General features: G+C 36.7%; 2 protein-coding genes across 4 annotated transcripts; one reads left to right on the top strand and one right to left on the bottom strand.

The window, feature by feature from the left end:
• Positions 1-11,331: 11,331 nt before the first annotated feature.
• LOC128854868 (ecdysteroid-regulated 16 kDa protein-like) lies at positions 11,332-51,036 on the bottom strand. 3 transcript variants are annotated; one of them, XM_054089307.1, is made up of 3 exons: positions 50,983-51,036; positions 12,077-12,203; positions 11,332-11,994 (listed from the first exon to the last, which is right to left on the bottom strand). In XM_054089307.1, exons 2-3 carry the CDS (start codon positions 12,159-12,161, stop codon positions 11,600-11,602), a joined length of 480 nt encoding a protein of 159 aa, XP_053945282.1. In that variant the 5' UTR covers positions 12,162-12,203; positions 50,983-51,036; the 3' UTR covers positions 11,332-11,599. The 3 variants fall into 3 exon arrangements, with proteins under 3 accessions (XP_053945282.1, XP_053945280.1, XP_053945281.1); XM_054089305.1 differs by lacking the exon at positions 50,983-51,036 and adding an exon at positions 24,775-25,122; XM_054089306.1 differs by lacking the exon at positions 50,983-51,036 and adding an exon at positions 25,031-25,054.
• Positions 51,037-66,423: 15,387 nt separating this feature from the next.
• LOC128854871 (DNA polymerase alpha subunit B-like) lies at positions 66,424-67,129 on the top strand. The gene is made up of 2 exons (XM_054089317.1): positions 66,424-66,609; positions 66,687-67,129. The coding sequence occupies exons 1-2, from the start codon at positions 66,540-66,542 to the stop codon at positions 67,112-67,114; spliced, it is 498 nt and encodes a 165-aa protein (XP_053945292.1). The 5' UTR covers positions 66,424-66,539; the 3' UTR covers positions 67,115-67,129.
• Positions 67,130-72,089: the final 4,960 nt, after the last annotated feature.

A 72,089-nucleotide genomic window follows, 5' to 3' on the forward strand; every position in this document is an offset into this window, starting at 1 on the left:
GCACACATAGTTCTTTCTCTGAAAAATACATACGTCAATGAAGCCAAATACTTAGGTGCATGAAGCTATATTCCATGATTAAAATAGTATAAATATTTCTTATTTAAGATAGCAGCAAATGACCCACCCTTTACATATGTGTAATAACTATGTATATAGTTTTTTTTTTTTGTTATTTGTTTAGCGAAGTTTTAAGGAATTTTTATTCATAATTTCCGAACTAATGAACAGGGAATAACTTATAAAAAGAAATTATATATTTAACTTATGGTAGTTTTTTTTATAACTTAATATGAGAATTGTGCAAGTAGTAGCGTGATTTTCTACGTGACTCCGTGATCGTGCGTGACTGAAATTTTTTAGGAGTGAACGTGCTTCAGTTAGATCTCTCTATCTATCACGTAATTTTCACATAAATATGTATGTTTGAACTTATACTTTTTACAAAACGGCGAATAAATCTGACTCCGAATTGTGAAATATGTGTGATGGCATTTCTTGAGTCTAAAAAAGAGCGAAAGCAATTCAACTTTTGACGATTTCAAAAATACAGCAAACGAATCTGGAAGCTATTAAGACATAAATACTTAAACATATTTATTTGAAAACATTTGAAAAAAAAATACTAAAGATGCTGCTTTAAAATTTCTAGAGAAAGTTCCAGACTTATTTACCACTTCTGAAAAGTGAAGGAGTATGTTCTATGTCAAACATAATTCTAGAAAAAAAAGACGTACACGACTACTAGGTGAAAACCTTGACAAAATATTGGTGAAGTCGAAAGTTTTGGAAATTTTCCGCTAGATTTCTTTCTTACCTCACGATATATGTATATACAATACAGGTTATACAATATAGCGATTTAAAGGTGGCATTACAATTTTGTGTTTGGTGCAGCGAGTTGTGTGTTACAGCGTTCCAAGATAAAGGCAAAAAAAGAAATTTCCACACATTTTTCATCACCACTGCCACCAAAGTAAAATGTTAGAACAAGCGATCAACAAAATGTATGCTGTTTATGTACCTAATACAAAATCGAAAGTCACAACAAGAGGTGGCTCCAATTATTCCAATGGTTTCCAATGGAAAGTGGAAGAGAAGCACTTTCTGGTCGATAAAACTATGGAAATTGTGGAGGTAGATCAAAAACCGAAGGTAGACAAAAAACCATTCGGTTGAATTTAAGAAGAAAGTCTATGTATGGATGCTGCACAAATACACCTAAAATAACTTTTTGGACCGATTCATTTGCTGAAAAAGATCGTGACAAAATCACAACGAGCAAGCCGAAACGATTGTCTAACTCGAATTATTGACTAAAAAGAGTTTTGCTGTATGTTTCGCGCAATTGAAAGGAAGCTTCTCGCATCACGACAAACACTCTATTCGGACTTCTACTACATTCTCTAACTAGAATGTATCAAGCGATTAGCCAGAAACGGCTCTAATTAATGAAAAGTTAACGAAGTGCTGTGTTTCATCAAGACAACGTCGGCATGGGCGCCAAAAGTCTTGAAAGTGTGGATGGCAGGTACTATCGCATCCGCCGTATAGCCTAGAGGCGGCACTAAGCGCTAGGTAATCAAGCATATGCAAAATTTTCTTTTAAACAGGCTTCATAGCCGTGGGTAAATGTGAGCCATAACAAAACTTAACATAAGCATAAACATAAACGTGAGTGCGTGGGTATAAATATATCGCACATATATTTGTAATCCACACTAACGAGAGCATTTTTTCACAACTTACCTCAATACTTTGCAATTTTCAAAGTCAAACTTGTTAGCAACTATCATTCAGGCAATATTTTCTGGAGCAGTGTTATTCGCACCTGCGAAAATACATACATCCAAATTTAAAAATAAAAGCATCAATAAAATTGCGTGCAGTTGAGTATAAAATACTTTATTATTATTAGGCAGCCAAAAGAGATATATTTTGTAAAGCCTGCTGAGTTACGCTATATTTTAAGTATTTTTTTATTAACCCAATCTGGGGTTTATTGTTCCACTATTTATATGGATCAACGGCAATACCCCCCCAAGATGGTGTAGCATTTTTCTGCCAAGTGCAGGACACTCACGTAGAATATGTTCTGAATTTACAGTATCAATTTCACAGAATCGATAGAGATACCAATTTTGTTTAAGTGATATCTCAGGCTACAGCCTGTAAAGTAACCAGTTAAAAGTTTTAATTCTAATCTGCTTAGCGAAAGTAATCTACCAGAATCTCCCCTGTCCGACGTTAAGAATTGTTTTGCTTGTGACTGGCCGATAGAATTTCACCAGAGTTCAACCAATTTCTTCATCTCTTACCTTTGAGAAATCCGTTAATGTGGCATTTTGTAAGTTCACAGAAAGGCTCAGAACCAATTAAAAGCACGTTTTGCTATTTGCCATTTCATTTCCCACATGCTCAGGAACTCAACCTAATGATACTGTGTTGAAGTTCTCTAAATTATTAAGAAGGTTCAGGCAGTAATTAGCCATTTTAGAGTTGATTACAGTTAAGAGAATAGCTTTTAAAGCCGCCTGATCTGAAAGTATGTAAATGTGGGTTCCTCTCATTTTCGTATGAATACATTTCCTCACACATATCTCAATGACATGTATTTCTGCCTGGAAGATTGCTGGGTAAAACCCCTTAGAATTGATTTAATGAATTTAGGGTTTTTGTTCCACCATCTTCTAATTTCGACCCACCAATAAACCACCGGCCGCCGTAGCCGAATGGTTTGGCGCGTGACTATAATTCGGAATTCAGAAAGACCGTAGGTTTGAGTCTCGGTCAAAGATCAAAATAAAGACAGATTTTTCTGATAGCTGTCGCCACTCTGCAGGCAAAGGCAAGCCAACGAGTGTATTTCTGCCATGAAAAAGCTCCTCATAAAAAAATATCTGCCATTCGGAGTCGGCTTCAAACTGAAGGTCCCAACATTTGTGGAACAACATCAAGGGGCACACCATAATTAGGAGGAGGAGATCGGCCAAACACCCAAAAAGGGTGTTCACGCCAATTATATACACATGGCAGAAAAAGTCTGCGTTCACCCACTGTTATAAAGTATTAAAATAATTTAACGTGTTTATCTTAAAACTCTCAGTTATTTCTTTTCACTTATTTCAAAGAAAATTATTCATAGAGGTTATGAACAAAATTTTTTGGAGTTTGAGCTGCGTCGTGTTCAGATAACGGGATTGTAGTACAGTTACTTAAATAGGCTAAGCAGAAAAAGTGTGCGTTCATTTCGAATAGTGACGATTATTTGCATGGCAATTACGTTAAATTAAATTTTAAATCATTCATGTAATATAGTTGACGCGGTTAAGAACAAATCTAAAGAGGGAAAAATTGGTATTAGAAATACATTTTTTGTTACTATGGACCAAAGGCGAAAAGAAATAGATATTGGTGAAAGGAAAATCATTGTAAGCTTGTGGCAAAATAGTATGAGCTATCGGGAAATCGCGAAAATTGCTGGGAGGCAATACTCCTCGGTCCAAAGAGTGATAAACAACTTCAAGCAAACGAATTGTTTGGAGTCTAAGCCTCGTTCTGGGCGTCCAAAAAAACTGACGGAAAGAGAAGAACGCAACATAACTATTCTTGTGAATTCTAATCCACGACTAACAGCAAGCCGAATTTCAAAAGACATAGAAGTAAAATACCAAAAGAAAGTACATCCAGATACAGTAAGAAAAATTCGAAAAAGAATCGGATTTCACGGCAGAGTGGCCCGAAAAAAACCCTTCATATCGCGAGTAAATCGACTTAAGCGGATGGCTTTCGCCAAGGAATACGTAAACAAGCCACCTGAGTTTTGTAATAGTGTGATTTTTTCAGATGAGGGCAAGTTTTGCATTTTCGGGATAAAAAGTCGTAAAATTATTTGGAGGAAAAACGGAACGGCACCTGGAAAGCAAAATCTGGTACCTACGGTAAAGCATGGGGGAGGAGGTGCCATGATATGGGGTGTATGGCTAGTTCGGGCGTTGGAAATATGCAGTTTTTTGAGTCGATAATGAACAGACATGATTATCTCGATATTTTAAAAACGAATTTGAGAGAAAGTGCAATCAAACTGGGACTAGGTGAAAGATTTGTTTTCCAACAGGACAACGACCCGAAACACACAGCAGAGATTGTTGGGTTGTGGTTGTTGTATAATGTTCCAAAACAACTTCGCACACCCCCACAATCACCTGACCTTAACCCCATTGAGCACTTATGGGACGTTCTAGAAAAAAAAATACGAGAGCGTACAATAACTAGCAAGGAAATGCTTAAGAACGCGCTAAATGAGGAATGGGAACCCATAAGTCCAGAAATAACAGCCAACCTAGTTGGATCAATGAAAAGACGCCTCCTAGAAGTCATAAAAAGCCGGGGATATCCAACTAGCTATTAATTTTAAAACATTTCTATGATCTTAAGCCTTTTATTTTATTATTATTGAAGTGAACGCAAACTTTTTCCGTTTAGTTTAAATGGCCTTTTTAATTTTATGTGATCTCATTTTAAATTTGATTTTGTTATTGGTAGCGAAATATGTGTGATAGTTACGTTTAAGGGAACTTAATAAAACTCATTAAAAAAAAATTCTGAAATATTTATTGTTTTGAACTTTTTCTAATGCAAAGAATATTTGCATAGGTGAACGCAGACTTTTTCTACTATGTGTATATATTTATCACTACATATTATAAAACAAAGTCGCTTTTTCTGTCCCTATGTCCCCTTATACGCTTAAATCTTTAAAACTACGCAACGGATTTTGATGCGGTTTTTTCTAAAGATAGATTGATTGAAGAGGAAGGTTTATATCTGTATAATGTGAAGAAATATATAAAGGGGGCGTGGCAATCGGTCAAAATGTGGCAAAAAAACATAACTTTTTTGTTTTCACGGCCATAAATCATAAACGAATCAACCAATTAAAATGAAACTTTCTTGAAGTTTAACTTTGAAATATTTACTTTCGTTCTGCATCAAAAAAATAATTGATTTATTTGTTATTTAACCAAAATTGTTTAAACAAAAGCAGCTCTTTTTCCAAAAAAAGCTGTTTGTGTGTGTGTTCGCTGTCAACCGAATGAAGCAACAGGCGTTAAGCGATAATCTCACCACACCTCATTAATGTTGAATTACATCGTATGGTGACGTATGTATGTATGCATTTACGAATCGCTCGCATTATTTCATTTCGGACATATGTCCATACATATGTATCTATGTATGTACTGAATTCCATGTAATTATATGTACATACAATTTTACAGCGAAATAAAACGCTATTTTCAGGTTCTATATTAGTAAATCGCACATAATTAAAATACAGTTTTTGAATAGTTTTTATTGATTCGGAGCGCGTTTAGTTTGCTATCAATTCCATACAATAACATTTTTTGTCATTTACTTTTTACGACAACTAATAGCTTATTTTCGAAGCGATTTCAACAAATGGGTACAACATTAATACTTATCCAATTAAATACCTTAAATACATTGTTGTTTTCATATAGATCTATGTATATGGCTCTTTACAGCATATAATTAAAAACAATATTTTTCAAGATATTACATCAGTAATTAGTAATTGAGATCTACCGGAAAAATTGCGTTAGCTGTTGCGTCATCCGGCATTGCCGCTACTCTTTTGGAAAGAGTCTTTTGGAAAGAGGCCGAACCACACACTCTACAATGAAGCACCCGCTGAAAATCGCCACCGATGATGATAACAGCGTCTGTAGTGTTTCTAGACAGAGCAATACAGGAAAATTGATGCGTGACTGCTCATTAATAGTCTGGGACGAAGCTACCATGTCAAACAAGACGTCTGTGGAAGCACTGGATAGGACAATGCGCGATTTGCGCAACAAAAATGCACCTATGGGTGGATGTACAATTCTGTTCTCAGGAGATTTCCGTCAAATCCTACCAGTTGTGACTCGAGGAACACGTGCCGACGAAATAAATGCTTCGCTAAAAAGATCCCACCTTTAGTCGTATGTCAATAAATTAGAGCTTAAAACTAATATGAGGATTTCGTCATCTTCACGTGAGAACAGGCTATTTCCAGAGATGCTGCTAAAAGTTGGCAATGGAGAATTAACACAAAGTGAGGGAAGGATTAACCTAGAAAACCTTTGTGTTTTGATAGACAACATCCAAGAGTTAGTCAACAATGTCTATCCAGACATTGATAACAAAAGTTATAAGACAATATCTTGGTTTAAAGAAAGAGCTATTCTGCCACCAACTAACGAACAAGTAGATAAAGTAAATAACTTGATTATTTCAAAGATTGATGCGCCGTCGAAAATATACTACTCGGTCGATACTGTTCTCGATTTGGAAGAAGCTGTTCAATTTCCTACAGAATTTCTAAATTCTTTGAACCCGTCTGGACTCCCTCCTCACAAAATGGAGCTGAAAATAGGTTGTCCTGTTATTTTATTAAGAAACCTAAGTCCACCTAAACTTTGCAATGGCACGCTTTTGCTGGTAAAATCACTGAAAACTTTCATAATAGAGTGCACAATACTCACAGGATGTGGTACCGGAGAAGATGTATTGATTCCCCGAATCCCTCTGATACCATCGGATCTACTACTCCAATTTAAACGCTTACAATTTCCGGTAAAGGCATCTTTTGCAATGACCATTAATAAATCTCAGGGTCAAACCTTCAACGTTGCAGGCTTAGATTTGAGTGTTGACTGTTTTTCACATGGCCAACTGTATGTCGCTCTTTCAAGAGTAACCTCTAGAGAAAACATGTTTGTATTGTCTAATGACAAGAAGGCTATGAACGTTGCATATAAAGACATTCTGTAATATAGTAATTGTTGTAAAAATAAAATAAATACATATGTAAAAATGCAAAAAGTTAATATGCAAAAATGTAGGGTATGAATTTAGATATCCCAAAAATAGCAGGAAATCTTCATGCTATAAAGAAAGGGGAATTGTTTTACTCCAAATTTAACGCGGGCGGGCCAGGGGCAGTAATGAATAAGCCAAAACTACTGGACCGATTTTAATCATTTTTTCAGTGAGTGACATAGGGTATATATTTTATACCCGTGCGAAGCAGGGCGGGTTGCTAGTATATAATAAACCATATCTGGGAGCCAGGCTTGAAGTTGATAGAATTATTTCTCTAGGCCGTACGTTCGTTAAGAAGAACTTGAAAGTTCCTGAAGAGAATGGGTTTGGGTGATAATGTATGAACCCTATAAATTATAGAATTATGTCGAAATCCTTCTGCGATCTTGAAAATATTCTAAATAAACTAATAGGAAATTATCACTCTTTGGGAAATTATTTTCAATAGTTTGCTTCTAAACGATAAATTAAAACTAAAACACCTTAAAGATCCTAACAGCATTCATTGCTTTCAACGCATTCCGATAATTAATATATAAAATTATATTCCGATAAAATCAGACATGCATTTTGTTCTCAAAGACAGTGAAAGACATCAAATACTCCTCTACCACTACCCCGCTATCCAATTAAACTCTTACTTATTTGGATGTCTAGCAGACTTGGAATCGGATGCCATCTACCGTATTTCATCGTTTATCCGAGAGAAGAAGTGGTTTCACCACATTGGGAATTAGAGGAGGAACTTGAGTCCAAACTGATGGTATCAAAATGACTCTTAAGGAATAAGTGGGCCCCATTTATACCCTTATGAAGAATGGCAACCACCATAGCCTAACCTAACCAACTAATACAGATAACTACTACTCAAATATGGTTCGAAGGAAAATAAATTTCTGAAAAAATACATAAGCAATTGGCGCGTATACTTCTGTTAGGGGTTTGACCATGCCCCTCCTCGTATTTGTGGCTTGCGTCTTGATATTGTTGCACAAATGGAGGGACCTACAGTTTTAAGCCGACTCCGAATGGCAGATATTTTTATGAGGAGGTTTTTCATGGCAGAAATACACTCGGAGGTTGGCATTCCCTACCGAGAGGCGACCGCTATTACAAAAAAAATGTTTCTATCATTTTGGCGTTTCATGCATGAAGATTCAAACCCTCGCACTCCAGAATGGTAGTCACGCACCAACCAATTCGGCTACAGCGGGCGAATTTATAACATATTAGCACAGCTATAATTCTACCGAAAAACTTAAATTAGGGGTTTTTCAATAAGGGCGGGTAGATGTTGAAATGGAATAAAATGGCGTTTGCTGTGTGGCACGTAGCGCCGTCCTGCTGGAACCACATGTCATCTAGCTCCATATGGTTCAATATGGGCCATAAGAAATTGGAAGGGCCACCACGTCTACCGAAAAATGGGCGCAATGCGCGCAACGTTTGCGTTAATGAACACTCATTTTGATAATAAAGTTGTATCATTTTAACGTGCGGTTCAATCGTGTAACTTGCCATGATGATTTGGCATAAACAACTGAATAATAAACAAAAGATTTGACAGATGTCACCAAAACAAAATGGCTGCCACAGGGCGCCAAAATCGGACCGCGCCAATTGAAAAACCCTATATAAGGTTTCAGAAAGACAGCAGGAGGTCTACCATATTTGGGTTGCCAAAAACTGTCAAGGCGTGAAATTCTTAAAGCATGTTCTCCAGATGACTTCAATCGATTTATTCTCTGAACTGTTGATAATAAATACCGATTTTCCATCCCTACGATTAGGGGTAGGAACCTAGAAGCGAATAGGAAAATAACTAAAGTAAAATGTAGTGCCATCGCTGTTAAAACACCCATCAGAGAAACCAAAGTGTTATATACTCTCAGCCCGCCCGTATTTTTAGAAATATCGAAATGCATACAAGTTGGTGTATCTCAATTAGAAAAGCTCCTATTCTAATTGTTTAAGGTATTGCAAGATAATTGCATCAGGGCTCAACTTGGAGGCAGAAAAAATCCTTAATCTCGAAAATCTGATCTTACTGAGGCTTACGTGCTGACAAATCAGGCAATAGGTAAGACTACGATCAGCTGTGAAGAATTCAGACATTAGAGGTCAATATGAACTTCATATAGTGTTATTTAAATCATAAATTATTTGGCTTTGCTTGTCTTAACGCAATTATTACTTCAAACAAACATTTACTTCACTAACATGGGAATCTAATGAATTTGAACATCATTGAGCAGAGCAAGGAAGATGGCCATAGTGAAGTATCGATTGCAGTCATCAAGGCCATTTGACCATTTGACACTCAAATTAAAACAATCCAATCCTCACAAGATAAACCTATGAAAAAAACAATACTTATTTAAAATTAAAGCACCCGGTGATGATGTCTGTAGATGTGACCAAATTGATTGTTATGTGTATGACTATTATCTGTAGATTTTTAGACAAAATTAAGCTCCCGTTGGACACCCGGGTCTGGCCAGCCAGTCTGGCTTTTTCAACTTTGGACGTGAATTTTTCAATTTCTATTTTAACTAACGACTTGAGTTTCGAGGTAGCTTCTTAAAATTAAATTTTATGGATATAACCTTTTAAAAAGGATCCTCGAACAGGACGACAAAAATCAGACACTGGTGCCCAACCGGAAATGTTAAAAAGGTGTTCAATAAGAGATGTTTTTCAAATATACACAGATTTAGGAGTTTTACAAAAAGCCGAAGCTAAATTTTACATGTTGCGTACTTATATATGTGGTGAATATCCGTCCACCCCGCTCAATCATTAAGGCCATTACTTGTCATACGTTACGCATAACGTATAACTTCTTTTTTTTCTTCTAATAAATATTTAGGATTAAATCCTGTTTTTTAACAATTTTTGTACAAGAGGTACAATTTGTTTGGATTATATTGTATGCACATAAAAAATATTAGTTACCGATAGAACTGGATGTACAACACTCATTCCAGTGTTTGGGAGGGCGTCCGGGTGGCCTTTCAGTCATTGGCTTTCCCATCATTACTGATTTAGCCAACCTATTGCCAGGCATATGTAGCACGTGATTTTTCCATTCTCCCACTAACCTCTTCGTTTCGCATTTGTTTGAACCAGTCGTGTTTCCAGACGTTTTTTAGACTGTGTAAGATCCAATATGGGCACACCATCATGGGCATCTCCACAAAAACTGATTTTGGATGAACTTCCCGGAATTCGTAGGTGAGCGAACAGCGATGCATGCTCGTGGTGCTTGACAATACTAGAAGTGCCCATGGTCAGAAATATAAATAGCAACGCTTGTAATATTTGAAAAACCGTCTCATCATCTACCTTCTGGAATTAAAACCTGTAAATACCTCGGCACTTAACAAACAAACTTTTTTTATTTTTTTAATATTTTGAAATATTATGCATGCGGTGATATACTACGAAAGTTTTGTAATTAATAATACGAGTATTTAATATATTTGGAGTTCTGCATCTTTTTCAGTGAAAGCGAATGTTTCAAAAAGATATGTATCATACTTATACATAACTAAGCTCAACCATGTAAACTCAACCCTGCTGTTAGTTCTACCTTTTTCCAAGTGGAAAGTGAATGGTTCTGATGAAGAACGCGGACAAAACTAAGTACCTCCTGTCATCAAACAAACAGTCGAGACAGTCGCGTATCGGTACCCACGTCACCGTTTTCGAGATTGTAAGAGACACCACTTATTTAGGAACCAACATTAACACCGACAACAATTTCAGCCTTGAAATCCAACGAAGAGTCTCTCTTGCCTACAAGTGCCAACTTTGGACTAAGTAGACAATTGAACAGTAAAGTCCTCTCTCAACGAACAAACCAACACTTTATAAGGCTTTCACCATGTCCAGCCTATCGTATGGCGCAGAAGCTTGAACGATGTCAACATCCGGAAAGGCGTCACTAGGAATGTTTGTGAGAAAGATTCTGCAAAAGATTTTGGACCTTTACACATGACCGATGACGAGTATCATTGAACGATGGGACAATGAGCTGTGTGAGCTTTACGACGAAATAAACATAGCGCAGCGAATAAAACTCCCATGGCTTCGTTCAATGGGTCATGACGTTCGAATGGATGCAAATGCTCTGGCTCTGACAGTATTCGATGCGATACAAGTTGGTGGTAGCAGAGGAAGAGGAAGGCCTCTACTACGAAGGTCTTGGCTTTTCGTGTTTCTAACTGGCACCGGTTAGCACGAGAAAGAAACCACTGGTGTGCTTTGTTAAACTTGGCCAAAATCATGTATCCGAATCAATTCAAATTTTAATATTTTATTTATCACACCAGTAACTATATTTAATTGTGGTTATTGAAATTTTATTGTGTTTCTTCCTCACCCTTTTTTTGAGCGCGTGGTTTTCTTCATTTTTTAAAAACCTAAAACAAGTTCGGGTTCTATAAAAATTGGTGTTTCCATGTTTTCTTTAAATATTTTTAATGAAAGTCAATAAAATAATCAAAACAAAAATCTTATAAATTTCTTAAATTCACTAGAGCTAGACCATGGGTCCGCTTAGATAATCCGAAAATATTTTTTCAGAAAAGCTCATCATTTAGTTATTGAATTGAATTAGTAAAAATTTATCACAAAAAAACATTTTAGGAAATATTATAATGTGCAAGTAATATTATCAATTCAATTCCATTGTCCATTGTCACATTTACGTTTTTATCTTGGCCGGTATTTCGAAACACACAGCGTCACCATTTTTATCACCCATACCCCAGTGTATCACCAAGTTAACGGGTGGATAAATTGGTAGAATCTTGAAGCTATTCTTGTAGGTGTAAGTTTCCCCGGCTTTCAATGGACAGCCCACCTTCTCTTTGCCTTCTGCGTCATAGATATGTGGGCAGGCGCTGGTGCCATAGTAACCAGGGAATGGAAGCGGTACATCCAAAATAATGCCCTTTATATCAGAAGTGAGTTCGGTGAAGTCACGATCTGGTGTAATTTTTATGGCAATGGAAGCAATTGTATTGCGTTTGAGTGTGCATTTATTTTTAGGACACTGGGGCATGGTCACTTCGTCCGGATTCAATTGTCGTGCATCCGCTATGAGGAAAAAAGTGAGAAATATGGGTTAGTAATTTGAAAGTATTATTTTTAAAATATTTTCTCTTTTCTTTTTACTTACACTTCGGGCACTTTCTTACTTCGGCGGCATTTGTCAAGGCCAAAATGACAATAAAAAGTGAAACTGTGCTCAGGAAGGACTTCATTATTTTGGATTTCCTCTACTGATATAAAGCTTAGGAAAAAAGCTGAAAATAAAACAAACAGAATGTGTGGAGGTAAGTTTAAGTAGGTGCATATATATAGGTATATATATATTAAAATTTATCACTATCATTTTTATTAAATTATATTCTTGCTGTTTTATAAAAATAAAAAAAAATAGGTAAACTTTCCTCCTATGAAATAAAGTATACGAAGTGGATACTAAAAAAATCTATACAGCGCACGCTCGATAACGTGAACTAATTCAAAACTCAAGGCAGTTCACGTTAACAAAAGTGTTCACGTTTTGGAATGCCCAAAAAGACTAAGTAAATATATTTTTTCACATTTAAATTCACATTTTATTCTTGTTTTCGTTACATATTAATTGAAAATTAAGTCCTACGGTTGTTTTATTTAAAAAAATCAGTCATCTTTTTTTGTATCTGCTGTTTTTCTAAAACTTGAAGCACAGCTTTCTCCCTTAACCGTCTTAGTAGACTCATATCATTTTGATGATCGTCATCTGCATTGCCCTCCTCGATATCTTCGTTCCATTCATGATAGGCTGGGAACGTGAATTCTATCTGAAATTTTTAATAAAAAAAGGTATTTATAATAACCCACATACATATCTATGAGCATATCTGCGAACACGAACGAACCTCAGGATTAAAACTACTAAGGAGATCGACGGTGTTGCTCATCAAAGTGCGAAGTTCAGCTTTCCATTTTTCTTTTAAAACCGCCAACGGAACATTACCTTCGGGATCATCGTTGTTCACCGCAAAATTTAAAATACTGTTCCAGCAATTAGCTAAGCCGCATCCAAAAGATATATAGCTGTTTTTAAGTTAATTCTTTCCAACGACTCGAGCAAATCAGACTTTGTCGCTGCTATTAAGCTAGAAGGCTGTTTCTGTAATGCAACTTAGTGATTTTTATAGCATTCCGATCCATCGGTTGAATGAGGAGAGTAAGGTTTGGTGGCATAAACATTGCCGAAATTTGCCCATTCTCCATTGCCAGTTCAGCTTCATTTGGGTGAGAAGGAGCGTTGCCGATTAGGAGGAGAGCTTTAATTGGTAAGGCTTTCTCCTTTAAAAACGATGTAAAAAAACAACCAGTTAACCTTAAAAATAGGACAAAACTTAAAAGGAATATTCACCTGTGGAACAAATGACTCATGAAACCATTGTTTGAAAATAGCCGACGTCATCCAGACGGATTTCGAGCTTTTCGGTGGGACACTGAAAGTTTTTAAAGCAGCGTGGATTCTTTGCCTTTCCAATTACCAAAAGCTTAAGCTTGTGAGATCCAGTGGCGTTTGAACAGCATAAATACGTGATTCGCTGCTCTCGGACTTTACCCTTGGGGCTCTCTTCTCCAAACTTGACGCGTACATTTTCTCTGGCAAAAGTCTCCAGAATAACCCCGACTCATCAGCATTATATAACTGATCGTTGCGCAACTCCAATTCGGATCCACTAGCTGAGGTTGCGAAGACAGTTTTTCGCCTGATATTTTAAGAAGACGAATACCGTACCTCTTCTTGAATCCTTAGAGCCATCCATCACTAGTGAAGAAGTTTGCTTCATTATCCTTTAAATTTTGCATGCAGTGTTTTTGCCTTTTCTTTCAACATTAGAGCACTTACCAGTTTTTATCTCACATTCGGATAAACCAACGATAAAGAGCTCTCTCTATTTTGGGCAACTCTGAAGAACGCAGTGTTTTCTATATCCAGGTCCACAATAGGTGTTGTTAACGCATTTTAAAATCACTTGCTTTTTCGCTTTAATGTTACAAATTGTTGATTTAGCAACATTCTATGCTAAAATCGTCACAGATGAGCCTTTTTTAAAAAGCCGAGAATTTTAGCCTTTTGTTTTAATGTCACGCACAGGGGTGTTTTAGAACTAATTTCCACCAGAAAACATAAGACAAAACACTCTTTGCAAAACCAAAACCGCTACTGAAATATTTTACTCCTTACATGCAATTACGAATAAAATGCCTATTGTATAATTAGGAGATTCCCCTATTTCAAACTACATTCAAATAATTGTAACGATTATTGTTCATGTTATAATGCTTTAATCCCTTAAAAAATTAAAATTTAAAATAAATAAGAATTAAACAAATTTTAAATTAAATACGTCCAGCAAGCATCAAACTCTGCTAAAATAAAAATAAATAATTGGCGCGTACACTTCTGTTAGGTGTTTGGCCGAGGTGCTCCTCCTATTTGTGGTGTGCGTCTTGATGTTGTTCCACAAATGGAGGGACCTACAGTTTCAAGCCGACTACGAACGGCAGATATTATTTATGAGGAGCTTTTTCATGGCAGAAATACATTCGGAGGTTTGCCGTTGCCTGCCTAGGGGCGACCGCTATTAGAAAAATGTTTTTTTTTTTTTATTATTAATTTTGCTTTCACCGAGATTCGAACCAACGACCTCTCTATGAATTCCGAATGGTAATCACGCACCAACCCATTCGGCTACGGCGGCCGATTATCCCTAAATATTTCTATGTATCGTCATCAAGGCTGTTTTTCGTTAATAGAGTGAGGCTGTAGAACTCGATTCCTGACACTGTTAAGGTTGTGATAATAAGGGGCAACTACAACTCACGTGAGTCATTAATCTTTCATGTGCGCGGCTTTCAACAAGAGAAGTAGAGCACACAGAGGATCGCATTTTTAAAATGTCCCACTCAAGGTGAATCTATTAAAGGTGGTATCGGGAACCCAGCTGATTTTTGGTTTTTTCCCTCCTCACATCTGGATCTCAGCATATAATGAAATTACGAAAGGTAATTCCTTTGGCACCATCGTCGTATGCTTCTAGCCCTAACTTCATGTCGGCTGTGCAACGCTTTTCTGTTTATTTTATACTTTCTTTCTAATGTACAAAACATTGTTATTGCTCTAGTCCCACTTTTAATGAATCCACTTTGGTCCTGTTCGTGCTATCAGCGGAGCTTTTAATGTCAGTAAAAGTCAAGGCGAATTGAGTACTGGATGAAGCGTCTTCCTAAAGCAGTTACTTTATTTTTCGCGATTTTGACAAGTCTGACGTCCGGTCCCTTACTAATACAAAACAATTGCAAATTGGGTTGCAATTTAAATGTTTTTCCCCTTTTCTGCTCTTTCCATTCTTCTATCTATTTTCCATTCCAAGTATCTACTTTTTCCCCTTTCTCCCTTTATAGTAAACAAAATTTAAGTACTGTTAAGGCCTGTTATTTAATTTTAGGATATAATATTTAAGAACTTGATTTCTAATTTTATAGTTTAGATGTGCCATAAAAAGCTTAAAAGAGTCGTACAGATAAAACTACATTAATCACAAATATAGTAAGTAAAAAAAAAACAAAACAAATAGAATAAACCAAAAATAACAAACACTAAAATAATAATAAAAAAAATTAGTATGCATCATTATTTTAATACAACAAAAGTCTATAGTCTCACATGCATATGAATTTTTTCCTGAATAACTAAACTTGTGTACTTGCTAACAACCCTTTAAATATATGGCAATAGTTTACTTTATGTGTCTAATATAATGATGGTCGCCGTAGCGGAGTGGGTTTGTGTATGGGTTCGGGTTCGAAACTTACTGTGGAAAACCACTAAGTTATAGCGAATATTTTTTACAATAGCGGTCGCCCCTTGGAAGCCACGGAAATCCTCTGAGTACAATTTAGCCACGGAAGAACTTCTCATAAATGCCATTGTTGTTTGGAGTCTGCATACAACAGTAGGTAAGAGGGATAATCTCAATCTAGTACACGTAATAAAGGATGTGCCCGCCACTTATATGTAAGGCGTTTTTCAATAGGTGCGCTTCAACTTTTTTCCGATAGGGAGGGCGAACGACGCAATATTTTTTATTTTTCGCTTGTCATTTGTAAACTTCATTAGTATACATTTCATCATGGAACGCTACACACTTGAGCAACGATTGCAAATCGTGCAAATTTTTTATGAAAATAATCGATCTGTTGCTCGAAAATGATCCAGATTTTTTCCAAAAAATCATCTTCAGTGATTAAGCTCACTTTTGGCTCAATGGCTTTGTCAACAAGCAAAATATGCGTTACTGGGCAGAAAGCAATCCACACGTGATTCATGAGGCACCGTTGCATCCCGAAAAAATCACTGTTTGGTGCGGTTTACATGCCGGCGGCGTAATTGGCCCATATTTTTTCGTTGACGAGAACGATCGCCACGTTACTGTGAATGGAAATCGATACCGCTACATAATAAACCATTATTTTTGGCCGCAATTGAATGGTATGGACTTAGACGACATGTGGTTTCAACAGGACGGGGCCACAAGCCACACAGCATACGCTACAATTGATTTGTTGAAGAGTAAGTTCGATGAGCGCATTATTTCCAGAAATGGACCGGTCGAATGGCCGCCGCGCTCGTGTGATTTGACGCCTCTAGACTATTTTCTTTGGGGTTATGTGAAGTCATTGGTCTACAGTAACAAGCCGGCGACGATTTGTGAGCTCAGAGCCAATATTGAACGCGAAATTGCTGGAATTTCGGCCGATTTATGCAAAAGAGTGGTCGAAAATTGGGTTCAACGATTGGACTTCGTAAAACGTGCACGCGGTGGTCATGCAAAAGAAATCGAATTTCATACTTAAATGTATATGTTCAAAAACGCTTTATAAGTACATACATGTAAGGTATGTATGTAAAAGTAAATGTAAAGTAAAGAATCTAATATATAATATCTAACTGTTAAATAAAAAATGAGTTCGGGTAAACATTTCCTGTCAAAATAACACATATCAAATACCAAATGGTATAATTCATACATATCTACATATGTATATGCATACTCTCAGGCCTTCATAACCTTTTTAGTCCAAGAAACTAATTTTCTTAAAATAATTATAAAATAAAATTAAAAAATATTTTTCTGATGGTGATACATCTCAGTTCAAAATTGAAAAAAAAAACACATTTGAGTACCATTAACGAATTTTCATTCCCTCTGTTGCTTTGCCTTTTACGTTATTTCCATCGCTGCTCAAAGTGCAAACATGCTACAGGAGGTTGAACCCTGGAGGCAATCTTTAAAAGGACATAGTAGCATTTTTGAGCCCCGTATTTCTCTGCACATCGGACAGATCTCTCTATCCGCATACTAGAGTCTGAGAGTCGTGCCAGAGCAATCTTGATGAGTAAGCCGATCTGGAAGGAGGGGAAAATCTTCTCCGAAGCTGGTACCTCTGTTTTAACTGACGGCCCAAGATGGAATCGGGAGTTGGAGCAAGGATTTTCTGTAAATCAGCCAATTTATTTATATCCTTAAAATTGCCGAATACTGTTAGTGTTTTTCCTGCAGCCATGTAAGATGTTAAGTATCTTAAGGAACGTGGGAGTGAGGGAGATTTTAACATTTCTTGCGATAGTCAAGCCGCGATTAAGGCTCTTATGACGCCATAGTGGAGATCCAAACTAGTCAACTCCTATAAGGAGGTGACCAAATATCTTGGATGTGCAGGTAGCATTCCTCTGGTCTAGGTTCCAGGACATTGGAACATAGAGGGAAATGAAATTGCTGACGAACTTGCCAGGAAGGGAACTGAATTGTTCTCGAAAACCTCCTACCCAGTCACTTCCGTACTGTTGTTAAAGGGGAATTGCACAAATTATTTCTCAGGAAAGCGCAGAAAAGATGGAACTCTATTTCTTTATGTGCTATTTCGAAAACTCCATTCAATTTAACAACGGTTATTGGTCAATCGGCGCACACCCGGAAAAGCTAGGTTTACAATTTAACCACCATTACCTTTCAGAGAAGGAAACTGTTGAGCACTTTCTCTGTAAATGTCTGGGTTTGACAGCTAGACGATTAAGGTCAGAAATAATATACTAAAATTTATTGAGCGATTTCGGCTCAGAATAATACTCTTACTCCACAAAGGAGCACAATAAATCTTTCAGGTCGCAGATGACCAACTTGTGACAGATAAGGAAGCCAATTGATTTATGTTTAATTTTGTTGAGGTAAAAAATTATCGAAAGCCGGAATACAAGTATTTTCTTTGCTTAGACGAAGCATGTATTAAAATGTAAAACACACTGAGCCCCTAAGATAATTTACTTTTGCTATTAGTATACAATTAGCTTATGACCTTGGAAGGCATAGTTATATTTTCCTACAGTTAGCTTTACGTTTTGTAAACTTTTATAAACTATATATATAAATAAATAAATAAAATATGAATACACAACTGCTAAATGAAGTTACACTAGCATTGTAGTATATGCATCATATCGTACATATAATTATACGTGGTGTGCTACCAAATAACGAGACTGACGCTGATGTGGAAAACTGTTTAGCGCGAAAGCTTCCTTTTCGAGCACAGTAACTCTAGCTTTTGTAAATGAATCATTACATTCATAGCTTTCGTTAGGAAAAATGTTATAAAATCAACATAAAATATTTTACAGCGTTAGCCTCTGCAATGAATAGTCACACCTCGTATGAATGCATAGTAATATATACAAAAAATAAACAATAACACTTTGAACCTTGTGGTGGCATATTTGTATATATGGCTATATGTATTGAAAGCAATTTACAGTAACAATTATAAATGTATTTATTGCAATTAATTTGTGAAAATTATTTAGAACTACAACATCCATACCAGTTTCAGAGCAGTATCTCTAACTTTTTTATCACAAGAGGCGTAGGTAGGTAGGTAGGTAGGGTGGTTGTCATTAGACACACTTAGACCTTCCGCAGGTCCATTGTGATACCGCTGGAGCTTATCCTTACTCTACGTGTTCCTTTTCAAACCATCCAGTTGCTTTAATAAACGAGCAGAGCTTCGTTAGTTTTAGATGGGCTATATCCGCTACATCGGTTAGAAATGCTGTATCAAGAGTGCGCAGCCTTTTCATAGCTAGGCTTTCACACTCACATAAAAGGTGTCTGACTGTTTCCTCTTCTTCTGTATTAAGACAGCTTCTACAGAAATCGAAGTCCTAACCTTCTAGCGTGGCTGCCTATTAAACAATGACTAGTTAATACACCTATTATTTTTCTTATAGATTCTCTGTTGAATCTTAGCAAGATCGTCCATCGACCGCTGTTCCAGTTCGCCCATGTCTGTCTGCTTAGTTCGCATGTTGTGAGGTTTTGCCAGCTTGTATTTACCTTTTTGATGGTTTCCCTGTCTATAAGTAATTTACAAGTGGCTATGGGTATGGGTATCAGCGCCTTATCCGGTTCGAGATCGAGCGTTGTACCGGTTCTTGCAAGTTCATCCGCCTTACAGTTTCCTGCAATGTTCCTGTGGCCTAGTACCAAGATAAGGTGCACATTCTAGAACTGTTTTTGACGAGTGCGTTTTTGATTCCAGCGCTTTTATTGCTGCTTGACTGTCCGAGTAAATGAAGACTTCATTTGTGGATAATACTCTCGTTTTTATTTCTTTAAGTCCCTCTTTTATGGCAGTGACTTCCGCCTGAAATACACTGCAATGATCAGGTAAGCGAAATGATTGGCATACTCCGAGTTTGTCGGAGTAGACCCCTCCACCTACTTTGTTGTCCAGTTTTGAGCCATCTGTGTAGATGTTTAAGTCATTTATCTTAACAATGAGCCCGTTATCCCATTCCTCTTTGGAAGGAAATACTGTGACAAAGGATTTATTAAAATTGATATCCTTGGTCCTACAGAAATCCGTTGTGCTGGGAATGCAGGGGAATTGTTCTAAAATTGAGGAGTGTCCTCTTTGGTTCGATCTGAGTACGCCGATTTCTCTTAGTCTGAGAGTTGCTTTGGCAGCTGTTTGCTTACCGTACTGCTCTATTGGTAAAATGTTAAGCATAATATTTAGTGCATCTGTGGGTGTGGCCATTCTTTGTACGTGTGCCATGGTTCTTTTAATGTACAATTTATCTAAAGCTGGCCACCATACAACTTAGTCCTATCAGCTGTTTACAAGAGTATAGTCCTATTGTCGCCCTTTTTACTCTATCTTCGACATTTGCCTTCCAAGTTAGCTTTCGGTCTAGTACTAGACCTAAGTAGCGGGCCTCATCTCTAAATGACAGTGCTGTTCCACCTAGAGTCGTAGGAGCTATATTTGGAATTTTGTGTTTCCTGGTAAATAGGATGAGTTCAATTTTATTGGGGTTGACGCTTAACCCATTTGCTTTTGACCAGTTTTCAACCATGTTTAGTAAATCTTGCATGACTTCTCTAAGTGTATTGGGAAATTTCCCTCTTACTACCATTGCAACATCGTCCGCATATGCTACGACATGTTGTGCTCTCTCCTCTAGGCTCTTTAGCAATGAGTTTAGTGCCAGCACCCATAGGAGGGGGGACAGCACACCGCCTTGAGGTGTTCCTCTGCTAACTTTTTTCTTGATCTCTGAGGCCCCTAGGGTTGCGATCACAAATCTGCTCAAGAGCATGATTTTGATGAACTCAAACAGAGCGCCAGATATCCCGAAATCCGTCAGTGCCTTTATGATGGTTTCCGGTAGGATGTTGTTGAACGCGCCCTCGATATCTAGACAGGCTACCAGTGTGAATTCTTTATTATACATTGACTTCTCGATTTCTGTAACAAGTGAGTTAAGTGCTGTTACTGAGCTTATTAGGGCTGATGTTAAGAGGCGTAAAGAAGGTTTAAAAAAATTTTTAAATCGTTGCCCCCAGATCAATAAAGTACAGAAAACGTCAAAAAATCAGTTTAAAGGAATCTGGGTATAGTTTGTCTTTAAATACCTGCTATTTATATATACAAATTCTTACATTGGTCATTGAAGGTCGTTTGGGGAAAAAATCGTCAGTTTGAGTTATAGGGTGTTAACAATGGAAGTCAACCAAAGGAATGTTCGGTACATTTTACAGTTTTCGTTTGATAAAGGCAAGCCTCTGAAATTTCGAAAGATGTTTAATAACAAGAATAAGGTACGAAATAATCGAAGTTGGGCAGGAGCTAAAGATCGATCATAAAACATTAAAGATTAAAGTCCTCAAATTCAAAAACGCCAACTCAGAATTCCCTAATAGTGAAACCTAATATTTTCACTGAAATTAAATGCTTCCTCAAATATTATATAAATTGTTCGACTTAAGTCCGGTCGTTTGGAGAGAAGAGCAAAGACTAGTCCGAAAATATTGAAGTGATGCTGAGTATGGAGTATGGAGATTCGTATATCAAAAAGCTTGTCAGCTTTTTTCCCTGACAGTACACAGGATAGAGATTAAAAAAATAAGAATTTTGTTAAGCAGAACTACTTAACTGGAAAAGCCCAGCTAAATAATCTCAGCCATCATGCACAATTTTGGAGTATAACAGACTCTCTTAAAGAAAACTTTGCGTGCTTTCTCGATCGAGACGTCGCAATGAAACTCAAAGTCATCTCATCGCCAAAAGTAACCTCACGGTAAAATACTGGTAAAATTTGAATAATAATAATAATAATTGGCTCTTACACCCTTTTTATAGTATGTGTCTGGCCGAGCTTCTCTTCCTGTTTGTGGTCTTGCGTTTTGATGTTTTTCCACAAATGAAGGGGCCCACAATTTTAAGCCGACTCCAAACCTAGCAAATGGTTTTTACGGAGCTTTTTCATTAAAAAGCAGTCGATTAGTTCTTCATAGCTAAATATCCTATTTTTAGTGGCAAACAAAGGTAATGTAGGGAGCCTTTGAGCTTAGGTCGCTGAAATGCTGTTCTTGGATAGATGGCTTGACTTTTACGTTTGTAACAAGTGCCAACCGAGTCCAGGATATGTACTCGTAATATGATAAAATTTCTCTAGCTAGGAGTAAATGACATCCACGCCTGCCTCAACTTCTTAAACTACCCAAATTGCGAGGACAAAAGAAGCAGAGAGAAGAAGCATTTTTTCCATGTAGTTAGTCCTCCATAACACAATCTCAAGCCTCTAATTGCTTGCAAGATGGCTAGTTAGAATCAAGTGAAATAAAAATTGTTACGCCTACTACATCAGATAAAAATTATGTTTCTTATGTCGAGCTTCACAAAGCAGGCACTAAAGTTCTTTCGAAAAAAATTACGGATGCTTATTTTTAAGTAGAAGTATACAATATACAATAATTACACTAATGAAAAATTGTATGTACATTTGTCATCAACATTACAATTTATTTTTAAATTATGAAAAGGCAGCTTTTAGTGCTTTTGGTTTTTAACCTTTGGCTGGTTGTTTGCTGTGACGATTACAAAACCAGTTAGTGCTAAAAACTACGACTCAGAATATAATTCAACTGTAAACAGCAACGAAAGCGACATGGAAGCAGCGAAAGTCTATCCAATCTAGCAAAATAAGTCCAATGAAATCCGAGACATAGACTTTCGCAACACGGAGCATATGGAGAGGAAATGCTTTAACATCGCTGATTACATTTGTTTTTACAGCCGTACAGTTTTACGTCGACTTTGAATGGCAGCTGGTTTTTATGAGGAGAAAGTGATGGCATGTCGAGGGGCGAGTTCTATTAGAAAAAACTTTTCTAACATTTAGTGTTTCATGCCCAAAGATTCGAACATGGGCACTACCGATAGTCACGCACCATTCGGCTACGGCGGCCGATGTAAGTACGTATCGATCTTCCATATTTCAATGATTGGCGTAGATCGCTGGTGCAGTCGAAAGCTCGCAAAACAGAATACTACAGAGCTCTGCCTCTATTCCATCTGCAATTATGCAAAGCAGTAATGGGATACAATTCTGAAGCAAATGAATTTCTCCGGCCTCTGAAAAATATGGAATGGCAAAGGCTTTCGGCGGAAATTTACTATCTAATCCTGCTAATCGCGAAGAACACTTAATATGAGAAATCGCTGAGTAAATGTTCGCGCTAATACCGACGTTCAATTTACTTTCAGTAAACCTTTATTATTTTACAAGTATTGAAATGGAATGAAAAAAGGGTTTTTTGTGCCTTCTACTCGTCACAGCACCTCATCCAAGCCCAGCTCCTTCAATATACGTATGGGTCATAGAAACGATAGGATTACTGTTTTAGCAATATAGCAATGTTTAGTTTGTTTGTGAGAGGCATAAATAAGACAAGTATTTTGCATGTTCGGCGATTTTCTGCAATCTCTGGTACGCAAATACCTTATGAACCGACTTGAATTTGCAAAATCGTCTCGATCCCTTAACTTACTTAGTATGAAATACAGTTGCCTAGTATCAGAACGTCAGTTCTTTATCCTTGCTGCCCGTCTTTTGAACCTCCTACCATTCAAAATCGAAATAATCAGAAACACACCGTGCCTTAGAAATGAACTGATACATTATGTACTTTGTTGCCAATAGTTGCTAATATGTACGTATGTATATCTTCCTTTTTACCTTTTCTCTTATCTTCTATTTCTATACTACTTTAACAACTTCAAGTCCGTATACTTTACGTTTATGTTTACTTACACACTTATTAAGAATAGTAGTCATAAGTTCAAACACTGTAAAATAACTTGTCGGTTGGGTGTTTGTTAAACAAAAAAAAAAAAAAAAATTAATTTAAAAAAATCAAATGTGTGTAGCTCGCGAAATAAAAAATAATAAAATATAAAAAATAAAAAGGTATTATCAGTTTCATAATCAGCGACTCTGAAAATCACACAATTTTTAATTTGATGACCTTAGCTCAAATTTTTGTTTGTCATTTTGAATTTTGAAAAACTTACATCAGTTTTGTAATCAGCCACCACAAAAATTTGCTAGTAGTAATTTTGTATGTATTTTGTATTTAGTAAGAGCTTAGCTCAATGTAATTTAGTAATTCAATTGCATACAAGAGCTTTAAAGGGCTAACTTACTCCAAACAGTTTTTTTGTAATTGCATATACAGTAATTGTAGTGTAAGATTCACATTTTAATTCGAGTATAGATTTAAGTGTTTATCACGTCAGGATATTGAGAAAAGTAGGGGTTAATAATAAAAAAAAACATATTTGTTTGGGTTTTACGTCCATTTTTCCGAAACCACCACACCTCGGCTTTTTGAATTCCAGGATCGTGTTTAGCTCACAAAAGTACAAATATTAAGAAGCATGTAAACCTGTTTTATGATTATACCAAAATTTTAAAAAGGGTAAAAGGTAAGATTTTTTTCAGTTATAAAGTGCACCACATATTTAAATTTCGTTTTCACTTTATATTACATTGTGGTAAAAGAAATCCATTATTTTCTCTGTAGACGCTGTAGTGATCGATATCCCGTAAAGTATCGATCAAACAAGTTCAAAATATTGTGTCTATTATATATGTATACAAGTATAAGTTTTCCTTTGTTTCAAGCGTTCCTTTGTTATATGTTCAGACGAGCTTTCGTGGTGTGCGTCTTGATGAGGGACTTACACCTTTATTCCGCCTCCAAAAAGCGGAGGTTTTTTTGTTTTTTAAAGAAGCTTTTTTCTAGCAGAAATATACATGGAAGTCTGCCATTGCAAGCCGAAAGGCGACCGCACTGAAGAAAACTATTTTCTATTATTTTATTTCGAACGAATCCATTTGTCGGAGATAGTAACTTTCTGTACTTGTTTTAAATTGTGTTATATTCAGTATTCAATTACCTGCAATTTTTTTACTTTTATATATTTGTATACTTTTTGAATCAACTTTATGCAAACGCACTATGTATTTATACTTTTACTAATGGATTTCCGTCTGCGTTTAACAAAATACAACTTTAAATCCTCTGATGTTTGCTTTTTACTTAATTTCTCAATAATTTATTAAATTTTTTGTTGTGCTTTTAAAATAGCTTTCAATTGAAAATTGCGCAACGACGCTAATTTTGTTTATTTATATTGTGTACTTGGTATTTACATATAAGAGAAAAACGAAAGACTTAAGGCACACACGCGCGCTCCCAGCCACCAACACGTTTTGGGTGTTGAATGAAATCAACTGAAATACGAACTTCAATGTGTTGATTATTTATAGTCGGTAATAGTCGTAAGATCTGGTAAACATTTATATTCACATACATATGTATTGTGCACACAATGACCGAACTATGAACAGTTGAAACGTGTTGATTGCTTAGTTAAGCTCCGAGCCGCACCATCTAAATATAAACAATGAAATCGCCAGCTATAAGATCATAGAAGAAAATGCGTACTGTGATTGGAAAGAATGGATAAGGCGTAATGCAATGTAATGTATTTATGCATTTGATTAAAAGAAGAAATACTCAAAATCTATTGATTAACAAAAGAATTACGGCTTTTTACACTGCTTTTCCGAACACAATGTAAGCAAAAAAAAACATAAAATTAACACCAGCTCTTCTTTTATGTGTAAAAAGTTCGTATCTCATTAGATGAGAATTTTTTTTTACTTTCACCAAGGGAAAAATAGGAAATTTAAAACTTTAAAGCCGTTTTCCCCGAAGCTTTTAAGTTCTAATACTCTTACGGCAAATAAACAAAATGTATGTATACCCAGCACAAGTTTTAATGAAATATAGTAAATTCAGCTTATTAATTTTATGATTTAAAACCAGATTAGGTGTACTTAGTGAATTGTGAGTTTCATACGTTTATTTAAGAGTGGGTGGAGTCTTACCTCATAGAAGAGATATTAATTTTGGGAAAAGGAAATCCGTTATTTTCTCGGTAGATGTCTGTAGTGATCGATATCTATCTTATGCTCGTTGCCAAGGCGGCATTTCACACTAAAAGAATTATTTTGCTGTTTTTTGTTTGTTCCATTCAGTTCTCATTACATTTCAGTACATTTTACAGTTTTGCTTTGATAAAGGCGAAAATGCAAGACAGACCGCTGAGTGTGTGAATTATGTTTATGGTATCGATGCTGTAACAGCTAATTACGTGCAATTTTGGTTTCGTCGAGTCCTTTCCGGCATTTTTGATGTTAAAGAAAATGTCGATAAAATTACTGAAATAATCCTAAAAAAAGTTGACCCCACGAACTGCGCCAACTATCGTGGGATCAATCTTATCTACATCGCATATAAAATTCTATCCTGTCTGCAATGTGGTAATCTGAAACCTTACCTGGAGAAGACCCATGATTCGCGACCAACTACATCGCAGAGTTCGCACTATTCGGTCTGATGGTAAACGAGAACAAAACTAAGTATATGCAGGCATTCTGCAAGGAGTCAGGGCATTTTGAACCACAGATCGAAATTAACAACTATAAATTCAAGGTCAGGACTTAATTTATCTTGGTTACCGCATTCGAATGAACCACGAGCTGTATGAGCTTTATGGAGATAAGGTGACTGGATCATGTCGTCTGTATGGAAGGAACTGTCCGGCGAAAGAGGTGTTTAAAACGGTAATTGGTGGTCGACGGCGAAGAGGGCGTCCTAGTGTCCGGTGGACGAACCAAATTGAAGATGACCTGGCTTCTCTTGGCTTAAGAAACTGGAAAAGGTGTGCGGAAACCAGAAACACCTGGCGAGACATTATTCGGAAGGCTGTAACTCGGTAACGGGTTGTTACGGCCAATTAAATAAATTATAATTTAGGATGGGAGAAGGTAGGAAAGAAAAAGTGTTTTCTAATATCGGCCGTTCCTCAGAGAGTATTTCTGCCATAATACGCTCCACACAAAAAACAATGCCGTTCGGAGGTGACGTAAAACTGTAAGGAAAACATTTTTTTCTCCTTTGTGGGAAAACATCAAATATTATACCCTCAAATATTATACCAAAAATAAACAAACACGAGATAAATATTTTTGTTTTTTAAGTTGTAATATTTTTTTAATTTTGGAGAGTTTTTCAGGGTTCCAATTGAAAATAGTTTAAATATTTTTTTTTTTAAGTACAGGGTATCATTTTTTGAACACATGTGAGAAGAAATTAATAAAAGAGAAAATTAAATAATATCGATAGGTAGAGCTTATATATCAAATCTATTGAAAAGTGAATTTTTCTCATGGGGGAATATTAAATTGAAACAAAAATAAAACAAATAAATAAAACAACACCAGGCGATATTTTCAACAAAAGTGATCCCAATCCGAACTGCATAGGACTGTTATAGCTGCGAATGTTAATTACACCCCGCTTCGAATGAATCAATCCTACGAAATACCACATTCACAGAGCAAACTATTCAAAGATGGTCTGCACTGGCTGTTCACGGCGATTATCGAATAGACTTGTCGAGCCCACATGTCGATCAAAAATTGTCACACTGATGGCTTACCAACAGGTCTATATTTTCCGAAACGGAGGCTGTCACAACCTACCCATGATAATATATATTAATAATAATAATAATACAGGTGGCAATATTTTTTTTTGGTTATTGAACAAATCAACTAAATGAGAAAAAAACATTTCTTTTTGGGCCATCCTAATGTTTGCATATATTGGTTAGAAACAAACAATGTAAGCGCAGAGCTTTGGGGGTAAAATTTCCTTTTAACTGTTTTACTGTTAATTTGTGATACGTGCCATGATGTCATTCCATAAATGGAAGGCATTAATTTTTATGCCGCCTGCGAATAGCAAATTTTTTTCTCGTGGGTTTAAAATTACCTGCGGAGTAGCGATCGCACTTTTACATATACAATTGCTTGATGTTTTATTCCCGCAGTGAAAATCGAATTCAGAACCTGCTTTTATTTCAGGCATAAACATATGGTTATGGTGGTCACTCCGAATGTTTTCCATCTATTTTTTTAAGAATTCTATTTCTCTCTTTGAAGTTATCACTTGCGTTATTATTATTATCTCTCAGGATTGAGTTACACGAACATAGCTTTGTTAACTACTCCATTATTTTCTCGTTAGATGGCTGTAGTGATCGATATCTCGTAAAGTATTGATCAAATAATTTAAAGTTTATGCTCATTGTCAAGGTGACACTTCACACTAAAAAAATCCGTTTAATGTTTTTTTGTTTGTTCTCCGCATATGCCAGTATTATATTCAATGGTTTATTAGCAAGCTATAACATATTTATATTATTTTAAATGAGAAATCGTTTTCCAGACCATAATTGTTTCGTAGTAGATCGTTTGCCCATTGCTGCAAAATATTAAGCTGATACTCACTCAGAAGGTAACATTTGTGGCAATTCAATGGATTCACAGACCGAAAGGTATACCCATAGACTTGACCACAATAATTCACTCTAAATATTTTGGTACAGGAGTATAATTATATATTCAAGGTGGTGCAAAATTAATTATCCTATAGGAAGATTTATAATTTTTGCAATTTGGCGTCGTGCGTCATATCATCATATTTGACACTTGTGAACCAGACAGTTGCAGTCTAAAAACACACAAATAATGAAACGGAGCGCATAAAGGCTAAAATACAGATTTCTAGCACTTAAACTGTTTTATAGGTTTTTTTAGTGAAAAAGTTTTTCAAAAACAAAATTGGGTACATATATACATCTCTATCGCATTCTCGTTATAATCAATTATAATAATAATAATAAAGTGAAATATATAGAGAAAATACTATACCCCGACATCTGCACTCTCACTTTTTTGCTACACATAGTAGATTTAAATAACACACACCTGATGAATTTCATCAGTAGCTTGCAGAGGAAGAAAATATTAAAAAAAATATATATATATGCAAACGCACTTTACATGTGGATTTGGCAACCCTGGTGTTGCAATCTGGCAACTGACAGCTGTATCGCAAAATTTGACATTTTTTGGCTTTTACGTACTCAGAACGTTTTGAAATACCAGCGCTATTTGTGTTGTTAAAAGATTCATCTCGGTCCAAAAATGGAATTAAATCGTGAACATTTTCGGCGGATTATTTTTTACAACTTTCGACGTGGATTAACTCAGCAACATTGCATGGATGAACTTAATTCATTTTTTGGCGATGAAGCTCCATCAAGGACCAGTGTTTATCGATGGTATGGTGAATTAAATCGTGGTCGTAGTTCACTCCAAGACGAATTTCGTGAAGGTCGTCCAAAATCAGTTGTTGTTCCGAAAAACATTGATGCTGTGCGCGAACTGATGTTGCAAGATCGTCATGTGACCTATCGTGAGATTGAGACAATCTTAGGCATTAGGGGGGCCAGCATACATTCAATATTGCATAAACATTTGACTGTCAAAAAAATTGGTTCGCGTTGGATCCCACACAATTTTTCAATCGCTCAAAAAAAGGCTCGTGTCGATTGGTCGAAGGAAATGCTCAAAAAATACGATCGCGGGGCTTCGAAACACGTCTATGACATCGTGACAGGTGATGAATCATGGATTTACGCGTATGAGCCCGAAAGTAAACAGCAGTCGACTGTATGGGTGTTTCAAGATGAGACAAATCCAACAAAAGTTGTTCGCGCACGAAGCACTTCCAAGCAAATGGTCGCCTGTTTTTTCGGAAAAACTGGACATGTCGCAACTGTACCACTAGAACAACGCAGAACAGTAAATTCTGAGTGGTACACAACCATTTGTTTGCCAGTTGTCTTCCAAGAAATTAGGAAAACCAATCGCCAAAGACTGATCACTCTTCACCAGGACAATGCGAGATCTCATACATCGGCTCAAACAACCGCATTTTTGAGCACCCAAAACATCGAATTAATGGGTCATCCGCCGTATGGTCCTGACTTGGCACCGAATGACTTCTTTTTATTTCCGTACGTAAAAAACAAACTGAGAGGTCAACGTTTTTCGACACCTGAAGAAGCGGTTGCTGCATTCAGAATGTATGTTTTGGAGGTACCTCATTCAGAGTTGCAAAAGTGCTTCGACAATTGGTTCAAACGCATGCAAAAGTATATAGATCTTCATGGAGAATATTTTGAAAAACAATAAAGTGATTTTCGATTATTAAAATTTGTTTTTGTTCTCTAATCCCGACATATAAAAGGCACCCCTCGTAGTACCTCAAGTTATTCCAATGAATATGAAAGCAACTGGCGTAAAATGCAAACAGAGAATGACTTCTGTGTATTCAGCAACACTGAAGAACTTTGCAAATTACTTTCAATCGATTTCTTAGAAAATGGAAAAAAAATTATTACACTTTTATACACTCATTTTGATGTACTCTCATAATTATGTTTTTATATACAGTTGAGTCATTGATAAGCTAAGTTTTCTGGTTCTAATTCTACGATTATATGCAAGTCAAGTTGACAGAATTTCTAACCTTTGTAGACACCGGTAAGTGTGTTTGTATGATAAGTACAATATGTTTATATTGTGGCAATGTTATAATAAAACGTACATACATACATTATAAAAAAATATAGGGTTTTTCAATAAGGGCGGGTAGATGTAGATGTTGTCAATCGTGGCGTTTGCTGTGTGGCACGTAGCGCCGTCCTGCTGGAACCACATGTCGTCTAGGTCCATATGGTTCAATATGGGCCATAAGAAATTGGTTATCATCGCTGTGTAGCGCTGTACACTTTCAAGGACCGCGGCAATGTTCTCGGCTGATTTTGCGTTCCTTGAACGTACGGGTGTTGGCTGATTGTTTACATACCCGGTCGTCTCAAATTTGGCCACCAAACGTTGGAGAGTCGACTTTGAAGGACCACCACGTCTACCGAAAAATTGGCGCAATGCGCGCAACATTTGCGTTAATGAACACTCATTTTGATAATAAAGTTTTATCATTTGAACGTGCGGTTCAATCGTGTAACTTACCATGATGATTTGGCATAAACAACTGAATAATAAACAAAAGATTTGACAGATGTCACCAAAACAAAGTGGCTGCCACAGGGCGCCAAAATCGACCCGCGCCAATTGAAAAACTCTTTATAATGTTAGCAAATATTAAATAACTGAATATTTCTTTGAGCCTGTTAGAAATTTTCATTCTACTCGTACTTAAAATGTAACACTATATGTACATGTGTATATATGTGTGTATATGTGTTGCTTAAGTTATAAATTAATTTTTCTTTAGTTGTTAGCCTACAAGTGTGATTATAGGTTGGAAAAAATAATTAGAACAATTTATTTTATGAGATATACCTATGTACGTTCACTTTCAAAGCAGTAATCGGCAAAAGGATCTCTAGAGATGATGTACTAAATAATATCTAAAGGTAAAAATTTCTTGGAATTTTGCAACGATTATGGTCTTATAATCTTGAATGGCAGAACAGTTGGTGATGAGGAAGGCGTTTATTAGTGCAGTAGGCAACTCTGTAAATGACATCTGTGCAGTTTAGCATGAAGGATTGAGCTATGTTGAAAGATTTGAAATCGAATCAAAAGTATGGGCTGATCATATGCCAATTAAGCTGACACTAAACATAGATAGAACGCCGAATGAAATGGAAAATGTAAGCCTGCTACCAAAAGTAATACTCAAAGAAAAAATGTATAATATCAAAATATCAATTAAACCTAAACAAAAATCTGATTAAGACGGCATATCGAGGAGAAATGATAAATCTTGAAAAACTTGCCAGTGTAGTAAAAATGTCTGTGCCGAAGACAACAGCGAAAAACACTAAAGCCGTTTTCAAAAGCGCTTGGTTTAATAAGAGATGTTTGAATGGAAGGTAGCTTTCCTTTAAATATTTGAGTGATCTCAGAAAATCCCACAAAACAGACGACAAGCAAAAATATTTGCAGGCAAAGCAATTGTTTAGGAACACTTTGAGAAAGCGAAGAGGGGTTAACATATTATGAAGAACTGAAAAAGAGAATCAATAAAACCGCAAATTCAAAAGAATGGTGGAGCCTTGCCAAAGAAATAAGAGGAGAATCATTTAAAGTTGGTGTAGATATTACGACATCGGAGTTTAGAAACTATTTTCTAGACTTACTAAATTAACCTCAGTTAACAAAAGATATTCATTATGCACCTAATTTGCATACAGATACGGTCCTTGATAAAGATATAACAATAACACTGCCCTGCAAATTTCAATTTTTCTGATGCGAATAAGATGTGACCTAGTGTTCCCGAAGGGAATTTTCGCGCTGAGCACGAATCCGAGTTCAAAAATTTTCCATCACGTCAGGTTTTCAAAAAAAAGGGCGTTGAAATCCCTAAAAATAGCGTATTTGGCCATTTTTCAAAAATTGTGGAGCAGAGCCCTAACGTGCTACGATCTTCGTTATTGTCAGTAATTGAAGGTTGAACTTTGCTTTTTGAAATAAGCCCAAACCCAAATTGTTCGCATGCACCCTTAGAGTAGGGGGTGTACTTATGTCTACGGGGATAGGGAAAAAAATGAACATAGGAACTTATCTACACCCAAGATAAGATATAATGAAAAGTGCAGTGTTCCTAAGGTATTTAGTGTCGCTGATTACAAACCTGTAGTCAGATTCCCAAAATTCATAATGGCGGACGAAAATGTTAAAAATTTATCTGATTTGCTTGAAACTTGTTACTAGGGAGTTTTTGATGCCGCTGATTACAAATCTAAAGTCAGATTTCCAAAATTCAAAATGGCGGATCCAATATGGCGTACGAAAATGTTAAAAATTCATTCGATTTCCTTGAAATTTGTTACTTTGAAACAATTCATCTTCGCTTTTCTAATATGGATGCAGAGTTATTAAGGTGACACCTTTATTCAAACTAAACACAATTTTTACCTATTTTAACTTTTTAGCAGACTTATGCTCTTCCTTTAAAAGAGTTAATGTAAGAAAATCGTTTGTTTTTATATTAAATTTGAATATTTTCTTCAAGGTCAATTAGCTATAGAATTCATAAAACTATATTTCCCAGAGCGCACCACGTGGAGGCGATCTTAATATTACACTCCTTTTTTTTTGTATTTTTTTAAATTTTTTGTTTATTAACAACAGTTTTTAAATTAAAAAAAATAAAGAAATGAAATGAAAGTGAGCTAAATTAGCAAATTATTGCGTTTCAAGGAATAAAATACACTACGCAGAGAAAAATGAAACTCCAATTTAAAAAGCTTTAATGACGTGATAAGAAAGGAGGATGGTTCCATGTGTAGAAGTCCACGCAAGTGGGGAAAGTTACTGATCGCCATTCACTTGGGAGTGGCCAGGACGATTCTTCTACATATGGTCCAAGCAGCTCACAACGTCCGGGATTAGCCCACGTATCCTCTGGTTAGCTTCCGAACACCCGTTCGGGAGTGAGCTAAAGTGAGAAGGCGAAGCATCCCAGCATAGCTGGTTGTGCGCTGGGTTTGGGACCCGCCACTTAAAAAGGCCCCCCAATGAAAACAGCAACAAAGCCTTCCAACACTGATGACGACCCCTGCAAACGAAATAAGGAATACGATTTGAGGGCATGCACCTGGAATGTCCGGTCCCTTAATGGGGAAGGTGCCTCTGCCCGGCTGGTTGATGTCCTCGTGAGAGTAAAGGCTGACATCACTGCCATCCAAGAGATGCGATGGACGGGGCAAGGTAAGAAAAACATAGGACCTTGCGACGTCTACTACAGCTGCCATGTAAAGGAGCGCAAATTCGGTGTCGGATTTGTTGTGGGAGAGAGACTTCGTCGCCAAGTACTGTCGTTCACTCCGGTGGACGAGCGTCTCGCAATAATCCGCATCAAAGCGCGATTATTTAACATCTCGCTAATTTGCGCCCACGCCCCGACGGAAGAGAAGGACGATGCGACCAAGGATTCTTTCTATGAGCGTTTGGAACGTTCCTATGAGCGCTGCCCCCGCCACGACATTAAAATCGTGCTTGGCCACTTCAACGCCAGGGTGGGCAAGGAGGGAATTTTTGGTCGGAAAATTCAGCCTGCACAACGAAACATCCGGTAACGGACAGAGGCTGATCGACTTCGCCGGGGCCCGAAACATGGTAGTCTGCAGCACCAGATTCCAGCATAAGAAGATACACCAAGCTACCTGGCTGTCTCCTGATCGAAAAACACGAAACCAGATCGATCATGTTGTGATAGATGGAAGACACGCTTCTAGTGTATTAGATGTACGTACGATACGAGGAGCCAACATCGACTCGGATCATTACCTTGTTGCAGCCAAACTGCGCACACGCCTCTGTGCAGCAAAAAACGTACATCTACCTACGCAAAGAATGTTCGACATCGAAAAGCTGCAATCACAACAGACAGCCAGAAGATTCGCCACTCGACTCTCACTCCTGCTCTCGGAGAGCACTGCCCAACACACCGGCATGCGCGAGCAATGGAGCAACATTTTTCGTTCCCTACGTACCGCCGCCGAAGAAGAAATCGGATTCCGGCGAGCCCGAAAAAACAATTGGTACGACGAGGAATGTCATGCTGCCGCCGAAAGAAAAGATGCCGCCTATAGAGCCACGCTGCGATCGGGCGCAACGCGAGCCATGTGGGATCGCTACAGAGAGCTGAAAAAGGAAGAGAGACGTATTATCCGACAGAAGAAACGAGAGGCCGAAATACGTGAGTGCGAGGAGCTTGAGATGCTGGCCAATAGGAACAACGCCCGAAAATTCTACCAGAAAGTTCGGCGGCTTACAGAAGGTTTTAAGACCGGGGCGTTGTCCTGTAAGAACAAAGACGGCGATCTGGTGACTGACGTACAGAGCAATCTTAAATTATGGAGGGAACACTTCTCGAACCTGTTAAACGGTGACAGCTGCGCATGTCATAGAGAATGTGAAGATCCCGATACCCCAATCGTTGACGACGGAATTGTCGTTCCGTTACCCGACCATGACGAGGTGAGAATAGCGATAACACGGCTAAAGAACAACAAAGCCGCGGGCGCCGACGGACTGCCGGCTGAGCTATTCAAACATGGCGGCGAGGAGCTGGTAAGGTGCATGCATCAGCTCCTATGCAAAATATGGTCGGATGAAAGCATGCCTGCCGATTGGAATTTAAGTATGCTCTGCCCAATCCATAAGAAGGGCCATCCTGCAATTTGTGCCAATTACCGCGGGATTAGTCTTCTAAATATCGCCTATAAGGTTCTAGCGAGCGTATTGTGTGAAAGGCTGAAGCCCATCGTCAACCAGCTGATTGGACCTTATCAGTGTGGATTCAGACCTGGAAAGTCTACCATCGACCAAATATTCTCAATACGCCAAATCCTGGAAAAGACCCATGAAAGGAGAATCGACACACACCATCTTTTCGTCGACTTCAAAGCTGCATTCGACAGTACGGAAAGGAGTTACCTGTATGCCGCGATGTCTGAATTTGGTATCCCCGCAAAACTAATACGGCTATGTAAGATGACGTTGCTCAACACCAGCAGCGCCGTCAGAATTGGGAAGGACCTCTCCGAGCCGTTTGATACCAAACGAGGTTTCAGACAGGGTGACTCGCTGTCGTGTGACTTCTTTAACCTGATGTTGGAGAGCATCGTACGAGCCGCAGAACTTAATCGCTCAGGCACAATATTTTATAAGAGCGTACAATTGTTGGCGTATGCCGATGATATTGATATCATCGGCCTTAACAACCGCGCTGTTAGTTCTGCCTTCTCCAAACTGGATAAAGAGGCAAAGCGAATGGGTTTGGTGGTGAACGAGGACAAAACGAAGTACCTCCTGTCTTCAAACAAACAGTCGGCGCACTCGCGTATCGGCACCCACGTCACTGTAGACAGTTATAATTTCGAGGTTGTAAAAGACTTCGTTTATTTAGGAACCAGCATTAACACCGATAACAATGTCAGCCTTGAAATCCAACGTAGAATCTCTCTTGCCAACAAGTGCTACTTTGGACTAAGTAGGCAACTGAGCAGTAAAGTCCTCTCTCGACGAACAAAACTAACACTCTACAAGACTCTCATCATGCCCGTCCTAACTTATGGCGCAGAAGCTTGGACGATGACAACATCCGATGAAGCGACGCTTGGAGTGTTCGAGAGAAAGATTCTGCGTAAGGTTTTTGGACCTTTGCACGTTGGCAACGGCGAATATCGCAGGCGATGGAACGATGAGCTGTATGAGCTTTACGACGACATAGACATAGCGCAGCGAATAAAGATCCAGCGGCTTCGTTGGCTGGGTCATGTCGTCCGAATGGATTCAAACGCTCCGGCTTTGAAAGTATTCGATGCGGTACCAGCTGGTGGTAGCAGAGGAAGAGGAAGGCCTCCTCTGCGTTGGAAAGATCAGGTGGAGAAGGACTTGGCTTCACTTGGTGTGTCCAATTGGCGCCGGTTAGCACGAGAGAGAAACGACTGGCGCGCTTTGTTAAGCTCGGCCAAAATCGCGTAAGCGGTTATCGCGCCAATTAAGAAGAAGAAGAACGAAGATCGTAGCGCGTTAGGGTTCTGCTCCACAATTTTTGAAAAATGGCCAAATACGCTATTTTTAGGGATTTCAACCCCCTTTTTCTCGAAAACCTGACGTGATGGAAAATTTTTGAACTCAGTTTCGTGCTTAGCGCGAAAATTCCCTTCGGGATCACTAGGTCCCATCTTATTCGCAAAACCGATGCAGGGCAGTGTAATCGAAGTCCAACAAATAAATAGAAATGCTAAAACAAACAAAGCACCTGGAGAAGACAGAATACCTTATGAGCTACTAAAGCTGCCTCAACAGAATTTATCACGGAGCTAACGAAAGTATACCACATCATCATCGAGACCCGAAGAATTCGCGAAGCATTATTTAAAACAATAGCAAGTAACTATTGGGGAATATCCTTTATGAACTGTATCGCAAAAGTTTTAATGGGATTGATTAATGAAAGACTTACAAACTGAATAGAAAACCTCAACATGCTCACTGAATTTCAAGCCGGCTTTAGAAAAAACTACTCAACGGTGGATAACATATGTATATGATACAATCTTGCATCTATAGTACATTTGAAGTTCAAAGAAAACATAAAAGTTTATGCATACTTTGTGGATTTCAAAGCTGCTTTCGACAGGGTACCCAGGAGACCATTAATTTACAAACTTCGACAGATGGGATTATCCAACAAAATAACAAATCCGATTGTATGTATATATTCGAATACGATAACTGCAGTTTGGACAGGAAGGGTAGTAACAGATTACTTTGAAACCGGTACAGGGGTGAAACAAGATTGTCCGTTATCACCTTTGCTCTTCACATTATACCTGAATGATCTACATACATGACTCTTTGAAAGGTGATCTACTGATTGATGGAATAAATGTACGCCTTCTTCTATGTATATGCAGATGGTATTGTTCTCTTGGCTGATAATCCTAATGTCATACAATTTTTGATTAAAAAACTTGAAATTTATTGCGCGGAGTGGAACATGGAAGTAAATTTAATAAAATCTGAGATGATGGTCTTTAGAAAAGGTGGTCAACTAGCCGAGGCAAAAAAATGGTGATACAAAGGTGAGGAAATAAAAGTGTTGGTAGAACATAAATATCTTGGTGTAATTCTCACATCCAAAATGGCATTTGCTAAACATGTACAAGCCAGAAATAATTCAGCAAAGGCTAGCATTAATAGTACATGGAACAATTTCTTAGCTAAGCCATACATCTCATACAAAGCTAAATGGAAGCCGTTTCAGGCGGTGTGCAGAGCCATACGCCGCTCAAATCTGGGGTTAAACGCTGTTCGAAGAAGTAAATAAACTTCAACGTTATTTTATTAAAAGAATTTTCAAATTGCTTTACTTCACCCCGAATTATGCAACAACGCTAGAAACTAACGTAGAAGATAGCTACTTATATTCGTTAGAACTACATATGAAATACATTTGGAAAACTATCTATAAACACAACAGCAGTAGACTCCCGCACAAAATTACACAGCGCATATTACGAAAAAACGTATTTTGACTCAAACTTAGGTATGGAGTTTGGTCCAAATCTTGAAGAAAACATAACTGCTACGGACTGGCAAGATCGCTGTATCCAGCTTTTATCCAACATTAAACTACAAAATTTAAACATAGCAAAACAAAAAGCACTATCAAGCACCACACGAATATATAAACACTTAGATCACTCAAAAGGAGAATCATACTTTAGAGAAGATATGCGGTTAGCTGTCATAACAACAATATTTAAAGCAAGATGTGGTTTGTTAAAACTGAATGCAATAGCTTATGGAAATGCGGTAAAAATTTGAACGAAGAAGAAGACATGTATCACTTCTTAGGAAGGAGCCCTGTACTGAAGGAAATCAGACAAAGATACTTAAATGCAGAGAAGCTGAACGACGCTGAAGTAATATATACTAGGATCGCCCGTGCGTCGAAATTTCGACGTTATTCGACGTTATATAAATACGGAGAGCAAAATTTAGTCAGTATTTATTTTTGTTTAGTATTTATAGCCATAGAAAAAAATTGAAACATATATAAATAGATAACGTATGTTGAAACTTTTTACATGATATGTGTAGAATAGGTGTAGTAAAATTTAATGGGAAAAATATCCCATTTTACCTGTATTAAGCGATCCTATATTTGTGTATTTCAAATATAATTTTTTTTATTCATGAATTGGAAACATTTAATTTCATATATTACGGAAAAAAAATTTTTTTGTTTTTAAACCATAATAAAAGCAATCATTAATTAATCCATGACCATCATAATTTCGAAATTAAATTTATAATATGATAGTATTGATTCACAATATAAAGGGTGGTTAAATTTCAAGAGCCGATGTGAACCACACCTAAACGTCAAGTTTTTTTCTGCATTTCATTTGACATGTTTCAATTTCAGACTAATTCAATTTGAACGATGGAAAGATACACAATCGAGCAACGCGTTAAAGTTATTTAGGCTTATTATGAAAACGGGCGTTCAAATCAAAATGCATATCGCGCACTTCGTGATTTTTTCGGTCAATTTAATCGTCCAAATATGCGCTCGTACTGCAGAAAATATTGCTGCTATTCGCGATGGTGAGGTTGAAGGGCCATCCACCTCAACTCGTCGCCGTGCCCAACAATTGCACCTCTCACGGTCGTCGTTGATGACCATTATGCATAAAGACTTGCATTTACACGCTTACGATGATAATCCAAGAGTGATTGCCAAAAAACCAATGCACCCACAAAGAGTGACTGTTTGGTGCGGTTTATGGGCCAGCGGCATCATTGGACCGTATTTTTTCCGAAATGAGGCCGGTCAATCAGTTACTGTGAATAGTGTTCGCTATCGTGTGATGATAACGAATTTTTTATGGCCTGAATTGGAAGATATGGATATGGACAATATGTGGTTTCAACAGGACGGTGCCACTTGTCACACAGCTAACGAAACACTGGCTCTTTTGCGCGAAAAATTTGATGACCGAATAATCTCACGTCGCGGCGATGGCAATTGGCCGCCAAGATCAAGTGATTTGACACCGTTGGACTTCTTTCTTTGGGGTTATTCGATAAGCCAGCATAGAACCTCAATTATGCCTCAGCGTCATCGAAAATTTAAACCATCGGATGAAGGTGTGCTGCCGAGGCCATTTGGCCAATATTTTTTTCCGTACGTAATTGGACCATACCAATATTATCATAATAAAGAGAAATGACAATAATTTCCTAAAAAATTGTATTTTATTCAAAATCGACACCGGTCCTTGGAACTTAAACACCCTTTATAAGTTTCCAGTTGTTTCATCAACATTGATATCATGATACATATACAATATATAATATCATGATACATATTATAACATGATGTGTCATAATACAGGTGAAATAGTGTAATTAATTTTACCTGCACCTATTCACTTACATATGTATCTATTTTAATGCATTGTGCAAACCGTCTCCACATATGCTATCCATTGGTATATGTTTCAACTTTTTTCTCGGACTATAAATACTAAAAAAGAGGTTGTCTGTAAAGTCGGTTTACTGACGATAGTTTAACGTGATAACGTCATAAGAAAATACTGATTGAATGGTTGCATTTTTCAAAAGAAAATTTTAATTTTATTTGTTTGATAGATATTTTGTATGGATATAGAGAATGAGTTAACATTAACATAACATAATATAACATAACATAACATAACATAACATAACATAACATAACATAACATAACATAACATAACATAACATAACATAACATAACATAACATAACATAACATAACATAACATAACATAATATAACATAATATAACATAACATAACATAACATAACATAACATAACACAACATAACACAACACAACACAACACAACACAACACAACACAACACAACACAACACAACACAACATAACATAACATAACATAACATAACATAACATAACATAACATAACATAACATAACATAACAAAACATAACATAACATAACATAACATAACATAACATAACATAACATAACATAACATAACATAACATAACATAACATAACATAACATAACATAACATAACATAACATAACATAACATAACATAACATAACATAACATAACATAACATAACATAACATAACATATCATAACATAACATAACATAACATAACATAACATAACATAACATAACATAACATAACATAACATAACATAACATAACATAACATAACATAACATAACATAACATAACATAACAAATTGCCCCGTATTAAAGCACTTATCAACAGCTTTCATTTGATACCCATATTGTACATACACAACCAAAGGTTACCCGGGTCCACGTTTTGACCTATATCTCGAGACCCCAGTCACGGAGCGGCATGAAAAATACTCTGTACTAAAGCATTCACCAACAGCTTCAATTTGATATCCATATTGTACAAACACATTCTAGGGTCCACGTTTTGGTCTCTATCTCGAGACCCTAGTCACGGAGCGGCATGAAAAATACTCTGGACTAAAGCATTCACCAACAGCTTCCATTTGATACCCATATTGTACATACACATCCGAAGGTTACCCGGGTCCACGTTTTGACCTATATCTCGAGCCCTATTTCCAAAATAAAATATAATCCATGTTACTCGTGGATGATGTAGCTTTCGAATGGTGAAAGAATTTTTAAAATCGGTCCAGTAATTTTGAGCCTATTCATTACAAACAAACAAAGTTTTCCTCTTTATAATATTAGTATAGACAACATATCTTATATGGTATATGGTAAATATGAAAATACATTTTTTCCTTCATATATAATAAAAAAATTAATAATTATAACATTAAAACAACAGGTATTATTAACAAACTTGGTTTTATTTTAAATTCTTCAATTGAATCAAATTAATAATAATCAATAAGAAGGCATATGCAAATACAAATACGTGAATTTATATATGTACATATGCGCAATGAGCAAGGTAACTACATATGAGCAAGGTAACACTAATGAGCAAGGTAACACTAAAGAGCAAGGTAACACTAATGAGCAAGGTAACTACATATGAGCAAGGTAACACTAAAGAGCAAGGTAACTACATATGAGCAAGGTAACACTAATGAGCAAGGTAACACTAAAGAGCAAGGTAACACTAAAGAGCAAGGTAACACTAATGAGCAAGGTAACGACACATTTTTTCGTGCGTGCAGCCTGTTAAATCGAATTATAAGACGTTATCACGTCAAAAGGCGTACTCGGTGAAAACCTTGACAAAATATTGGTGAAGTCGAAAGTTTTGGAAATTTTCCGCTAGATTTCTTTCTTACCTCACGATATATGTACACTGAAGAGCAAAACTGTAACAAAATGTAATACTTTCTATTTCAACACATTTTTTTTTAGACATGTTTTAACAAATCAAATATTTTTTTTGCATAACTTTATTGGCATGTATGTACTCTCTCTCTCAAACCGGTTTGGTGTCAATGCAACAACAACAACACTAGTAGCAAGCAATAATGCAAATAAAGACAAATGTTACAGTTTTGCACTCAACCCATTTTTTATTTTTTACAATAAATAAAATAAATATTAATAAGATGTCCAATATCCTTTGGATTTTTTCAGCTCGTGGATACGATTGGGCATACTTCGTGTATACCTCAAGACAAAGTCAGTCGGAATAGCATCCCATACATCGCGTGTTCGCTCCCACAGCTCATTAACTCCACTGGGCGGACTTGAATATTCGGCAAGCTTCGATTTTACATGACTCCATAAATTTTCGATTGGGTTCATGTCCGGTGATTGTGGAGGCCACTTCAAGTTACGAAATTTTTGGCGTTGCATCCAATTTCGTACAACATGTGCGGTGTGCTTAGGGTCATTGTCTTGCTGAAAAATTACTTTTTCAGAAGCAAGACCCATACTTTCCACTACACCCGGCAGATTTTGTTGCAATATGGCCAGGTATTCCTCTTTCCGCATTATACCGTCTATTCGTACTAAAAGACCCACACCATTTTTGGAAATGCAGCCCCACACCATAATGAAGCCACCACCATGTTTTACTGTCTGCTTGATGTGATGTGGCTGGACTGCATTTGGGTCTTTAACCCAATACCAGGCCCGACCATCTGACTGAAATCGATTGATTTTGGTTTCATCAGACCAAATAACCTGCAATCGTTTTGAAATTTTATGAAAAAAGGTCTTTTATAATCCATTTATAAAGACGTACCTGATCCCAATCTTCAACTGTCCAGCTTTGGTGAGCCGCAACAAAATCCCGCCTCAACCGCACATGTCTTTTTGTCAGCATTGGCTTGGTTTTCTTCTCCGCTGCCTTTAGCCCCAGTTTTGACAGGCTGCGCCTGGCTGTCCACTGACTGGCATCAATATCCAGCATCTTTAGTGCTTCTTTGGGAGTGACCGCCTTGCTGCTTGTTACCAAATTTGCCAGATGGCGGGCATCGCGGTCGCTTATCTTCCTTGGCCGGCCTCCTTTGTTACTGGGAACAGCGTCTGGTACATTTTTCCGCAGCCTTTGCACAGCCATGTGGCTCACTTCGAATTTTTTAGCTATTTTTCTTATAGACTCGCCCTTCTTCAGCAAATCAATTATTTGGCGTTGTACTTCCCGATTTAACATTTTGTCTTATTCACGGTCACGTTTATAATAATTAAAAATCCACCAAATATATAATTACGAGAAAAATAACGGAAAATTCGAAAATTAAGAGTGAGTGCAAAACTGTAACATTTGTCTTTATTTGCATTATTGCTTGCTACTAGTGTTGTTGTTGTTGCATTGACACCAAACCGGTTTGAGAGAGAGAGTACATACATGCCAATAAAGTTATGCAAAAAAAATATTTGATTTGTTAAAACATGTCTAAAAAAACATGTGTTGAAATAGAAAGTATTACATTTTGTTACAGTTTTGCTCTTCAGGTATATACAATACAGGTTATACAATATAGCGATTTAAAGGTGGCATTACAATTTTGTGTTTGGTGCAGCGAGTTGTGTGTTACAGCGTTCCAAGATAAAGGCAAAAAAAGAAATTCCCACACATTTTTCATCACCACTGCCACCAAAGTAAAATGTTAGAACAAGCGATCAACAAAATGTATGCTGTTTATGTACCTAATACAAAATCGAAAGTCACAACAAGAGGTGGCTCCAATTATTCCAATGGTTTCCAATGGAAAGTGGAAGAGAAGCACTTTCTGGTAGGTCAATCGTTGAAAATGTCGATAAAACTATGGAAATTGTGGAGGTAGATCAAAAACCGAAGGTAGACAAAAAACCATTCGGTTGAATTTAAGAAGAAAGTATATGTATGGATGCTGCACAAATACACCTAAAATAACTTTTTGGACCGATTCATTTGCTGAAAAAGATCGTGACAAAATCAGAACGAGCAAGCCGAAACGATTGTCTAGCTCGAATTATTGACTAAAAAGAGTTTTGCTGTATGTTTCGCGCAATTGAAAGGAAGCTTCTTCCATCACGACAATCACTCTATTCGGACTTCTACTACATTCTCTAACTAGAATGTATCAAGCGATTAGCCAGAAACGGCTTTAATTAACGAAAAGTTAACGAAGTGCTGTGTTTCATCAAGACAACGTCGGCATGGGCGCCAAAAGTCTTGAAAGTGTGGATGGCAGGTACTATTCAAGCATATGCAAAATTTTCTTTTAAACAGGCTTCATAGCCGTGGGTAAATGTGAGCCATAACAAAACTTAACATAAGCATAAACATAAACGTGAGTGCGTGGGTATAAATATATCGCACATATATTTCTAATCCACACTAACGAGAGCATTTTTTCACAACTTACCTCAATACTTTGCAATTTTCAAAGTCAAACTTGTTAGCAACTATCATTCAGGCAATATTTTCTGGAGCAGTGTTATTCGCACCTGCGAAAATACATACATCCAAATTTAAAAATAAAAGCATCAAAAAAATTGCGTGCAGTTGAGTATAAAATACTTTATTATTATTAGGCAGCCAAAAGAGATATATTTTGTAAAGCCTGCTGAGGTACGCTATATTTTAACTATTTTTTCATTAACCCAATCTGGGGTTTATTGTTCCACTATTTATATGGATGAACGGCAATACCCCCCCAAATGCAGGACACTCACGAAGAATATGTTCTGAATTTACAGTATCAATTTCACAGAATCGATAGAGATACCAATTTTGTTTAAGTGATATCTCAGGCTACAGCCTGTAAAGTAACCAGTGAAAAGTCTTAATTTTAATCTGCTTAGCGAAAGTAATTTATCAGAATCTCCCCTGTCCGACGTTGAGAATTGTTTTGCTTGTGACTGGCCGATAGAATTTCACCAGAGTTCAACCAATTTCTTCATCTCTTACCTTTGAGAAATCCGTTAATGTGGCCTTTTGTAAGTTCACAGAAAGGCTCAGAACCAATTAGAAGCACGTTTTGCTATTTGCCATTTCATTTCCCACATGTTCAGGAACTCAACCTAATGATACTGTGTTGAAGTTCTCTAAATTATTAAGAAGGTTCAGGCAGTAATTTACCATTTTAGAGTTGATTACAGTTAAGAGAATAGCTTTTAAAGCCGCCTGATCAGAAAGTATGTAAATGTGGATTCGTCTCATTTTCGTATGAATACATTCCTGGGTAAAAACCGCTTAGAATTGATTTAATGAATTTAGGGCTCTTGTTCCACCATCTTTTAATTTCGACCCACCAATAAACCACCGGCCGCCGTAGCCGAATGGATTGGCGCGTGACTACGATTCGGAATTCAGAAAAACCGTAGGTTCGAGTCTCGATGAAAGATCAAAATAAAGAAAGATTTTTCTGATAGCTGTCGCCTTTCTGCAGGCAAAGGTAAGCCAACGAGTGTATTTCTGCCATTCGGAGTCGGCTTGAAACTTGTGGAACAACATCAAGGCGCACACCATAATTAGGAGGAGGAGCTCGGCCAAACACCCAAAAAGGGCGTACGCGCCAATTATATATACATATATAATAAACCATATCTGGGAGCCAGTCTTGAAGTTGATAGAATTACTTCTCTAGGCGTACGTTCGTTAAGAAGAACTTGAAAGTTCCTGAAGAGAATGGGTTTGGGTGATAATCTATGAACCCTATAAATTATAGAATTATGTCGAAAGCCTTCTAAGATCTTGAAAATACTCTAAATAAACTAATATTAACCAAAAAGGCTCCTTGTGCAGCCTAGGCAACCAGTCCGACGAACTATGCCCATTGATCCAGATGAATATTGATGCACTGCATCTAATCCGCAAAATAGTGTTACTGATATTAACGCGTACAAGCCCATCGTCAACGAATTGTTTGTTAAATTGCTGTCGTTTAGTTAAAAGTTTCTCACAATTTTTTTCCACAAAAAACCATCTACAAAGTATGCTCTTGAACATGTTCGCAACGTTAAAATACTAAAGGAATCAACGCTAGAAATGCAGCAACTTGAGAATTGCACCTTCCGTTACTATCCCAAAGCTTAGCAAATTGAATAGATGCGAGAAGTCGAGATAAGGAGGAATGAAATATGTCCAGAGAAGGAGATTGATAATGTTGAAAATGACTCCGATGAAAAGTTTTCTAAACGGACTGAAAGCAAATTACCCCAAAACTTTCGTAATAAAATAATCAAAATGGCAAGAATATGAAATAATGGGTTTTCTAAGAGAAGCAGCTAAAGAAGAACAAGCAAGGAAAACTATTGGGTTACAGAATAAGTTCATACCGTTTTTATATATTCTTTTCTTTTACAACTATTTGTTTACTCCCATGGGGAGAACTCTTTCTGTTCTACAAAACTATGTTAATTGTATTTTTGAGTTATTTAATTTTTTATCAGTTTTGAGGTTTAGAAATGGGATACGCAGGAGGCAAAAATCCACATTTTCGACACCTGCTCTTCTTTGCTTTTCATTGAAGTCAAAAAGCTGCCGAAGCAACCCGGGACATTTACATCGTGTATGGAGAAGGTGTCATAGGCGAATCTACAGCAAGGAATTGGTTTGCTAAGTACAAAAATGGCGATTTTGAGGCCTTCTGAATTCGATGAAGAACGTCTCAAATCACTTTTGAAGGGAAACGGCCGCCAAAAAAGTCGTTGACGGAAAAAATGAACTGCGATCATAAAACGATTCTCAATCACCTTCATTCAATGGAATTTACCGAATAATGGGAGCCTGGGTGCCTCATAAGCCCAACGAAAAAAACAAAGAAAGTCGCCTCCAAATTGCTTCTCAGCATCTCGCCCGCCATTAAGCAATACGTGGTCATGAACAACGCTTTTTATACCAAATAAGAAATGGTGCCTGTACATCAATATGAAGCAAAGAAAGGAATGCTTGGCTCCAGGAGATACGCCAAAGCCAAGAGTCAAGCCGGATCTTCATCCAAGATATGTGTTTGGTGAGACTGGAAGAATATGATGCACTGGGAAATGCGCAAAAAGATTGCCACGGTTAACAAGGAGCTCTATATTGCCCAACTACTCCGCGTGAAATAAGCTATTTGACTGAAAAGATCTGATCGACATGATCAAACTATACTCCTTCACGACAACTCCAGGCCTTATGTTGCACAATTCGACAAAGCCGCAATCCAAGAGTTATAATGGGAGGCATTCAGCATTCACCGTATTCTCCGGACCTTCACCGACCTATTATCATCTTTTCCGCTTTCTTTCCTTATCAAACGATATGGAGAGCGCTACCTTCGATAACAAAGAAGTCCTTAAAAACTGGCTCAACAACTTCTTTGACACCAGAGTAGGCGATTTTTGGCGGAACGGCATTAACAAATTGGTCGAGAGGTGTGAAGAGATTGTAAACAGCAACGGCAAATATATTATTATTATTATTTATAGGAGATATATACAATATAACCCTTTCTTAATTAGCACACAGTGCTAGCGAATATATAATTGATGAACTTATTGATATAATTATTATTTTTTGTTTAATAAAAGCCTTGTTTTTTAGAATCAAACAAACTCATAGTAAATGAAAGTTGTAGCTGCTGACAATAAATGCATGAAAACATATAGAAAGTAGACGTGGTTTTTACTTTATCTCAATAATGTTTATGTCGGATCTAAATGAAATGAGAAACAATACGTGAGCTGAGTTTTTTAAGGCGTTATCAAGATACACGCTACTCAAGATACTCAAAAGTAGTCTTGGCACCGCCGATTTGTTAAGATTTTGCTTGCGTAGTACTTCTTTTTTATAGTTCATTATTTTTATCAAATTTGAATAATATTGGTTCATTTAAAACATAGTGCTCATGTGTATTTAATTTTTTAAAATCACCGTTATATGAGAGGTATGTGTGACATTGAACTATTTATATTAAGTTTTGCTCGAGCTAAATTGACTCCTCTCCTCATTCGGAAAATTTACATGCAACCGTTAAATTAACGAAATTATAATACCCCAATAACAAATTAGAATTTAGAGGAAAAAAATTGAATCCAAGCAAGTGGTATCACAATGAGCATCTAGACCTAAGTGAGCTTCTCTTCACCTTCATTTCGAGTGACAGCTCCGGAACCTAACCTATACCCCTGTGTTGTTATTGATGTTATTATAACATAAGGCAGTAGGCAGGTGGAAGTAGCAGTCGACAGATCCATTTTAAGCAAATAACTGCCGCCGAAAACTAAATACTTTCTGCAAAACAAACAATTTCTTTTGTTCATCGATATTGCGGTTACCGCATCCGAATGAGTTGGTGTGCCATCACCATTCGGAAGAGCCCAGGTTCAAAACCTCGGGTACGAAATAACAAATAACAGAAACATTTTTATCTAAAGCGGTCGCCCCTCGGAAGCCATGTCACACCTTCGAGTGTACTTCTGCCATGAAAAAACTCCTCATAAAAAAACCATCTGGAGGAGGAAATTCGGCCAAACACCCGAGAAAGAGTATAAGAGTATATATATGTACACAGGGTCCGGCACTCGAAGTGTAACCAATTAAAAAGGCCATCAATTTAGTTTGAAAAATTACTTTAATTTAATTCAAAGTAAAAAATGTGTGAAAGTAATACAAAATTAAGAATCAATTTACTTTTGCTTGACTATCGCGTTGAGACGGTCCAGAAACGAATCTTAAGCTTGCTCGAATGTGACTTGCGGGTATTGTAGCCCACTCGCGGACAATGACTTTTTTCAGCGCCTCGAGACTGGTGCATATTTTAGTTCGAACCTTGCTCTCCAAAATGATCCAAGGAGAATAATCCATCGGATTCGCGTCTGGTGAATTTGGGAGCCATTGTGTGAACGATATGTAGTAAATTGACCGCTTTCGGCCAAAAGAAGCAACTCCTTCGCTCTCTCAAGTCTGACTTTGGTGTGAGATCATGCGCCCTTTGGATCTTGTAAGGCTTGGCTTTGAGATCATTTTTCAGGATGTGGAGAATGCTACGGTCAGATATTTTCAGTTCTTTCGCCATTTGATTGGCACTTCGTCGAGGATTTCGTTCAAGTCGCTTCTTCACTTTTTGATCCACTTCACGTGACGTAGAAGTCTAACGAGAAATGGTGCGATAAACAAAATCTTTATTTACTTAAGATGCTCAAATTTAATGCAATCACACTTTTGAAATCCATTACTGATTTTCTTTTTTCGCGTTTACTCTCGGCAATATGCTTCCGAGCGCTTGTAAACAATACTCTGGGCTGTCATTTAAACAACTAACAGATAGCTGATGCCCTTGTATCAGCTGCGCGAGCGGTCAGAAGCTCGTTACACTTCGAGTGCCGGACCCTTTACGTAGTATATGAGAGTCTGATGACAGAATGAAGAATAAAAAGTTAAATTAAAAAACAACTACTAAGGGTAAAAGTTTATTTCAATATTACAAAGGAGAAAAGCACGGTTATTTTTAATTACTTGCTCTAAATGTTGACCGTTACGGCGGATACGCCACTGGAGATTTGATGTGGGGATGCCATTAACCTCACAAACAATATTATCTTTTAGTGATCAGATGATCATTTGGTATGTTTCATAGACTTCTCTGTTAAGATACCCCAACAGAAAAAAGTCCATATGGGGTAAGATCGAGTGTTCTGGGTGGTCAGGATTTGTCACCGAAACGTCTTATCAATTTTTTAGGAAAAAATGACTCAGTATCGACATAGTTCTTCTGGTCGTATGCAGTGTGAGCCGAAAGAAAGGATGTTCTCTCATTGTAGACAGAAAATAGTCCGATGAAAGACGCCATTCACAGAAATTACTTACCTTCGATGATTTTCAAAAAAAATATAGTCCAATTATTCCACTGCTTGACTATTTACACTAAACCGTGACTTTGGGACTATGAAGTGGCTGTTGATGTTTTAATAATGGATTCTGTCCTTGTCCAATACTGGTAATTTTCCTTATTTACACTTCCATTTAATTGAAAATTGGCCTCATCACTCCAAAATATGGTGTTTATCTTAGAAAATCACTCCAATATTGTCTCACAGGAATTTTTATGCAACGTTAGGCTTAAGCGCTTAGACGATTTGAATTTTGAAGGGGTTAAGTATAAGATCCTTACTCAATACTTCATGCACAATTTATTTTGGAAGTTCCAGAGTAATTGTTCTCTTGCTCTCGGACTCATACGAACGAGCGACGAGTTCAATATTCTCATTTGTTCTATATGGGCTGTTTGCCACCGAACTTGTAGCCCAAAACATGCGCACCTATGCACGAATCACTTAAGGCATCACGTAGATGTCGAATATTCTAACGTAACAAAATCTGCGATAAGTAGTTGCACACGAATCATTGGCCTTGAAATACGTTTCGACTGCGAACGCACGTTATTCACACGTCCACTGCGACATCGTAACTAACTAAGCGGCACGAATAACGCAGTCTGATCCCCATTCATACGCTCAGCGATTCGAAAGAAACTTTAAATTTAAAACCTAATTCTGCCACCGGACACCCTGTATATGTATACAATCCAAACAATGTTGCTTCTGTCGGCGTTTGTAGGTTTGTAAAGGAATAACTAATTCATAGGCTGCAAAATGCAATATAAAAATTCAACACACATTTCATAGAAAAAGAAAACGTCTTATGACTTCCAATTCGATTTGCTTATGCCTAATGCATGCCAAGAGACAATTTTTTTTTATGTTTTTTTTTATAGGAAGTGTGAGAGAGGCCGGAACTAGTTACTATACGTAATGCACGTGAGCTTTTCCGCTTTCCTTTTAAGTAATCACAAGTAATAACAGCCGGGTTGAGTTGTTTACAAATTATTTTATGCCGCTGATTATAACTATTCTGATAATTTAAGTGCTGTTTATTATATTTAAATGAAATTTAATTTTTTTAAAACGCACTGAGATGCATATGCACATATTTATATTCAAAATACTTCAAAATAGCAATATTTTACGATATTTTCAATAAAAAGTTAAGTAAGTATTTATCTTCAGTCTTCGTTTTTCACTTCATCTTCACATTGATCATTTGCCAATTTACACAAAACTAGTTTGAAGCTTATTTTTTTACTTTAATTTAATTTTTCCTGTAATCACTTTAAACCATCCACAGCTAGCCGGACAACCTTGAATGTACGCACCTAAAAATATTTATTTCTCGCTACTCAATTGTTACTTCAGCCTTCTTACTGGCCGACATGAAATTCCGAACTAAACTGAAGTTGCGAAGGCAGCTTTGGCGTGAGCGTGGTATTTCTCTCCAGATAAGTGCGTCTTGAAGCTTTTATTCAGAAATCATAAAAATAAACGCAAATGAGTACATATAAGTATTAATGTATTATAGGTTGTCTTATACCAGCATCAAAGCATGTTTATAAATGAGATTCGGTGGCTTTATTTCATAAAAACTTCAGTCATATATGTGAGTGTAAAGCTGAAGTTTACCACTGAGTATCTTTACAACTTTGAAAATCATAGTTAGTGATAGATAATTTGAAACAATACGAAAGTGAAATACCCAGCCATTTTTTTATTTATTTGTTTTTTTTAATCTTTTCTTCGGAAGCTTTCCAGTGACTTACTCTTAGAATAGCTAGAAACATTTTCCCAAATACATTCGAGGATTGCTATTTAAGTTTTTAGATGAGCAAATAAATGTAAATAAATGATTATTTATAATCAGAAACGTTATTATTACTCTTCAGAGTATTGGCTATGAAGGTCTAACCCTTTTGAATGCATTTGAATCATTTTTCGAAACAATCGCGACGAGCATCTTTTCGTGCGCTCTCATTACAGTAGGTTCTATGTTACCAGAAGGACCCGGATTTATATCCCGCCAAGTACTGTCACCTCATATATATAATGGAAATGTTATGTTCCAAAAACAACCTGACAATATTGAAAATGCGCAAGTGCCTAAGCATACCTTAATCTCACGATACCTCGCATGCCGATCGTTCACCTATTTCATCGACTGATTCTGTCACAACAATGAATTTTAGACAGCCTGTACGATATGTCTATAGCAAAATGCGATCAATTTCGAATTCGGGAAACTAGCGAAACACACTTGAGGTGGTACCTTATCAGTAAAAGAAGGAGAAAGTTGATCCGCACACTGTTCGTTTATTCTACGTAGAAAGTCCACATTCGGTCAAACTTTCTACTAAAAGTTGGAAAGAAAGGTGTTCGGTTGATGGTCGGTATTATTATAGGACACAACCCATGCTGACCCCATAAGACCACTATTGGAATCATTGAGGACCCAATCTGCCTGTCTTGCTTGAAGGAGCACTTTCTCTGTGAGTGTCCTGCCTTTGCTAGAGTAAGGCTACGAGTTTTGGGTTCCGATGTCGTGAGAATGAGTAATATTCGTTCTCTAAAACTGGAGGATATTTACAGATTTGCCAAAGAATCTAGAAAATTCTGACAAGACTAATTATTTCTATCTCTGTCTCTATTCTTTCCAATCTCTTTCTCTGATCATTTTCTCCTACCCTCCTTGACCATCTGCCCTCTTTCCAGAGCTCTAAGTACAAATCTCTTGGTGCTCCATGGCTCGAACTACTCAATTTTCAATTCAATTTCAACATTCGGTAATGTCCAAATGCGAAACCTCGATCATGAAACACCAAATGATATAAAAAGTTGTTTCCAATAGCAATCGCCCCACTTTTACAAGCAATGGCAAGCCCTGACATGCAAAAGATTCTCAGAAAAACCCATCTGTCGTTCGGATGCGGCATAAAACTGTAGGCCATTAATTTGTGGAGAATAAAAAATAGTTTAAAAAAACTAAAAAACACGCTTTTATTGCTAATCGAACTAAAAAGTAGAAAATAAATTTTAATGACAAAGAGACCTATAATGAAGTAATAGCAAATCGAACGATCAGTCATAGTCAACTACCTCAGAACAGAATTATAACAAAAATTAAGATACAAATAGAGTAATTCAAATTAGAGTTAAAAGCGTGGGATGCTTGATATAGTAAATATTACAATCATTCTATTGGCAACTACCTATGTACAGAGGGTTATGAAAGTGAAGCAAAATGCATCCCACGCTTAATAAAAGCGTGTTTTTTAGTTTTTTTAAACTATTTTTTATTTTCTACTTTTTAGTTCGATTAGCAAAAAAGCGTGTTTTTTAGTTTCTTTAAACTATTTTTTGTTTATTATGAATGAAAATTATTGTTATCATTGCAGTCAGTGAATAAATGATTCGATATATTCGTGTTATATTTAATTCCTTTCTTATCGACTGTGAGTCTAAAGCTATGCAGTTATCGGCCGTGATAAAGAAGTAATCGGGATGAAGAACTTATTTCGTGGAGGGAGCCTGAGAAACTGATTTACAAGAATAAAAAAAGATTTTTTCATTTTACAACCAAATTCACCTTACTTTTTGCCCACAGGTAAAAAAAGAAAATATTAATCCTGGCAATCCTAATAAGGATAATGGAAAACTTTTATCAAATTATTGCATTGTCATCGGTCCTTGATAGGTGTGCAAAATTTCAAGTCGATCAGATTTTTAGAAGCCAGTGAAAATTAAGTTCAAAGATTCCGTTACATGCATACATACATACATACATACATACATACATACATACATGCATACATACATACATACATGCATACATACATACATACATACATACATACAACCCGACCTAATAAAAGTGTGTTAAAAATCAAGACGCCCACCACAAATAAGAGGAGGATATCGATCAAAAAGGTGGTAGTCATCCAATTTGATTTTTGAATCAATTTTTTTACTAAATAAAAAAAAGCAGTTTGAGTGATGGAAATCTTTATTTTGGCGATTACGTGCTCCAGTATTTGTCTGTTTGTGTACTGCAGCTGTCTAGTTGACAAGTGTCAAATTTGATTGACGTACAAAAATTATAAATCGTCGGATAGCCGGTAGTACTATAAAAAGTTAGAGAAAGTATGGAGAAGAAGCTCCTTCAGCGCCAGTGAAGCCAAGCCCTTCTCCTTCCTCTGCTACCTTTCTATATATTCATTCGGACAACATGCCCTAGCCAGCGGAGATGCTGGATTTATTCCACTGTACTTTGTCTATGTTACCGCTCATTATTCCATCGTCTGCGTTATTCCAAGGTTTAAAAATCTTGCTCTCGAATACTCCAAGGGGCGCCTAAGCGGACGCATGTTATCATCGCCTAAGCTACTGCGGCATGGATGGGCTCGTGAAGAAGTATTTGTATTTAAAGAGGCAATTATAGTTTGATATGACCCTTCTAATCCTTACCGCATCTGCCATAACCGAGTAGATTCGTACAGGCGCCAATTATATATTATTATATATACAATACATAAATGGTACATATGTAGGTATGCTATAAAATTATTAATATTATATATATAATATTTGTATTTACATTTCGAGAGCTGTGTTGAACATACCGGCTTAATACGTACACACACATTTACAAAAAGTAATGCATGTATTTATGGTAATTTACAAATGTCACTGCCAAATGTACACAACTTAAATGAAGTAAGTAAGCAATTTAAGAATCTAATTGACTCAGAAGTTATTAGGCTGTTGCTTGTCAATTTAACAGTGAAACTCAACTCGTAAATAATACGAGCAGAGTTCATGAGACATAACGAACTGCCTTTGTTTACATACAATGTTTTTGTTTTGCCATTTTGTGTGATTGAGATTGTTGCCTTTTATACTTCGCACCCAATAATGAAAACGCATTAAAATAATAATGAAAATGGCATTATTGTTTTTCAAAATATTTTCATGGAATTTAATGCACTTCTACATTCGCTTGAACCAATTTTCAAATCACTTTTAACCTCAAAAGTGGATACCTCCAAAACGAGCTGTCTAAAGACTTTAACAGCTCCTTAAGGCGTTTAAAAACGTTGACCTCGCATTTTATTTTTGATGTTCGGGAACAAAAAGAAATCATTAGGTGCCAAATGAGGTCTGTAAGGTGGATGGTCCATTAATTTGATCTTTTGAGTGCTCAAAAACTATCTTGAGTGAGCCGATACGTGAAAACTCGCATTGTCTTGCTAAAGAACAATTCGTCTTCGACTGTTGGTTTTCCTTAATTCTACGAAAAACTTTGGCATACAAATGGTAGTGTATCACTCAGAATTGACTGTTTTAAGTTTCTGCAATGGTTCAGTTGCGACATGACCATATTTTCCGAAAAAGCAGGCGATAATTTGCTTTAAGGTGATTCTTACGCGTACAGCTTTTGTTGGATTAAGCTCGTCTTGGAACACCCATACTGTCGGTTGCTGTTTTTTCCGATTCATGGGCATGAGTCCAAAATTCGTCACCTTACGGTGTCATGGACGTGTTTTGAACCACCGCGACGCCACCACCACAATCGACACGAGTGCTTTTTTTGGCAATTCTCAAATTATGAAGTATCCAATGAGATCAAACCTTTTTGATGATCAAATGTTCTTGCGATATTGGATGTATTCTAATCCATCTAGTGCCCAATAATGCCTCTATCTCGCGCTATGTCACATGACAACCATTTTCAGACAGCCTTCACGAATTGACGGCCCCGTTGGAACTAGTTGTGCCAACATTTCATAGTGGCTAAGTGTGGTACTTCAACGGCAAAAGTGATAGTAATTTAGTCAATCAAATCCGATCTCGAGTTAATTCCACATTTAGGGCAAGATGAATTTTTCAACTCACTGAAAAAAGAGCTAATAAAGTTTATAATTAAAAACATTATATGTAATTTTATGCTAAAAAATATAAAATTTTTAGATATACATTTTGAATTACGGCTCATCTCACGTAATGTTGGAAATGCGGAAAATACAATAGGCAATACTCCAATTATAAAGGGTTTTTCAATAAGGGCGGGTAGATGTTGAAATGGAATAAAATGGCGTTTGCTGTGTGGCACGTAGCGCCGTCCTGCTGGAACCACATGTCGTCTGGGTCCATATGGTTCAATATGGGCCATAAGAAATTGGAAGAACCACCACGTCTACCGAAAAATGGGCGCAATGCGCGCAACGTTTGCGTTAATGAACACTCATTTTGATAATAAAGTTGTATCATTTTAACGTGCGGTTCAATCGTGTAACTTGCCATGATGATTTGGCATAAACAACTGAATAATAAACAAAAGATTTGACAGATGTCACCAAAACAAAATGGCTGCCACAGGGCGCCAAAATCGACCCGCACCAATTGAAAACCCCTATAGTAACAATTATTGGAATGTTTGTTTGTAATTCATATTTATGTATTTATTCTCGTAAAATATCAAAACATTTTCTTTGAAAAGCTGTCTCCATCGCCACAGCCAACGGCAAGAACTGGACGTGCTTCTGTCATCAAAAGGTTTCTCATTTACTTATGAAGATTGGCTATTAAACAACGAGATTGATGCAGTACAACCTTTTTTCTGATTCCGAACATATTTATTTACTTATTATTACTTTCTATAAACATTCCTCCTCTATCCCTACAACATTCCTACAACGAATTTTCCATTGTTCAACACATTGCTGGAAGTTTTCTTCTGTCTGCTCTTTCAGGATTTGGCCGCTATCTCATCGTGCTCCACAATTTCATTGATGGCAACAAAATTCAGCTTGGAAGAATCGAAAACAAAAAGGAGTTCGTATCAAGACATCATCTTCAATCTTAACATTCAACTTCGAGTCGTCAATGCAAGTGGCTACATTATTGGTCATTCTTAGTATTACTTTGCCATTCCTGTCAAAATTTCAAAACAAAAGGCAATAAATGCTGACATTACAAGGGGCTTTTTCATAGCGGTCTGACTCATCCATTCTAGGAAAATTGGACAATTGGTTTTAAAGGCCAAGTAAAAAGACGCTTTCGGCCCCTTTTGATGACACCCAGTGGCTATACATACTAATTTGAGGATGACACCTAGAGCTTCCAACGACTTAATGCCTTCCTCCTCCCCTTCGTAAAAGCAAAAGTTAGCATCACTGATAACCGAAACATGCAATGGACAGGACAAGGTAAATGAGCTCCACATCAGGATCATTGCAATTGGATTCTTCAACATCTCGATTATTTGCATTCATGCCCCAGCGGAAGAGAAGATAATATTGTCAAATACCACTCCAGTGAGCGCTGCCAACTCAAAAATTGTGATTGGCGACTTCAACTCAACTAATTGGACACTGGACGTTTGTAGTCCCATATTCTGAAATTTCAATCTTGATTTGCCTCAAGCCCGAAATATGGTGGCCTGTACCACCAGGACTTTTAGATGTGCATTTGGAGACTGAACAACGACTCGGATTACGATCTTGTTTTTTGTATTGCAGCAGATAAGCGCTCGTCTAACTACACCTGGAAATATTGACATTGAAGAGCTATCATCGAGAAATATAGAATCCACTTCTAGACTAACCAAAACAACGCGCGATATGTAGATCACATTTTTGACTGTTAGTACCAATATCGATGAAGTAATTGGATTCAATGCAGACAAGGTGGCGCAAAATTAATCACCCTATCGGAAGTTTTATAATTATTGAAAGAAGCTGCAGTATACAAACAAACAAGCAATGGACCGCGTAAAGTCTAAATAAAGAGGTACATCATTCAAAATCATTTATTTTTATTTATAAAAAAATGTTAAACAAAATTGGATGATTAGTTTGGCCCCCTTGTAGTTCTGAGCGTCTTTTTGAGCCAATAGTACCAAAAAACATTTTGTGTCAGGTTTTAAATTTAGTTAAATTTAGGTTTCTTCAAACTGCATATGATCTCAGAATTGCAAACTCATTTATTTTTAGTACATGTGAACATATCTAAGCATGGGTATATTCAGAAACGCATTATAAATGCGCAGTAATTGCAGCGCTGGCAACACTGCCAATGTGACAAGTGATGCAATTGATAGATTTGTTGACGATTTGCAAAAAGATTTGTTGCATTTATGAACGCGTTTTACACTAAAATGGAAGTATTATTGAGTTTAGTTGTTGACGATATATTTGAAGTAAAAAGTGATAGTTTTTTGCTAAATTTAAGAAAAAAAAGGCGTGTAAAGCTAAAAAGAAGATCACATATAGTAAGATGTTCATTAAAACGAAAAATTCCCAAAAATAAATCTTTTTTTCCTAGTCGCTAATGCTTTTTAATTTATTGTGATTGTAATTCATTACTTTTCCAATTTTCAAAAAAAAAAAAAAAAAAAAAATCTTTTTTTGAAACATTTAGAAAATTTTCGCTGCGCGATTTGCCCGTCTATTTTCAAACCTTTATTCACTTTTTTTTATTTCTTCCGCCACCTTATTCCACAAAACACTATTTTTCCTCCTCCCTGAAGCAAATTCACTTTCCATGCTCAGTCGGACTCTGAGAAGCAACTTTACTTCCGATGTACTTAAATAATCGCTAAAATCAAGAAAAATTTAATAAAATATTGTTTTAATAACGTATATTTAATATATCTTTGCATTAAAAGCTAAAAAAATTAGTTTTATACTCACTTTTCATCAGACATCATATTAGCGTAATCAGCGGCAGTATTAAAATTTTTCCTGCAAATAATGCGTGGCGTTTGATACAAAAATGGCGTTTTGGAACGCGATGCATTTGCAGTACTGCCATATTTGCATTTCTGAACGCATTGCCAACACTGCAAAAGTACGTTGCGCATTATAATGCGTTTCTGAATATACCCTATATACGTATATGGAAATCTACACCCAGCTGCATTTGGAAAAGCGCACGTGCTTTGAAAAAAAATGTCGGATACATAATCCTACCTAATACTCGTATTTTAACTCTTAAATATTTGTTAAATTCGAATGTACAAGTTTACAGATTACAATTTGCTCAATATAGTACTTGAATGGGGCATATATGTGCGTACAATGCACGAGAAGTTTAAATATGCATCCATGTAAACAGTTTATTGCATACAAATGGTGGTATTATAAGCGTATTTAGGGAGGCCAGAGAGCAACGATAGTTTTTCCATTTGTTATGCTTCAGCAGCTGTCAAAATTTAGCAGATCTGTTCTGAAAAAAACGATTTCCACAACCATCTCTGAAATCATCACCATGTACATATACACCACACGAAAAAAGGGCTAACAATTTGTGTTTTTAATATTTAAACTTAAACTTTAAACTTTAAAATATCCTAAAATAAGCACACATTTCACGATTCTTAAATTAATTATTAAGAAAAGTAAAATCTATAGGAGGAAAAAATTATACGCCAAATGGTACTATATTTAAAATAAACAAATAGAGTTCTTGAAGTCGTCGAGGCAACGGTTTGATAATACGAGGTTTGTACAAAAAATAAGGTGAATTTTCAAATTTCGTGGGCTACATACATTCGACTTTCGATTATTTTTATATTTTTTTTTTAAATTGGTACATTCGTTTCGAACATATGTTCACGGTTTTGGCAATATTAGATATTTAGTTTGTTTGTGAGAGGCATAAATAAGACAAGTGTTTTGCGTGTTCGGCGATTTTCTGTTATCGGAAAAAATGGATCAAACAAGTTGCATCAAATTTTGTGTAAAGAATGGAACGAAGTGCTAATGCATTTGAAATGTTGACAGTAGCATACGGTGAGACTACTCTGAGTCAAAAAAATGTGACCATTCGACATTAATTGCACTTCTCAGATTCTTAATGATATCAACTGGCATCCATTTTTGAAAGCCGATTGACAAAGTATTGACGATGTATTTTCGACTAAGTTAAGGTCAGAGCTGCAGACAGGCCATTCTAGGAAAAGTATATTTTTTATTTTTTTTATTTTTAGAAGCATGAAAAGCTGCATTGACATGCTGACAAATCCAGTCTTCATCAAAATTACTATCAAAAAAGGTAATAAGTATTTCATCTAGAAGTTCTATATACTTGGCACTATTCATATTGAATATGAAACATATAGGCGTTTTGCCTTTGACACTAATGACTGCCCAAACCATGGCATAGCCCCTTTCGAAATTGAAAGCCATTCTCTCATCATTCTTCTTCCGTTTAAGAGCGAAAGTTACTCTACAGAAAAAGTTACTCCTTCCCATTAATTTCCCCAAAATTGTTGCTTTTTTGCAAATGCCAATCTTATCGCATTGTAAGACCCCTCTCTCTATATGCTAAAATTTGTCCCTTCTCAAATTCAGACAAAGCTTTCCGCGCGACATATTTTTCGTGAGAACGAGATAAAGTGATCAAAAGCACTTATAATATAATAATTTTAACGTAATAACTTAAAGTGTACACTTTTAAATTAAAAGCAAACGCTTTTGGTCTTATATTGTAATTATTTCGTTTTGCACAGAAAAAGAAATTGCGTGGTACTAAAATACCAGCAATAAATGCGGAATAATTTCCTTAATGAGATACCGTTTTGAACGTACAATCAACGAAACTATATTGGACATTTTTCTGTTATTGCTATAGTACGAGTAGATATCTTGGTGTCATAATTTTTTCGTACGGTGTTAATGCATTTTTTTTGAGTGCAGCTGCTCTGACAATTATCATTGAAACCTTCATTCCCACATTCAATACGAATTAATAAACCATTTTAAATATTACTATTAAATCCATTAAATCAATAAAACTTATTAAATACTTGTATTTCAGTGTTTTGATTAATTATTACTATTAATGTCGTGTTACAGTGTTTTTTATCTTTCGTTTACGCGCATTGTCTGCAATTGTTTTATTTAAAGTGTGTATTCTATTAAACATTCGTGAGCGAAAGAACACTTTTTTTATTTCCAAATCACATTGGATATGTTCCGCATTTGCAATGAGTGCATCTGTGTAGTTGCTGGCAATGAATAAACCTTCGTCATTGATTCCATCAAAGACTTCCTGCAATGCCCTCATAACAGACATCATTGCTGGAGAGGGTTTTGTTACATCATCTTCGATTAGATGATTTAGCCATTCCTCCTCCTCACATGCCTCTTCCGCGATGATGTTGGATACCTGAAAATGCAGTTTATGGCAGATGTAGTCTGCCAGGTTCTCCAAACTATCAAGCTCCAAGCAATTCAATTCAGTTTCTTCGGCTTGTTCGATCTCATTTTCTGGCTCTAACATAATGCCATTGAACATCTTACCTGCGAAAAATGTGAAGTTGAAAATGTCGTTTACGTCAAATGTGGTTGAAATAAGATAGGATTATTCATACCTGTAAGGGAGTGGCTTGAAATTTCCAGGTCAGCCGTGTCAGACAGCTTACCTTCATTAAAGCCAAGTATGTATGCCCTTAGTCTGTTTTCAAATTCTAGGCGATCGGGATGATCGCGCTGTCCTGCTTTACTTCGCATCACTTCAAAGAAATTTCCAAGCACATCTTGATTTAGCCTGTATGTCAGCACATACTTTACGTTGTAGCGTACTTCCAACTCCTGTTGCAGCAATCTGAGAGCCCTGTTGCACTGTAATATTCCTGATATGTTGGAGTTCAAACATGTGTGAGAATGTGAAACGTTTTTTATACGTATTTGAATATTTTAGGAATTACTACCTTTTTGAAAGGGCAACAAAGTTTTTTTCCCAATCACTCGCATTTCTTCAACCATTTCTGTCATACCGTTCAAGATGTCATCCTGGATATCAAGAGCAAGACCATAGGCATACATACGCTCTCTACAGTTCGGATACGCCACTTTTGAATTCATTACGTCGAACCAATCGTTTGTCTAAAATAGTAGATAATAAAATTATTATACATTTAATATAGAACTATAGTCTATACAAAAAAATATGTTTAAATAATATTACCGTTTTAAATAACCTGTGACATTCTTCCCAATTGTGTTCGCTTAAATGGCCCAAACTTGCACTTCGCGTTATGGCTTGAGCGATGGAGTTCGAAAATAATTTCGTTGCCATTTTAACTTCCTGTCGTTGGGCGCCAACAACATTAAGATGACTTTGGTTTATTTTGTGAGCTGTAGATAACTGTGACGAAGTGAGGGATAAAAGTTTCGCAATAATTTCCTTTCGCACCGGTTTATTGTTGATAATGAAGCCATGATCTAAATAGTGGTTTCGCAACATCTTGATAAGATGCGGTGCATCCGGAAAAACAAAAATCGGATTATCAACATAAAGAAACCTACGAATGGCAAGTGAAATGCAAGTCCAAAAAGAAGCGTATATAATTTATTGTATTTACTAATTATTAACTTATACTCACCATGGATTATTCTCGTCGACTCCCAACTCTCTAAATAACTCCCCATTCGCTCCGCCCAGATCACTAACAACAGCGACAACATTGTATCCAGACGATTCTAATCTTTCTATTATACTAAACAGAAGTTGATGTGTCATGCGAAAATCGAAGTCGTAAAACACAGGCTGTTTCCACCTAGCTATCAAACCTAAAACAATAAGAAAAATGAAACTGCAATGTATTAAAAATATATTATGGTTTTATTAAACCCACAACATACCTCGTATCATAACCACTTGGACATAATCAACAGGAGCATATGTTGTATCCGACGATTTATCGTAGCAGTAACATTTACGCAACTTCATTTCATCAAAGCTTAGCACACATAGCTTTTGTTTTTCGGTGAGTTGGACCGCAGCAGACAACATCTTCATCACTGGCTCAATTATTCCCGGTGCAATTGTGATTTTCAACGCCCACTGTTGTAAAGTGCGTATTGATGGCAGAGGGAAATCCTTTTCCTTCAACAGTCGGTAGGCTTTTGTGCTGGTTGAGTAAAGTGTAATTGAGTGTGCTATATCATCTTCAGACCAGTGGCCTCTTCTTAAATTAGACTTTATTTTTCTTATTTGCCCCTTAGTGAAAATGGTGCGCAATTTTGTTTCGGTATTTTTCTGCTCAAATTCTAATTGCGTTAAACGCTCTGTAAGATCAGGTATTTCTTCGACTGGCTGTTTCTTTGTCTCGCGCAAAGTAGCGTTTTCTTTTTTTAGCATATCACTGCCAAATATTTTTAATTAGTTTATAGCCTTTATTAATGTAACAATACTCACATCTTTTGTTTTAGTTTCTTTATTTGTTCTAGCTGCTTCGATATTAATTCACGCAAATGAACGTTTTCCATCTTTAATGCATCACTATAAAAAAAATGTTATGAAATAAACATTTTAAATAGGTTTTTCAAACGTAGTTTCATGTATATAACTTACGCATCTTGCATCAGTTCATTGCTGCTGTCTTCAGGAGAAGATTCTGGATTCGAAATATCTTCTTCTAAGTTTTCTATTGTTGGGGATATATTTTGAGAGACATATTCTGTTTCGTTTTTCAGCAAGTCATCCACCATTTTTTTATTGCTCCTCTTTATGGCCCGGCTATGTCGCGCTGCATCTGAAGTCGAAGCCTCCTTTTTGTACACAGTCGGAACAGCTCCCGGCTGAACAGCCTTGAAATTCGAAAATCCTGCAATACCATTATTCTAAATGAATTTACATACAAACTCAATTCAATCAATTGTTTACCCATTTCAAATTGTAAACTCCTTTTAAAATCCTCAGGTAAGAAATGATCGCTGCAAATTCTAGCCACTTTTGGATTTACCTTTCGCCGGCAAAATTGCATCCATTGTTTTAGAAGATTTGGATCTTTTGGAAAAGTGTGAAAGCCTATACCTTTATCTTTTTGCGTATTTTTGCATTTAGCAACCGAGCATTTCATTTTTTAATATTAACACAAATAAATTCTCACTCCGAAAATAACGTAAACGAGACTTACTTAAATAAATTCGGCTTGGTACGAATTACGTCCCAGATGCCAGCTGGGTTTTGTTTACAATATGGCGGTTGCCAAATGTCATTTCTGTGCCATATTATGGGGAACCACATAAGGTGACTTCGACTAATTTTTTTTTCTGGTCATTTGGAGGTTTGAATCACGGAATGTTAATAAAAATAAGACGGTGCAAATGTTACTGGTAAGAATTTTTTAGTACAATCGAGTTTTGAAAGAATCCATAGTTAGAGACTTTAGAACATCGACCTAAAGGCCTATATTACCCACTGAGTTTTGCACCAAATACAAATTGAAAACACCGCACACCTATTACACCTATCACCTATTAAATTTTACTCTATTTTCTTATTTTTGAAATGATATGGTAAGCGAATGCACAACATTTTTTCGATCACATTAAAAAAAATAAATAAATAAACAAATGCCACATCAATGAGGTTTTAATCTGACTATAGAGATTCTTCTTCTTCTTCTTAATTGGCGCGATAACCGCTTACGCGATTTTGGCCGAGTTTAACAAAGTCGTTTCTTTCTCGTGCTATCCGGCGCCAATCGGGCCCACCAAGTGAAGCCAAGTCCTTCTCCACCTGGTTTTTCCAACGTAAAGGAGGCCTTCCTCTTCCTCTGCTACCACCAGCTGGTACCGCATCGAACACTTTCAAAGCCGGAGCGTTCGTATCCATTCGGACGACATGACCCAGCCAACCTAGCCGCTGGATCTTTATTCGCTGCGCTATATCTATGTCGTCGTAAAGCTCATACAGCTCATTGTTCCATCGCCTGCGACATTCGTCGTTGCCAACGTGCGAAGGTCACAAAATCTTACGCAGAATCTTTCTCTCAAACACTCTAAGCGGCGCTTCACCGGATGTTGTCATCACTATAGAGATTAACTATATAAATATGCATACATATATGCATATGTATTGCTTTATAGTTTATTTACTTATAAAACAGTTTATGTGATGCATGAATTTTTTTATATAGAAAATAAATTTCTAAATACCAGATATTTGATATACTGTTGTAATTAATTCTGACTTTAGCCAGTGTGCTAATTATAATGATAAATATCATAATAATCCTAACTAAAGGAAACCTAAAATTTTCGTGCTTGGAATTGTGACATAAAGTAAAAAAATTGTTCAGAGCTAACTCTCAGGCAGTTGAACCTGCATCAAACTTGTAATGAAGAACGATCACGTACTTTCTTATTAAGTTGGGGAATAAGTTCATAACGTTTTTATATTCGCTTTTATTTGGCAACAATTTGTTTGCTGTTTGCAAACAGTAAATATTCATTCGATCGGGCTCTTTGTGCTCTACAAAAATACAATATGTTAATATGATAATTATATTTTTCAGCTATCTAATTTTGTATTAGTTTTGAGGCTTCGAAATGGAATAGCCAGGAGACAGAAATCAACATTTTCGACAATTTTTCTTTGATTTCATTGAGGTCAAAAAGCTGCCGAAGCAACCCGGGACATTTGCGACTTGAAAATGGTTTGCAAAGTTCAAAAATGGTGACTTTCACGTCGATGACACGTCCCGCAGCGGAAGGCATTCTTAATTCAATGAAGAAAGTCTCAAATCACTTTTGAAGGAGAACGGTCGTCAAACCAGTCGGGAATTGGCGGAAAAATTAACTGCGATCATATAACCATTCTCAATCACTTTCATTTAATGGAGTTTGCCGAAAACTTGAGAGCTTTGGAGCCTGTGTGCCTTACGAGATCAACGAAAAAACAAAGAAAGTCGCTTTCAAATTGCTTCAAGCAACTCGCGGTTGTTGTTGTAGCAGTAAGAGAAGTCCCGTCAGTGCAGAGTATATCATCGGTCGCCTTCATCAGGCTCATCTAAAGGTAGGCCCAGGAAACATGCTGTTTCGACATGTTGGGTCCAGAGAGTTAGATGAGTGGGTTTTAGAGGGCATGTGAAAAGGCGGTTAATGTCGTGCGGGGTGCCTTCACATGCCGGACGTAAGCTTGGTATGTCGGGGTCAGTTCTGGATAAGCAGGAGTTTAACCTGCTACAATATCCAGAACGTACTTGTGCCAGTCTTACGCGGGTCTCACGGGGAAACTGGAGCTCTTCATCTGCAATGGGGGGTGGTTGGACCCCGATTACGGCATTCACTGGGCGGGAGCTTATGAAGATGGTAACAGTCTCCCGGTGAATGACATTTAATGTATGTTTAAATACTGTCTGGTCCAGTAGGTGTCTGTTTGTTTTGTCCTGGATCTTGTCAGCGTAGTGTAGTAGGTGTCTCCTCAAGTGCCTGGGTCATAAACAGTGCTTTTTGTACCGAACCGTCGCGGGAGATGAGAAATGATGCCTATACAACAATATGAAACAAAAGAAGGAGTGGGTGGCTCCAGGAGTTTCGCCAACGCCGATAGTCAAGCCGGAACTTCATCCAAAGAAGATCATGGTGTGTGTTTGGTGGGACTGGGAGGGCATGGTGCACTAGGAAATGCTCGAAAAGAATACCATGGTCAGCAAGAAGCTCTACGTTGCCCAGCTACACCGCGAGAATAAGGCTATTCGACTGCGAATATATAATTGATTAACTTATTGTTTTTTGTTTAAATGAAAGTCTTGAAAAGCCGAAATCCCTTAACAAATATTTAATTTAGTACTCAAAAAAAGTTATTTAACTTGGCGGCTTCTCATTTTATTAACATTCTCTGTTTCTATCAACCGGGATTTTAGCTTGTACTGTACACTGCACACAGACTCTTTAGTCAATATACAGATGGCGCTGACAAAATAAAATGAGCAAATGTCTTTTAACAGCTGCCACTTTTGGCGGGAAATCCTGGTATGTTTTGACAATTGAAATAAACAAAACTATTAAGCTTGCCTTTTATTGTTACTTTCCTTAGTTTTTGTATAACATTTAACAAAGTTAAAGAGCATTAACTTGTTAATTTAATTATGGATGCTGAAATTAAACAACAATTCGAAGAGATGGGCGTGGAGGCTAGCGAAGATGTGATCACAAAGTGTAAGTACACTTATTGCTACACATGTTTTTGCAAAATTGAGATCTGATTTTTGTTTATTTACTTCGATGTTCATCAGCGCTGGAACTGTGCATCAGCTATCATATAGATGACGCAGCGGAATTCGTGGAACAGTGGTTGGCATTTAGCATATCAAATCTAAATGGTGCCGAGCCAACAGTGGCAAGTTTATCCGAATTTGAGCGTAAAGTCTTTCAGGCAAAGCGTGACAAAGAGTTGGCACAGACGAATCGCAAACGCGTCAGTTACGCTACACCAAGCGCAAACAAAGTATATGCACCACCCGTGGAATCAAATCCATTAGCTATATATGGTGTGGAAGATAGTGCTGTAATTGACGATTACGACGTTAGCAGTGGAAGTCGTGGTGGAGGCGGAAGTAATATTGGTAAAGATGTGGATGAAGACGAAGAAATGTTGGGTTCCTATAACGTTTGCCACACACCAAAAATTAAGGTAAGTGCCAGTATTCAATATTCCAGTTAATAAATTGGGTTGATAGCGCTCCCGAGTTTATGTACACCAATGCTCTATGCATATTCTAATAAGCGCCACATAGCATACACAGCTATACTCATTAGTATTTAAAAAATTGCAAGCTTGTGTACTAATCCGTGTTGCTATAAATTGCTTGCGATCAAAATGAATATGTGAATTTCACTTTATTGCCAAACATGAGCAAAACTTCCCGCAATACTCAATTTACTCTCCAAGACGGCATCTCCTGCTGTTTGATACTCCAGCAAACATACATAAAAATAAAACAATTTATAAAACAAATCCTACACATGAACCGTTAGGTTTCGTGGGAATCTTTATATTTGCATTTCACAACCAAATAACCAAAACCCTGCAGGCCAAAAAGCCAGCCAAATCGTTAAGATGTTCCGAAATCGTAATGTGGACACAACAAGCAAAGTAGAGAAATTAAAAATAAAAAAAATAGAAAACCAAACTAAACAAGCAAACCATATCGTTTAAAAAAGCAAGAATTGTGACCGCGTTAAAGTCCAAAAAAGAAGCTCAACTGCCCATTTTTATTGACCTCCCATCGGGCAAAATGGGCATTTGCCTCTAATCTGCGATAAAAAGCTCCTTTTGTGCTTACTTATTTCTATTTGCTGACTCTCGGCAACATCGACACTAAGAGCCACAAATACACGAGTGCATTGAATTCAAGGCAATAGCGCTGCTTCAGCGTACCTTTCACACTGTTGGTTGCCGATTTGTTGTGCGGTTTTGGGTTTGTCGTTTGTTAGCCATTTCACTATTTTTGGCAATTGTAAATGTGCAACGAACGAGCTGCTGCATTGACATTTATTGCAATTGCCATAGCTATTTTTCTTCTTTCTTTCTTTTGCCTAACATCTTAACAAAGTGCAGCCAGAAAAAGTAGCTCCAGTTTAGCTTGAGTTCGTCGTGGCGAATTATTTCACGCTTGCTATATTATATCTCTTTTTTACTACTTTGATTTCCAATGTGAATTGGCGGTTCTCTATAATCAACTCTTGTGCTAGTTGGTATGCGTTTGTTGCTATTGTTTTTGCTCATAGGCACTCGTGTGTTGCGCAGATTTGAGCTTGTTAAGCAGTTTGGCAGGCATTAATTTGCAATTTTCAATTACAAAAAACATTGTAGCCAACTACAGGCGTTTAGTGGTATGTGCTTATGTACATACATACGTATGTATATGCATGCATGTGTATGCTAAAGTATGTATACAATGTATGCGCGGTATACAACAGCAATTAGCTGGCTGTTATTTGATTTCACGTGATATGACATAAACAAAGTGCATTGAGAAATATAGTTATATACATTTAGATATATATACATATATATATATATATAAATACATATATATATAAATACATATATATATAAAGTAATAACTATTTTTTGAGTCGAATTAAGCGCCGATAATACATAGTATGTGTATCGGGTGTTCTTTTTAGCTGCATGAGAACTATCGACAATAATAACTATGGTTTGACAGCTGAGAATGGCAAACTGTGTTGACGCTTTTCTTCAGTAAGGTTTGGCAAGTCATTATGAATAGTTTAACGCGAGAACGACAGCTTCCAAATTGTGGAAATTTACTTTGAAGAAAATAAATCTGTTGAATAACCTAAATAAGATATTTGATTAGATAATAATTCAAAATAAAGCAAGCCTCGAAAATCGGTCCTACACTACTGGAACGGCTCGGATTTGTATCCGGGCAAGGACTGTCCTCCAGCGGCATTCGATAAACATTTATGGGTAATTTTTATGCCGTATTCCACGTAAAAAACACTAGTAAAAGAGCATTATGAATTTGAATATGTATGTACATACCTTCTGCTCAAATATGAACGAGACGTTATCAATAAAACGGTCCGCGGATGACATATGGCAAAAATAAATTTTTTGTTTTTTGGTAGGACTGTTATAAGCTTACATGGCAAATTTCAGCGTGATATGTCACATAGTTTGTTTTCTGTGCTACTGTAAACAAGTCAAGCTCGAGTGTGTTCTTCGAATTCTCTTTTATGACTTCAATTGTCTCAAAATGTTTTCCACGGAGCGGCAACTTGAGCTTTCGAAACAGGAAAAAGTCACATGGAGCCATATCAGGCGAATACGGTCCTTGCGGAACGATATTAACATTATGTTTGTTCAAATAATCGCGAACAAGACGTGATGTGTGAGCTGGCGCATTATCGTGATGCAAGAACCATGACTTGTTGTCCCACAATTCCTTCCTTTTAAGACGAATGTTCTCGCGCAAACGCTTTAAAACGTCTAAATAATATTCAGCGTTAACCGATCGGCCTTGCGGAAGGAACTCCGAGTGCACCACACCTTCGTAATCGAAAAAAACAGTCAGCATAACCTTAATTTTTGAGCGACTTTGGCGTGGTTTTTTGGGCTCTCTGTACGGCCCTCTTTGAACGATTTGTACCACTGGAAAACACGTGCACGCGATAGAGCAGAGTCCCCATAGGTTGTCTGCAACATTTTTAAGGCGTCTGAAGCCGAAATTTTGTTGGAATAACAAAATTTCAAACAAATTCTTTGTTCAACTTGAATTTCCATCGTTAAATTCGAAGAACACACTCGAGCTTGACTTGTTTACAGTAGCACAGAAAACAAACTATGTGACATATCACGCTGAAATTTGCCATGTAAGCTTATAACAGTCCTACCAAAAAACAGAAAATTTTATTTTTGCCATATGTCATCCGCGGACCGTTTTATTAATAACGTCTCGTTCATATTTGAGCAGAAGGTATATAGACATATGAAAGAAGTAATCTCATCATACGCCGATGAAGGTATGAACTGCGCACCTACCTAAACAAGGGTATCTTAATCAAAAAGAAAACCATCGAAAGCGGTTGGGTAAAAAAATTGGTTTTATTATTGTGAGTTCTGCTGATATTGCATAGTTTTAGGCGCGTGCCAATACTGATATTTAAAATGCCACAGCGGGTGAAATAAAATAAAAACTATAAATGCCGTCTCATTAAGTGTCACAATCTCAAAATAATCGAGTTTATTAAAAATATAAAATAATATAGGTTTAGATGTTTTTCTGCGTAAGAAGTGCTCATATATTTATATACTCACTTATGTACATACATATTGTATATTTTTCAAGTCATCCAAGTCCATCATTGTGTGCCTCATAAGGGCTACTCTTAACAGATAGATCCTTTTATACTGACACTTTTCGCTCATTCTGTTTCTCACTACGATGTGCATCTGTATAGTAGTTAGTATCTATTAGTATTATATAGTATTAAATAAGTATTAAGATTCATAAATACATTTTAATATCATTGCTAATTGTGCACCATTGTTTTGGAGAAAAACTAAATCATAAATTTTCCACACTGATTTTTGCAGTGCGCGCAATAATTTATGCTGAGTACATGAACTATTGAAATAAATTTCTATTTCACCACTAGACCTTTTGCAGTAGTATGCAATAGACGAGGTTTGAACTAGTTGAAGGAATATTGCATTAAATTAAACGAAATTACGTATTTTCCATATGTCCGGTAATAATTGCTATACACAAACAAAAAACCCCACCAGCTTGTGCTTATCGCAAATGGCAAGTTCTAAAAGATTTTCGAAAATGAAATGGATGGATGCTGACTTTGGAGTTATTGAAAAATAATGTTTTCTGAACTGTATCAGATTGAAACCAGGTTGGAAACTACTACTGTGATTAATGAATAATATATAAAAATAAAAAAAAAAGATATATAAGAGTACATATATACGAGTTCATCCCTTGACCCGTCTGAATTAGGTCGTAAGGTTTTTTTTTATATACGGAAAAATAGATATTTATCGTTGCAATTCCAAAAAATTCTAAAACTACATATTTTGCTGCATGTTTTCAAGCTTTCCAGTAAGAGATCGTTAAATTAATGAAATAGTCTCTAGTTGAGCCGGAGAAAAAGTAGATTTTTTTTATTTACTAGAATATAATTAGATTTTTTTATTAACTAGAACAAAAATTTTATAACATCATTGATTAGAAGAATGGGTGTTGATGTTTGCAAATCTTTGCTCCCTCGCATTAGAAAATCCTGTTATGTGTATTTGATGAGCATAATTGGCGGGTACATTCTTTATTAAATGCTTGTCGAGCTGCTACTCCAATGCATGGTGCTTCATACAAATTGAGGTACTTACAGTTATACGCCTACTCCGAATGGCAGATGATTTTTGTGAGGAGTTTTTTCATGGCAGAAATTCACTCTAAGGTTTACTATTGCTTGCTGAGGGGCCGACAGCTATTAGAAAAACTTGTCTTTCATTTGATGTTTCATGCACTGTGAGTCTTGGATCCCGAGCATCAAACCCTATCGGCTATGACAGTCGATATTATCTATTTAAGTTTAGAAATATAAAACACTCAAGAAAAAAAGGTGGATTTTCGTTGTTTTCAATGAATTATTAATTTCTAGCAAAAATATTACAAATAAAAATAAAGTGATTATGCCTCGCTTTCTTACTCAAACTTATCTGTAAATTCAAAGGAAGGCAAGAAGATCGGGAACCCCATTTACACCACATCCCAGATGTGAAAGTTAGATACTTTAGCAACTGTAAGATTTATTTTCTAATTCGATAGAGAGCATTTTTTAGTAATTAGATAATCATTAACCTTGTTAAATGAACTGATAATTCGTTTTCTTTTCGTGTTTTATTTAAACAGTTAGAACTTTATTTCATCTACCTGTTCGGGAGAAAGATTTGAAATGTATTTGATGCCTTCGATCATATGCGTTTAGAATATTTTGGGGAATTAATAAGAGGAAATCACTGTTAGCTTCGTCTAATCTAACCTCAAAAGAGAAAATGGGCTAATGATCAACCGTACCGTGCCCTGCTCCACATAATTATGTAAACAAGTATATGAGTATTTACGTTTACGAGGTGTGGCTGTTAAACAGCGAAA

This window comes from Anastrepha ludens, chromosome 2, assembly GCF_028408465.1.
Source record: "Anastrepha ludens isolate Willacy chromosome 2, idAnaLude1.1, whole genome shotgun sequence".
Taxonomy (NCBI): Eukaryota; Metazoa; Arthropoda; class Insecta; order Diptera; family Tephritidae; genus Anastrepha; species Anastrepha ludens.

Coding starts and splice junctions, on each gene's coding strand:
- LOC128854868 (XM_054089307.1), bottom strand. CDS start 12,161: ATGAAGTCCTTCCTGAGCACAGTTTCACTTTTTATTGTCATTTTGGCC. Junction 11,995..12,076: donor AGTAAGAAAGTGCCCGAAGT/GTAAGTAAAAAG, acceptor TTTTCCTCATAG/CGGATGCACGACAATTGAAT.
- LOC128854871 (XM_054089317.1), top strand. CDS start 66,540: ATGGATGCTGAAATTAAACAACAATTCGAAGAGATGGGCGTGGAGGCT. Junction 66,610..66,686: donor CGAAGATGTGATCACAAAGT/GTAAGTACACTT, acceptor GATGTTCATCAG/CGCTGGAACTGTGCATCAGC.